At 30.2% G+C, this 63,992-nt stretch overlaps 1 long non-coding RNA gene across 1 annotated transcript; it reads right to left on the bottom strand.

Moving 5' to 3' along the window:
* Positions 1-3,769: 3,769 nt before the first annotated feature.
* LOC142328969 (uncharacterized) lies at positions 3,770-31,763 on the bottom strand. The gene is made up of 3 exons (XR_012757392.1): positions 31,665-31,763; positions 31,533-31,580; positions 3,770-4,235 (listed from the first exon to the last, which is right to left on the bottom strand). It is a non-coding gene; the product is annotated as an uncharacterized LOC142328969 (long non-coding RNA).
* Positions 31,764-63,992: the final 32,229 nt, after the last annotated feature.

Here is a 63,992-nt window from a genome sequence, read left to right as displayed (position 1 = left end):
CAGATTAGCGTCCATTATCCTAACTACCTTCCAGAGCTAACCTAATTGCGTGAGCGAACTAAGCATGGTGTCACACACCACTCGCTTTGTGTCCCACCATTCACTTTCATATATTCTAAAATGGGTAGGTGCACCCCGTCAACTACTAAAATATATATGGCATTCAATAAATTAAATTTATTTCGTCAAGACAGCAATTCGCTGTCACGCCTAGGTCGCTGAATGCTAGCAACTGCCTGGCCACCAATATTAAAGCGCTTGGAGCTTTAATTGGCTGATGCCCAGCCATAACTCTCAGGTAGCTTACCGCAGCAACGAGGTAGGAGTCTTTCCCGTAAATGAACTACTTATGCCGGTTGAACAAAGCGGCATCAAGGAACACACCCACACGATCCGACAATGCGGCTCACGCCACATGGACTCGCCGCTTACGAGTGGCCAATGTTCCCCTTGATCTTTAAGTTCCAGGGTGGCCTGAATTCTGTCCCCCCCCCCCCCTAACAGCTGGGCAGTCAAACAACATATATTCGTTCAACTGGACCTCCCTGCAGACGCACAGCTTATCAGTTGCCAGGCGAAACCGAAACAAATATTGGTTCAAGTTCGTGTGGTACCTGGGAACACGTTGCCCTTAAAAACGATGTAGAGGCATCCCATCCCCCCCAAGTCCTGTATAAATCTATACAAGGACCTTCCCTTAGTCGTGGTGTGCCATTCTTGCTGCCATGCATCCATCGCGAGGCTGTAAAGCCTCCCCCCCGCAGGCGGGATATGGGCAACTGAACAAAATTTAGAATCGGCGGTGCATTGTGATCACCGTTCCGTTCTCTAAACTGGTGCTCAGCCCCATTGGCGTGTCATGGTTCCATGGCACAAATCACCCAGAGACAAGCCACCACGACATGCAACCTGCTCTCAAACTACTAAAATAAATATGAATTAATTTTTTTTTTTTTTGAATGGTTGGTATGAAACAGTATTTATAATAATTTTATTGTTACTTTAATTTTAATTTCATATATTTTTAATTTTTTTTTTTGTTATTTTTATATGCAGTGTACAGTTTTCACTTTTATCCACATGAAGTACGTGATAATTTCAGTTGTGATTACTGATGTAGACTAAAGTTTTCAATATTTGAGTAGAAACTCAATAAAAGGAGAACGGAGGTAGGAATTGATAGCCAATTCTGTTGCAAGACTTAGGTCACATGACATCTTGGAAATTTCCTTTTCCCTTGAAGGGTGTCCAACCTAATTATTTTTTACACTTTAAATATTAATTATTTTACTTAATTAATTTAATATTTCAAAGATTGGTGACTAAAAATAAAAATTAGAAAAAATAAAGTTAGAACTAAAAATTTGTAATAAATGAAAAATGCGATATAATAATGAACAGTAACGGCTCGTAGCTAAAATTCGTGGTGGTGCTGCTCCAGAACATTTTTTCTGGACCTTTTCAAGGCCACGGTTAAAGGTTTCTGTAAAATAAAGTACCGAAAAAAAAATGAATCAAATAGAGTAGCTGGAAGCAGGATAATAATTTTACACTTTATCACATTCAAGATTTTTAACGGTTTTTAAACACATAAAAACCATATTCGGTTTAACCGAATAAATAATAAAATGTCAATATAGAAAATATTTTTTAGTATTATTAGATAATAGCTTAATAAAATTTCCTCTTAAAAACACTATAGTCCAATGGTGCTTAATTTAAATTTCTATGTACACAGAAACAACCACATAATTAGTTTTTACTAATTACGTACTCTTTCGCCCTTCCAGCGTGTTTCTGGACAAATCTGGCAATCAAAGAGTCCTTGCTTTCCGCCATCTTCTGATCACTTCTGAAAAAACAACTAAACTATAAAAGGGAACAAATAAGGAACGTTTCGTATACACGCGTATTAAAAAAAAAACTACCTTCCACCAGCATACCAGGGTTGGCACTGTGGGAGCGACAGTGCTCTCTCTCTCTCTCTCTCTCTCGAAGCCTCGCGTGCAGCTTCTTATGTGCGCATGCGCACAACAGCCAAACAACACACCCTGGAACGTACAGTTCCATGCAAAGATTTTTGTGTAATTTTCATAAACTGGGGAATGGCTACTGACATTTAAGTTATATATAGTACAAGTATAAAGAAAGAATTAAAGAAAAAATAATTCATTATATTAAATGTTATCGATAATATCAACTGGAAGTAGGGTGGTGCTGCAATTCCACAGTGCCTATAAACGATCCACCATTGGCTCTGCCTTAATATTTAATTTCTCATTTGCATCGTTCTGTTAAAATTATCTTTCTTTACAAAGATAGTTTAACACTTGCAAATTGCTGTACAACTAAAATTATCATTATTTTATTATTGCTATAATACTAAATCGCTACAACGCTAAAATAAAATCTTGTGGTCAAAAAAAAAAAGAAAAAGGGATGTTCACCACAAGCAAAACAGTTAAGTTCATACGTATGTAAAATTTAAGTAAATTTTAATTTACAATGGACCATGTAAACAAATATAAGCTTCATATTAGAAGGAATGGTGTTTACTTTAGATGTTGGACCAATCTGTAATATAATTACAACGTCCTGGGTATCAGATCTAGGACCACACAAAGGATGTTACACTGTAATGAACAAATCTAGTTACAATGTAGACCATAGTAATGTAATATAATCTATTGCTCCCAGTACAGTCAGTCTGATTGAATCCTTTGTTTTAATATAAACAAAAATATGTCCTAGTTTAATTCCTCTTTTTAATGCAGTACTATCTTACCTTCTACTGTATTTTTTTTACCAACTTTTCAAAGAAAAGTGTGTATTACTTTTGGTTGCATTGTAAAAAATTAATTTTTTTTGCATTTTGTGGTATGCGAAGTATGAAAATACCATTCACGTAGAATTGGGGTTTCCTTATATATATACGCACACATATATATATATATATATATATATATATATATATGTGTGTGTGGGTTTGAGTATGTATAACATTTTCTGGCTCAAAAGTCTCCAAAGCTATAAATCAATTTCCATTGAAATTTAAATATACTGTAGTAATATATCAGAAGTTGTGCATGTGAAAATTTTATGAAGACTGGTTTAGTCGCTCTTGAGTTACACTCAATTTAAGGTCAAAAAAATTTTAGTGGGGATTAGAAGTGTGATTCATTATTATGCTGCAAGTTATAACATTGATGTTTCTTTATTTGTAGTTTTGCATCTATTGTTAGTAATATTGTTTGGCGTATTCATAATACTTTGAGGATCATGATTACTGGAATTGTGCTTCAGTGGGACAAAAGGAAACAAAATAAAATAATGAAAAGTCTGTCTTCTTGCACAGAACTGTGCAAGACTTTTTTTAATATTATTATGAACAACAAGGCTAATATAAAATGACCTTTTATTCTTAATTTACAACAAATTATTTATATAGCAACCATATTATTATCTGCATAGTATAATTATATTATATTATCTATATTTATTCTCATTCATTAATTTGATATTACAGAGCAAAGTAATTGAATGTGAGAGAGAAATAAATACTATTCACATAAAGTAAATTGTTCTGCTGTAGTATTGGAATTTTTCATTTACATTAGATTAGTCTTGTTATTTTCTTAACCTACATTAAAATTTACATAAAATTTACTACAATAAGAAGATAAAATAATTAAAATAAGTTTTAATTTTTAATTTATAAAAAAATTGTATTAAACTCAAAAAATATATATAAAAAATGCATATTAAAAAATGTTGCCTTTAAATTTTGATGGATTACTATTGATACATATATACCAGTAACTTAAATCTATAAAAATAGTTTTTAGATTGAATTATAATAAACGCAAATTAAATATTTTATAAAGATCTCATCTGAATGCATAAATGAGATGTTTTTGTTTTGTTGGTTGTTTTATTTTGTACTCTTATAATTTACTAAACTTAAAATTCAGAAAAATTTGATAGATCTATGCTAAATATAAATAAAACAAGTAACATGCAAAGGATTTTTAGTATAAATTTTTAGTGTAAATTACATATTAAGAATTATTCTATTAATACATTTCATACCTGCATTAAATAATTTCAACAAAAAATAAAATTAATCAAGAGAGTACTTTTCTATAATTCTGAATGGAATCTGTTTCTGCAGTTTTTCCAAATCCTTTAGCGTATGTTAAAAAACTGATAGATAATCTAATAAGCTCCCCTTCAGCCTAAAATGTAAATATAAATGTAAATCATAACTGTCCTTTTAAGTTAATGTAAAATAGTTGATTACTTTAATTCAACTGAAAAATCCATACAGTAATTAATTCTATAAATCTGCTGATTTATGTGGTAGATTGGTAACAAATCAACGTTTTATCCAGGATCCCAGGTTCAAATCCTGGTCAGGCACAGCATTTCTCATGCACTACAAAATTCCATTTCCATATTCCCATATACAAACCTCAAAGCTTCCATTTCAAATTAATTCATCAAGAAAAAAAAAATTATTAAACTGTAATTAGGTTAAATACTGTTATTTACATTAAAGAAAAATAAATTTCAAATCTTAATTTAGAAGTTAGAATGAGAATCCAAAATGGTAGTGTTTTTATGGGTAATGAAGAGATTGCTTTTGAATGATGTCCAAAAGAAATATAAGGAGATCTTGTACTGGTATGTTACACACCAATTTTGACTTAAGGGACAAGTACATCAGCAACAGTAAGCAAGGATGAAGCAAAAATTTAAATCTCAGAAATGATGTTCTTGAAGAGATTCAGTGGAAACATATGTAGATGGATAAAATGATATTTTAGGTAGTTACACCAAACTGTAATATGAATTCAAAAAAGTAATTCAAGTAATAGAAAAAAAAACTCAGCATCGTAGATAAAACTACTTAGCACATAATAAGGATGGAGAATGAAGAACAGGTTAAGAAGAGTTTTCAGAAAAGGGAACATGAAAGGTGTCTAAGAGGAAGAGGAAGGAAGAGATAGACAAAATGGAAGAGTCTGGAATGTTTAAAGACTGCTAGAGAAAGAATAGAAGCAAGTCTGGATAAAAGGGAATTGAAGGAGAAGAAATTACACACAAAACAAACATAATTATTATTGAAAAATTCTAAAGAATTACATTTTTACAATAATTATTTTTGTCAATTCTGGTTTGATGTTATTCTTCACTCCTTTCTGTTTTTTCTGTTCGGTGCTAATCTTTTAATTTCTAAACATTTGCATACTCAGTCGTGACATATCAGGTTTGTCTTAAAAATATGTTTAATCTGTACAATATTTATTTTCAAAGTAATTAACAATGAGCGCTTTAAATTTTTCCCACAACATAGTTATTTTTTATTTACTTATAATTTTTTAACGATAAATTCCAAACATATTTCTCTTCTGAGTTAATTCAAGATCTCTCCATGGTTTATGTTTCATTACACATGATTTTTTAAATGTTTTTGCCAATTATAACTAAATAACATTCATGAATTTATAGTACTAAAACAACAAAAACTTTTACAATGAACAGCTTCAAAATCCTAAACATATTTAGCTGTTTATTGAAGTGTGACATTTTAACACAGCTCTAACTCTAATGTTTTCCTTTTTTATCCCCAAAACATAAATATAATTTTAGATAAATTGTTCATATCAAGAAGTATAGCTCATTCAAATAAGTGAATCATGCATGCGCTTCATTCAAAATAAAAATGTGAGCACACACAGCAAGCAAACCAACACACCATGCTTTTTTGTTGAAAAGATTACATTACAAATTATCTCTACATTTAAGAAGCATAATGTTACATTTTTCTTTTTCCTAAATTTATAATTGAAGAAGTTGTTAAACAGCATTAGCAAAATATAATAATAAAAAAAACTTAATTGTGTAATAACATCATTACTAATAAAGGAGCTATATAACTGATCTATAACAATCTTCTAGAAACATAATTACATATTGTTAGGAAGTGAATCATTTTTTTAATTTTTTTTTTGTCTTCAGTCATTTGACTGGTTTGATGCAGCTCTCCAAGATTCCCTATCTAGTGCTAGTCGTTTCATTTCGGAATACCCTCTACATCCTACATCCCTAACAATTTGTTTTACATATTCCAAACGTGGCCTGCCTACACAATTTTTTCCTTCTACCTGTCCTTCCAATATTAAAGCGACTATTCCAGGATGCCTTAGTATGTGGTCCATAAGTCTGTCTCTTCTTTTAACTATATTTTTCCAAATGCTTCTTTCTTCATCTATTTGCCGCGATACCTCTTCATTTGTCACATTATCCACCCATCTGATTTTTAACATTTTCCTATAGCACCACATTTCAAAAGCTTCTAATCTTTTCTTCTCAGATACTCCGATCGTCCAAGTTTCACTTCCATACAAAGCGACCCTCCAAACATACACTCTCAAAAATCTTTTCCTGACATTTAAATTAATTTTTGATGTAAACAAATTATATTTCTTACGGAAGGCTCGTTTAGATTGTGCTATTCTGCATTTTACATCGCTCCTGCTTCGTCCATCTTTAGTAATTCTACTTCCCAAATATCAAAATTCTTCTACCTCCATAATCTTTTCTCCTCCTATTTTCACATTCAGTGGTCCATCTTTGTTATTTCTACTACATTTCATTACTTTTGTTTTGTTCTTGTTTATTTTCATGCGATAGTTCTTGCGTAGGAGTTCATCATTTTTAAATTATTAGACTTCTTTTTTGCTCTATTACAACAGTACAATTTTGATAAATTTTAGTGTTTGCTAAAAAAAAGCTGATTAAATTAACACATTTTGTTATAAGAAGATAAAATATTCCCTCTTTGTGTAATGCTCATATTCAATAAACAAGGTATTAAAAAAATGTTAGAGACTAGGTAAAATCTAAAGCCAAAGACTGCTAGTTAAACAAAACTTCAGTAAAACATATGCAATTTACAGATACTTTAAAACTGAAAAAAATATGAAATTTAATAGAAATTATCATACATATTCTTCAATTAATTTGTTGATCATCAAGATGAAACATGAGCGCACATATTTTGTTAAAAATTAATTTTAGATTTTCTTCTATTAGATCTTTTCTAGAACTAATTAAACAGTTCTTTGCTTAGTGAAGTTATAGGTTACTCTTGTTAATAGTGCCTCTCTTAAGAAGTTGTTAGGAAACCTTTTATGATTAAGCATCATTAACAATAACTACACAGAAGAAGTCAGTACATAATTAGCTCCCAAAACAGAATCTTCTGGAAAAACAATTTTCATGTTATTTGAAAATTATTCATTTATAATCTTTAATTGAACTCTTACTTCAACCTTTCTAACTGCTTAATAATTGATTAAAACAATACTATTTGTGAAAAAGAAGTCATTCTGAACTCAGTCAGCAGCAAACATTTCAGCCAAGGAAGGAACTGTATAATAATTCTGAAATGATTTCACTTTTGGTAATTAGTTGACACATTTTCTATAATATCCATTCATTTTGTTATTTTTCAGCTCAGTTGATTGTCATTTATGAAAATAAGTATTTTTCAAATTTAAATAATGGGATTTTAAATAATAAGATTATAATATTGAATTAAGTAATAAATACAATATAAAATGTATTAGGATAAAGATAAAGGTAAATTTAAATTGGTTTTATTATTAATAAATCATACATAAAAGTTTATACTTATTCTGTTTAAGTTGTATTTTAAAATTATTCAAGAGAAAACAGAATGCATGATAGGGACAAGAAATTAGTTCCTAATAAAAAAAATGAAGTTGGCTTGGTCACGATTCATGATGTTTTAAGCTGTCACTCAAATATTATTAAGCTAAGAAATATTGTAAATCAAAACTAACAACCAGGAAATTTGAATGAATGAAATCTGCCAAAAGAACCTTTTTTTGTAGGAAATTCATTATACAAGGTTACTTTTCCAATTAAAAATTAAATAAAGCTAGAATTAATTAATTAAACAATTAGAATTAATTATAAAAGCTAGAATTAATTAAAAAACTAGAATGGCAATATTTATGATAAGTATTTACAAAAATTGAACTTGCTTTTGTTGTATTTATTGCATTATCAGTCAATTTAAAAATAGATGACATATTAACAAATAAATGTGACCTTTGTTAATAAATAAATAATTATTTTATACAATGTAGGATATAATTATTTACTATGTAAATAATAATATCAGAAATAGTAGATGTGCATTTCCCAAAAATCAAAAAGGAACTGCTCCAGTATTTGTTTGACATAACAAGAAAAACCAAAGAAAAACAAAAAAAAAATTAAGTAGTTAAGACAATATTGATACATGGAAATATTAATAATGTAGTTATGTGAGATTAATAAATAAATAAAAACAGTATAGAGTAAAATAACAATTTTTATCATTCACTGATAAAAATTTGAGTACGTATCCAAGAACACGTTAATTATGAAGAAAAAACCAGCTTTATACAGTCATATTACAGTAAAACCTCTCAAATTAGTCACCTTCCATAATTTATCATTTTTCTGAAGGTGTGTGTGTGCGTGTGTATGTGCGTGTGTGTGTGCACTCATGCACATGTGTGTTTTAACATACTTGTCCTGTTTGTTTAGCAATTGGATCAAAGTGTTGTTGAAAGCTTAAAGCAACACTACAGGAGAATATTTTGTGATGAAAAATACAAATATTTTTGGAAGAATTATTATAATGGCTCAAAGATATGATGACATATTTTGGAAAAATCACTGAAATAATGTTAAAAAAGCATTATGGTCTATATGTAACTAGAAATTGGTAGCGGTAGGTTTGAAAATAAAGCAGAAAAAACTATTTCATGTCAGAATTAAAAGAAATTTATTAGAATATATCTGTGACTCAAAGAACATCATACGAAGAGTTAATAGTGCAGATGAAATAATGTGCTGGGTACAAGAATTTTAAGGGGAAATATGAGTAAATTGTCATATATGTCTATAAAAAAAAAGGTATATACTGAAAAAACTATACAAGAGAAAGATGGACAAATTGCGTCAGATGGTACAAGAGGTAGAATGAACTAGACCAATCCATAGGCTGATCTATTGTGAACTCGTCATCGCAAATCAGCTGATTTCGAAGTAGAGAATTCTAAGTTCAAATCCTAGTGATTTCCTAGTTACTTTTATACGGATTTGAATACTAGATCATGGATACTGGTGTTCTTTGACATTTGGAATTCAATTAACACAGATCTCAGGAACGGTTGACCTGAGACTGTACAAGACTGCACTTCATTCATACATATCATCCTTATTCATCCTCTGAAGTAATACCTTATGGTTATTACGGAAGCTAAACAGAACAATAGACTACAGCAGCTGTACATCAGTGCTACACTAGCACTGTTTGTGGCGAGAGGGGGTACTAATTATACACTATACCCATTCAGCCACTTGTTTATTTATAGGAATTTGTTTTGGAAATATTACTTTTTTAATTGTTTACAAATGTGTTTAAGAAAAATAAGAGTTTAATTAGGAAAACTCATGCTGAGTGTAACCTTACTCTACAGCCTCACTCCCTTGACCTTTTAAGTTGAAAATGTAATGGCATCAATCCACCCCCCCCCCCCCCCCCCAGTATGCAGAACTAATCTGACCAAGTTTGATGAAAGTCAGGAATGATGAATAGATATAATGTGATTTAGGGTGCTACATCTAACACCAAACACACACAAATACATATGAACATCTGGAAAGTTTCCATCTAGTTTTTTGGGTTCCTTGTGTCAAAACTTAAAGATCCAGTGAAAACCTCATATGCCCAAATTGGACCGAATTCCATACCTTCCCTTTTGTAGCTATAGCTCTGTTACAGTGCTAGGAGGGAAAGTAAAAGTGGATACCAGTGTACTTTGGTGTTTGGGGTTCAATTAATCACATACTTCCAGAATGGTCAGCCTGAGTCTGACCATTAAAACTACACCTCATTTACATGTCATACATATTATCATCTCATTTGGCCATGTGGGGTTGCTTATTTTTTCAGTAGTTGAACAAACTGCAACGTAAAAAATTTCATTTTTTTTATGAAAAAATGAAATAAAAAGATCTTAACAAATATTCTTGTTTAAAAACATTAAATTTTTAAAAATCAAAAACATTTTAAAAAATCATTTTTTAATTTAATACTCTAAATGTCTTTATGGCTACTCTCACATTACTAAATAATAGCTCTTATTTTTTAAGAAACTCATTGGGTAAAATAATCTACCAACTAATCTCTTTAAAAGGTAAATTTAATGTGGGCATCTCGTATCCTTCCTAGATGAAAAATAATCTTTGGTATTTACTAGGATGAATTTTACTCAAGGAAAAATTAAATACTAAAAAAAATTAAAATAACTGCAATAAATTGCTGTATTTTGTTACCATAGATTACTTTAAACATTTCTCCAAAATCACAGATAGAAATATTTCCATATTATTTTAAATATTTATTTATTAGTTCACTGAAATAACTACAACTTTTATTTACTTTACCTTTTTGCTTGTAATGATAATGAGAAATTCATTTCATATTTTATGAAAAATATCAGTACTGATTGTTTGGGATTCAAAGTAAAAACCTTTTGGGTTAATAAGACGATATCTATCTCTATATTCACATTTAAGAATATGAAAACATTTAGGATAACAAATTAATAAAAGCACTGTAGGCGGTTATATATATTTCGATGGCAATATATTAGTGCATGAGGAATAGTTGTATAAACCTTCGTTAAACTAAATCCATCCATATTACATTACTTCAAAATTAAATTAAAAAGAATTAATAAATTAATACCTTTCCTGAATTAATACCTACTATAGTAATACCATACGGTGGCTAAACAGAAAAAGAGAGAGGTGAATGAAGCCGAATTAATAAAATTATTTGCATTACAAGAAATTCACCATCATATGGGGAAGATTAACAATTGATCAAAGTAAAAGGAAATAATTAACATCTTCAAACAATAAAAACTCATAAATTGAAAAAATTTAGTTTCATGTGTGTTTTCTGACATGTATATTTTTTCAAATTTCTCTCAATAAACTTTCTTTATTCTGTATTTTTCGGTTGAAAAAGATTATATAAACAACAATATGAGTTTGATCTATATTAATGTAAGAATAGATATATATTATTTTGTTTTTTATTTTCTTTAAGTTTACAATTAGGCTACATTACCTTTATTTAATTTTTTCAAATAAATTATAACAATATATAAGTTCAATATTTATGAATTTCCAATTAAATTCATCATAACAATACAATAATAAATTATTATCAATAATAAAAATTGTAACACTTACTACTTAAATATTTTGTTTTTTATATGAGCACTTTCATAGTGACCACCACTTCATCAGATTCAAATAAAAAACTTTTTAAATTAAAAACTAATTAAAATAGCAAAGAATTATTTTTCTTCTTCTACGTCAATAAATAAATGAATATTAAACATTAAATAAACATTTATTTATTGTGGAAGATAAAACATACTTCTTTCTATTATACGTTTTATTTAAATTTGATGAAGTAGTGATCACTTAGAGAGTGCTCATAAAAGAAACAAAATATTAAAGCAGAAAGTGTTACAATTTTTATTATTGATAATGATTTACATGTAAGTGTATGTTATATTATTCATAAATTCTGTATTCTATAATTTTCTCATTTCATTATTTCTATTATCTGAAAGGTGAAAAATTGTGCTGGTTCAACTCTATTTAAAAACTCATTGATAAAATAATAAAATAACATGTATGGTAATACAATAAAAATAAAAACCATCAGTCAATTTTATATCATTTTTTTAAAGAAATTAGAAATTACTCATAGAATTGTGCTTTTGAAAGTTAATACAGAATCTTTTATATCACCTTTTTACATTAATACATGAACACAAAACAATAAAATGTGTATCAACAATTATTTAAAATTAATAAAAAGATTTTATTTTATGAAAAAAATATTCCTCTGTCAATCAATTCTTTAATTAATACTAATTAAAGAGATAAAAAAGAAAACAGAGTTTTCTACATCCAATTCAACGTATACATAATTTACATGTTCAAAATAAATTTTCAATAATATCATCTGAACTGTCAATTATTTCATAATAATTTTTTATGTTTGATCTATTTCCCTTAACATTATTCTACGTGTTTTTATTTCAAATAACTAATATGGACTTTAATCACATCTTATTTTTTTATGTTATAACTAGTTCATATATATATAATTTATCTTATAATGACGTGATCTATTCGGTATTTTACTGTTTACAGATCAGAACGAAAGATTTATTTATTTATAAAACATTTACATCATCTACACCAGTATAGAAGCTAAATATTAATTAAAAACAAATTTTGTGAAAGCATAATTCCATGCGCATAGTGAGTCATTTTTATTCATTAAAAAAAAAATAGTTGTATTTTGTCATGCTTATCTATGAGCTTTTTTATTATACTAATTTCTTAACACATGCCTGGGAATGTGTTACACAAAATTATGCAAAAAAAAGTTTTTTGTATAATTAAATGATTGACAACATTTAATTATCGTTTGTTTTTATAACAATAAAAACGATTTGAAAAACTCATTTTATATGTTTTTAGGTATTCATTTTTCCAGAATAATTGATTAATATCATCGGTCATTACATAATGAAGTCCCTTTTTTTCTCATTGAGTTCTGACAAGATATACTTAAGTTATGATAAGATTTTCTTATTATATTCAAGCTTGATTAATATAACTGAAATTTAATTTTTAATGGTTTTATTAGTTCTGTAAATATCTCTTTATGTGAAGCATGATTTCAAATTTATTTAGGCAATCTTTATACTAAACGTTTATGGTGAACATTCTAAAAATTTTCAAACACATTTACAGTCATTATTAGGAAAGTTGGTTGGCCATATCATTTGCATTCATTCTCACAATTAATTTCTTAAAAATAGATGATAATGTTTGAATTTTTTTATTTATTGGCCTGTGAAATGATTTTTTTTTTTAAATCAGGTTCAGGTAGAATTAGAAATATACAATCTCTTCAATGAATCCCAGAAATAGTACAGAGGAGTATAATTGAAATACGAATATACCTGTATGATGGATGAGAAAAACAGTCATAAATTTAGTCCTTTGGAAAAAACCTAAGCTTGTGTAAAATTTTGTACTGTAATATTTCTTTAAATAGATATATATTATTTTGTTTTTTATTTTCTTAGAAGCATGATTTCAAATTTATTTAGGCAATCTTTATACTAAACGTTTATGGTGAACATTCTAAAAATTTTCAAACACATTTACAGTCATTATTAGGAAAGTTGGTTGGCCATATCATTTGCATTCATTCTCACAATTAATTTCTTAAAAATAGATGATAATGTTTGAATTTTTTTATTTATTGGCCTGTGAAATGATTTTTTTTTTTAAATCAGGTTCAGGTAGAATTAGAAATATACAATCTCTTCAATGAATCCCAGAAATAGTACAGAGGAGTATAATTGAAATACGAATATACCTGTATGATGGATGAGAAAAACAGTCATAAATTTAGTCCTTTGGAAAAAACCTAAGCTTGTGTAAAATTTTGTACTGTAATATTTCTTTACAAGCAGATGATTTCATCATGAGCTAAAGAGAGATGTGGAAGAAATTAGGGCGAGGCAATGAATTTACTGTGGTTTAGATGGCTAGGAATAAGGAAAGATTAGTAGTATTTACTTCCTTTTTTTCAACAAATCCTTGACATTTTGAAAAATCATAAAAAGAGTCAAAAACATGAAAAAAATGCAATCATGAAAAAATTACACATTATTACCTAAATATAATGTTATGAATTATTCCATTTTATGAGAAACTGGTGAGGAAAAGATTCATAATAATAAATCTTATGATGAATTATCTATTTTTATATATTACAATGACATACAGGTGTTATTTTTAAAAATAAGTCAGTATAGAATGTGTTCGTATGTGTTTAATATATTCTTAGATTATAAATAAATAAAAAGCTCTACCAACAGCTATACAATAAAAAGAATAATATGTAAATTTCGATCACTTTTTCCCCGAGTAAATATTTTATAATATAATTTTATGTATTATTAATGTCAGAAATATATTTGTGAGCTAGTATGGATGTTGCATAGTTGCTGATGTTTATAAAAGTTGTTATACAGTTGCTAATGTGAAAAATTTCCTGCATATCAATATTTATATTGTATTTTTTTGTTATTTAGAAGACTTTTCAAATCCCCTATACTTATATAAAGGCTACCTATATTTATACACCTTTTTATGACCTTATTATCTCTTTGTTTGTTAAATGATTCACTCAGCTAAAGGTTTTGTAACACTACCACTTTAATTTAGTGTTAAATAAGAAAACAAAAGTAGGAAAACAGGAAACTTATTTATGATTGATCTAAAACATATATTATGCAGTAGTCCTTTTCAGTGGTTAGGCTCATGCAAAAACAAACTGGATTGATCCAGTTTGATTTGATTGGTATGTCATTCTCATCTCATATAAAGTTAAAGTATCCATTAATCTAACTTTTCCAAAAATAAATAATTAAAAAATGCTTTCTCACAAAAGGTTAACTCAAGTTAAGGTACCGCATCCAAAAGAATTCTATTTCATTAAAAAAAAAAACCTTACTCCTAAATAAGATTCTTAAAACCTAAAAAAATAATTAAATTTCTTTGAGTACTTTCATTATTCATCTACTAATATTAAATATAACTATTAATTTTTTATGCAATTGAGATGTTTAATATGTGCTAAGATATTTGCAACTTTTTTATTTTATTGTGAATGTAGTTTCAAAGTATTTTTACTGTTTATGCATTCGTAATGTAAATCATTACAGTCTAAGCACATTATTTTGAGTTGATAAAAATTGAAATGTTTTTTTAATAAACAATGATCAAAGAGAGGCGATGCTGTGAGTAATTAAACATTTTTAGCGTTGTATTCTTTTTAAATGTTCAAAGCTCTTAAGATGTACACGCTTGTCAATCGTATTTTCCTTTCAATATACGTAGCAATAACGTTTTCTTATCTGCCAATCAGGATAGGTTTTAATCCTCGTACGCTGTAAAAAGTAACCAATGAGAAACAGTATAACATTGCCTTTAGGCAGCCATGACATTCAATATGGCATCTGTTGTAGTTGTATTTGTGTGATCGTAACGAAAATGTCTTTAGTTTTGAAGGAATCATAATAAACATTGAAAGGACCGACGTTATAGGTTTGTAATTCGTAGCAGTGTTTAATTATACTTAAATTAATTTACCTGTCATTTTGAATCGTAAAGTTCTTCTATTAAACCGTATTGTAATCATCGGTAGGCTATGAATGATAACTAACACGTCCACACACCGATATAAAAATTTCGTTGATAAATTATTTTTTCTAGTTAAACTTATTTTCAAGATACAGTGGCCTTTAGTGTTTTATCGTTTACTTGTTTCCTGTTGAATTACTGATTGTCAATGTATATTTACATCGCAAATATATGTTTTTCAAGTCTAACCTGATTACATGAATGTGCATATTTTTGTGTAAAAATGTTATTGTATTCCAAAAATGTTAACAGTTGTCTTAAATAATGCTTAAATTAAATAATTAATATTATATTGCTTTAGATTGAACGTTTAATATGTAAGTTAAATCAATTTATCTCCTAAATTTACATTACTTTTACCGATTTTACTTATACTATGTAATGTTTCGTTAAAGCAACTTTTAGGTTAACTTAAGTTTACTGTGAACAGAAAAGAAATTCCTTAATCTTTTTTTATTTCTGAATGTATATTTTTAGTATTCATGTTTTATAATTACAGAAAATCGTTAGAGCCACCCGTTTTCAATTAAAGGTCATTGTTTTCTTGAAAATATGTAATTTAATGTTTATTTTATTATCGTTTTTATGAAATTTTGAAAATATATCAAAACCTTTATTACTTTTGATATTTTTAAAAACTGTGTTTACCTTAAACTGCAAATGTTTGTAATTATTCCGATTAATTTATAATTTGTATAGGGTAAATTAAAATTAAATAAAATATTTAATACTTGCATAAATTATTTACTTAATATTTTACTGTTACAATTATTTTAAATCTAGGTTTAATCATTTTTAATTTTGTAATTTGGCTAGTATATTAAGTTTTCAAAAGATATCTTAATAATATGTATGTATTAGATAATTTAGAGTTAATTAGTTTTTGTTGTAAGTTATATTTGATATTGGAATAACAAGATTTAAGTACTACAGACTACTCTACATCGCACACCACAAATAAGTTCATCTTTATCATCAAATTCTTATTCATCAGCATTCAAGATTGTATTAATTGTCATCTTAATCGTAAAGTGAAAAATGTGTTTAATCGTGTCGTGTTTATTACAAAATAAAAACTTTCCATCATCAGCAGTGAGGATGATCCAGATGTTCTTTGGATATAAAATCAATTATCTGGTGAGTTGTATTTTTTATAATTTATTCATAGTATTCTGTATTTGTTACTGTGTATTAAAATTATGGTTTATAAAATTAGTGTCTATAACATTTTATTGGAATTTGGTTGGATTAAACTTGTCAGAAAATATAAATGAAATGTTTCTTTCCTTATTGGAACCTAGTTATCAAGCGTAGAGTTTTGTAATCCAGGATTACTTAAGATTATAGAATTATTCAGGATTATTTAAATGATTTAATTACGAGTGGAGTGCTAAATAAATTAAGAGATTTATGGTATTATATTTTAAATAATTTTTGTTAACTGATGGCATCAATCACTAAAGAATTAAATACTAGTGGTATGCAGTGAAATTGGACCTACACTATATTGTTTGGTATTCTATACAAACAAGTCTATCAAAAATCATTTTAGCCAGAGGCATTTTATTTTTTTCAAAGCCTTCAATTTCTGGTTTGAAAATAATGTGCCCAGAATTATGTACAATCACGTTATAAGCCACTTTTGCTTAGGACTCAGTATTATTATTATTTATTACTAATTTTTAATTAAATTAGTAATAATTAGTTAATACAAATGTAAAATATTATTTTGATTTAATTTAAGTGAATATATCTAATATTGTTAGGTTTAAATTTCATTATTTATATATTTGTTTTAATTTGTTATAAATAAGTAACTAAATTTTTGTAGATAAACAATACAGAACATGCTATAAATTAATTTTTTGTAATACCTTAATTTTTTATTGTAACTTATGAATTTTACAAAGAAGAAATGTTGATAAATTTTATAAATAATGTTTTTGTAGATTACGTACTAATTAAAATTTTTTTTACTGCATTTTTTGTCTGTAACCTTTTTCTACTGTTTTTTGATGTTAGGCAAGTGGAATTGCTTAGTTCCCTGTCCCAAAACTAACATGTAAGTTACCAGAAGAAATGTGGTATGGAAATTAAAAGTACGTTAAAAATACTACGCCTAATAATGATTTGAACCAAGAATCTCCAAGTATTTAAAGACAGATAAGTCGACTGTGGAGATGAACCTTTATGGCATGTAATAAAGGCATTATCAATAGTGCAGGTTAACTTATTTTATTTTTCAATTGTTGTAATTTTTATCCATTCTTTACTGATGTTTATCTCCCCCGCACATTTTTTTTCTACGTGCTTCTGTTACTAGGTAAAAGTTGTGTAGAGATTTCAGAATGCCATGGTTAAGTGATAGCACCTCTTCTTTCATTTGGAAGGTTCCAAGTTTGATCCTGATTTTCGTATGCTACAAAAGTTATTTTACATTTTAAGCAAAGAAATAATAAAGATCAGATAGATAGCTGTAATTAGCTGTGAAGATGTGGTTACAAGAGTGTGTAATTATTAAATCGTGTATACCTCAATATATGCTTTGTCATCCATAATACTGAACTATTACCAATAAAGTTGGGTTTTCATTAAAAAACACATCATCCATTATGTAATAAATCTATCCTATGAAGTAGGTGCTTTGAGCCTTTGCTAGTCTGGTGTATGATTTAAAGAAATGTACATGATTTAAAAATTATATAGGAATTTATAGAATATATGAAATTTTTTTGCGTATAACAATTTATTAGTTTTATTATTCTTATTCCAAATATTTACAGTTTTATTTTCAAGTTTGTTTTTATATAATTACTTAAATTATCTAGCCATACAATTCAGTTTTACAGATGTTTTAAACGATGTCAGCATTTGTTATTTATGTGCTAAATTAATTTTAATACTTTCAAGTAATTAAAAATATTTTTTGAATAAAGTTGCATTTAAATTATTATTAAAGATATTATTATTTTTGTTAATGCATTGTATTCAGTTGATGAATTCCATTCCTTACAGAACTTGTGTAAGATTATATTTGAATAATAAAGCGGTATAATATTTGCATATAGTTTTCTTTAGAAAATTGATTAATTGATTATTATTATTGTATTTTTTTTACCCTTTCTGTGCTTCTTTTTTGAAGTACCTTTGTTTTAATTTTTAAATAAATTTAAAAACCTAGCTTTTTGCTGATAATAGTATTTAGGGAAAAATTTCCATAGATATAAGTATACTTGTTTTGTTTGCATATCCCTTTTAATTTTTAACAATTACATCGTACTTTAAAACCTTAATTTGATTAGTACAGGGTTTTACATTATGTTTTAATATTTTCTTTTGTTGTATTTCTTTACAGTAACTAATTGAATCTGATTGTAATGACAGAGTTGAAATTTAAATCATTATCTTGAGTTAGCTGTCTTTTAATTTTAGGCCTTTAAGTCTAATTCCAGACTTAGATATACTTTGATCCAGATATTTTTTAAAAACTATTCCAATATAAATTCTAAAATGTATTATTCAATTTGTATCTCAAATAAATATTGCAAATGGCGGTGGAGTTGATAATCTGTTTTTAAAATAAAGTAAAAACCAAAAATTCACCAAATATTGCTGTTGTAGAAGAAATAACTTAATATGATTTGTTTCTATTACAAAAAAAATGATGGAGGTAGTAATTTCATGATATAGTTTTGTCTTCTGATTACATACTCATATTTTAGTTATGTGTGTGTGTGTGCACGCGTTTTTCTTTTAGATCGTTATGTATATCTATAGTTTCGAATGTTACTTAGCTTGAGCAAAAATATTGTTTCGGGTATTTGACCCTAACACATTGCAGTTGACTATTCTGTTATAGTTTATTTATATTTGAATATGTGTACTTTTTTATAGGTGAATGTATACTATGTACTCGCTATGTTATTTTTAACTTATTGCCGGGTGTGCATTCAATGTAAAAGAGTGGGGTTACTGTTTAGTATGAAATCTTAGCAAATGGTTGAATCATAAAAGATCTGGGTCTTTTTTTATTTTTTGAATGTTGATTTTAAAGAGCTGTAAGATTTTTGTGGTGTGTGTGTGTGTGTGTGTGTGTGTGTGTATATATATATACACACACACACACATGTTAAAAAAATTATGATTCTTTTGCCAATAGAATATTCTATAAAATAAAATTTTAAAAAGTAACAGAGATGAACGCCTGATTAAATGAGCTACTATAAAAGGTTATTTTTTAATTAAAAAATCCCAGCAAATTTTAGGAATTATTTCCAAAGATTGAGTAGTATTGTTTAAATATAAATAATATCAACTGTTTTGATTTTAGTTTTCATAGATACTATTTATTATTTTCATAGATATATTTATAATTTTCATAGATATATTTATATGTATAACTGTGTTTTTCTGTTTATTTTTATAAGAACAATTGTAAATTTGATAGTTGTATGTTGTTGTGGAGATCTTGACTGTTTTTCTTGATTGATAAGTGTTATTTTAAAGGCATCATTTTGCAGCTGAATGTTGTTGAATGAAAAATCAAATTTTTTTGGTATTTTCCCATTAATACATTTGTACTACATTTTACTTTAATTACCGAATATATAATCGGTTATCTATTGTTTTGTTTCATTTAACTTATATTTATACAGATTTTAAGTTTGTAATTTATTTTGTACATGCTGTTGCTTGTTCAGGCAAGCAAAAGTAATAAATCTTTCATCTGGTATTCGGTTTGAAATTATAATAATCCAAAATTTCTACATCGCTCCTATCTGTATTTATAAACAAAATATAAATTATTGCGCTTTAAAATTTGATGTGAATTAAGAGATTTGTTATCTTTTTCTTCCTGAGCCAGCAATTCAAAGAGATTGCCTCTATGTAAAGTAGCTTAAAAACTTTATATAAGCGTTTCAAATAATTTAAATAAAACAATAGTAGAATAAAAACAGCATACAGCAGTAGTAATTAAAATAAAATGCAGTGTGTAATTAGTGGGAAAATACCCAATTTTATTCAATTGTGTACAAATAGTTTGTTTTTAAATATATAATTTAATTTTATAGAATTATATAAGCCCGTATATATGTTTCTGTTAAAGACTTAATCGCAAACAAGTAAATCGGTAAAACGGCATAGTTTCACTAGGGGAAGTGTTCCATGTTGTTTCTTTCAACAACTGAATGATATTTTTTTTTTAACATGCCAAGCCTGTAACAGTTTAATTAACTTCTGATCATGAAAGTGTTACTTTCACCTTGTTAATGCATAGTAGTAGGTGTAAAATGAACATCATTACTCAAACAGAAAGTAGCTCTATCTGATATTGCAGCTGTTATATTAGTGTAACCTTTTTGTTTTTGAAACAGTGGCTTTACTTAGTAGGAAAAAACTACCAAGGTTCATTACTATTATTATTTTTTTTAAATTTTATTTGATAATTAAAAAACCAAAAGAGTTGGAATGTACAAATTAAGATGAATTATTTATTTTTACTGTTGAAATTGTGTGTTCATAGGATGAGAATCCTTTTGTATAATATGAGTAGAAATAATGCCGCTTAAAGTAAAGAAGCTTTTGATATTAACTACACAACATATTTTTGTCACAGTAAACTGTTTTACTCTGTATATTTATAATGAATGTTATCTACCTATAAAACATCAGTAATTAAAAAAAATTACTGGAATCGATTAGATTTTTTTTTTCTCAATTGAATTAACGGTGGTCTGTTATAGTTATATTTTTAACATATGTCAGTTTCTTAGTTGTTTTTTTAGTGGAATTATTGAACTAGGAATGAAGTATTCAAATAATTTTTTATTTGAGTAGCATTTTAGAACTATTTCTTATCGTTTTATTATTTGAGAATTCTATTTGCAGTAGTTGAAAGCAATTTGTGATTTCTTGTTGATAAAAATTAGCATTATTCTGAACAGTTCTACGATTTAATTTGTCTCAAGTTCAGATCTAGCTAAAAATGTAGATATTTAAAAAAAATTATTTATTTATTTGAATATCGAAGTTAGCGGTGATGTGAAATTGTGACTTGACAAACAGAATTATCCTAAAATTTGGTCTACTTGACTCAAGATTTTTACTTCTTTCATTTTATGAACATTATCCTCATTTCATGGAAAGATTAATACGTATTATTCAATGTAGAGAAAGAGATATGCTTTAAGTTATAAAAATTAAAAAAAAAATCAATATTTTCTACAAAAAAGAAATAAAATCTAAGACTACCTTGATTCTTAAACAGTCATCACTAGATATTGAGAAATTAGTTTATAAATGGGTGGACCACATGCTTAAATTAATATGTAATAATAATAATAATAATAATAATAATAATAATAATAATAATAATAATAATAATAATAAATGAGTAAATAAATAATAATATTAATTAAAAATTAGGATATATAGCGCAAACTAAAAGAAAGATGGAGATTTTATAATGTGAAGTCATTTGGTTGATTATAATGGATTTACAGAAAAATTGGTGGCCCAATATTACTTGGAAATTAGTTAAAAAATTAGTTTATTACTAACCAAGGTTTTAAGAAGAATTAAATGTCGGGTTACTTTGTTTATTACCAATAACAGGAAAACTTATTGTCGAATAACAATGTTAACTATTGTTGAATAACAATAGAGGGACAACTGCTTTTAGAATTCTGAATTTATTAAAATTATTTTTGTGAAAGTTTTTCTTGTGTAATAGCATAAAACAATTGTCCATTAATTAGATTTTATGTAAGGAGGAAATGTTTGTTTAGTTGAAAATTTATGTTCTCATGTCAACTTTTATTAAATAAAATATTTTATTTAATATCTAGTTTTTTTTTATGTAACCCTTTTTTAGATGCATTTACACTAGGTCCTGGTGGGCAATTTTAGTTAGAATTGAATCTGAAGTTTAAGATGTTGAAGTTGTTTTTAAGTTAACTTTTTACTTTTCTCTGGTTTGTTAAAACGATTTATAGCTTTTGTTTAACATTTATTACTTTAATTTTATTAACATAGGTAGACATAGTCTTCTTTTAACAAATCTTAAGTATTGTTCATTATTATTATTATTAAAATTATGATTCGATTTCACATCCAGAGAGTTGTGGGTCTGAGTCCCAGTTAGGCTTCGCATTTTTCATATACTTCAAAATTTTCTTAACCGATAGGATGGTTAGCCTGTGGTTGTTAAAGTAAATAATAGTTATTAGCGTAATTTTTTTAATACCAATTTCAAAGTACCTAATGATAGTGATTGTAGTATAGTTTAGCGATTAAAATGGCATTTATTTATATTTTTACATTTAAAAAAGAAAAATTGTGAATAATTTTTGAGTATTTTATATTTTTAAATTTATTATTTTATCCGTGTTAATTTTTATTTGCTGTTCTTATTTAGTACATAAATGAACATTTTGTTTTGTCTTCAGTCATTTGACCGGTTTGATGTAGCTCTCCAAGATTTCTTATCTAGTGCCAGTCATTTCATTTCGATATAACCCGTACATCCTACAACCCCAACAATTTATTTTACGTATTCCAAACATTGCATGCCTGCACGATTTTTCCCTTCTACCTGTTCCTCCAATATTAAAGCGACTATTCCAGGATGCCTTAATATGTGGTGTATAATTCTGTCTCTTCTTTTAACTATGTTTTTCCAAACGCTTCTTTCTTCATCTATTTGCCGCACCTCTTCATTTGTCTCACTTTATCCACCCATCTGATTTTTAATATTCTCCTATTGCACCGCATTTCGAAAGCTTCTAAGCTTTTCTTCTGAGGTACTCCAATCGTCTATATGGAAGTAAAATTTTCATATACGATTGGAGCATAGCTTTATATGGAACATATACTTTCAAAAATGTTTTCTTGACATTTAAGTTAATTTTTGATGTAAACAAATTATATTTGCGACTGAAGGCTCATTTCCCCTGTGCTTTTCGGTATTTTATATCGCTTCTGCTTCATCCATCTTTAGTAATTCTACTTCCTAAATAATAAAATTCTTCTACCTCCGTAATCTTTTCTCTTCCTATTTTACATTCAGCGGTCCATCTCCATTATTTCTACTACATTTCATTACTTTCATTTTTGTGAATATTTGTGATAAAATGAACATTATGTATATCAAATTTTTGTCTTACTTTGAAAATTAATTTATCAATTATTATATAAGAATTAAATGTTCCTACAATTATTTCTTTGGTCTTGTTGATAAGCTGTATTACTTGAACTTTGGTCGAGTCGAATTTTATATTCTGCATACACTTGATGATTTAATATGAAAACATAATAAAAACCAAGTTTACAATTGTCAAGATGAATCGAGGATTATTTTTACTCCAGAATGGAAAATGCCAGATGTTATGAAAAATCTGCATCAAGATTATCGGAATGAGTAACCGGTTCTTTTTAGATATATTCATTTATATGTACATAATCGAGGAAGATATATATGGCGGTTGCATTTTAATCGGTTATGATAATTAAATATTCAAATGCAATCAAAGAATGAACTCTTTGAAAAAGAATACACCTTAAAGAAATTAAAAATTTTTCACCGGATTTGTAGCATCAGCGGAATTACAATGTTTAATACTTGTATATGATAATAATCGGATCGAGTCCAACCACGGTGTAATGTCATATACAGTTTTGTCAGGTATGAAAATATATTTAGTTAACAGGGTGAGTTCTGTACAAAATTTATTGTCTTTGTGGTGGCATTTTTATTTAATAATATTTGAAGTAACTTGTGAATTTGTACACCTGTGAGTCTATGCATATGTGTTTTGCCATTCGGTCGTATGGTTTACATTTTATTTTATAGTTGTATGTTTTTTAAAGAATGAATTAATTTAGCTAGTCTAGATTTCTAATGGTTTATATTATCCATATTTTTTAATTGTGTTCTAGAATTCCTTCAGATTCATTTGTCCAAGCAAGTGTTGTGTACTGTGGTATATGTAATATAGAAATTTAATTATTTCAGTTTTTTCTGTTTGTTTTTAATTTTCATGGAATGTATAAAATCATTTTAAAATTTTACTGCCACTCGGTTGAGTTAAAGATTTAAATAATTGAAAATTACGTATTTAATAAATTTGTTTCCTTTTAAAATAAACAGTTCGTACTTTTTAAACATATTGGATCTTCTCTAAATTTTATTTATTTTTATCACGATCATCACGTATTAAGAATAACATTTTTATTCGAATAAATCCAATAAACAATAAATATTTCATTTTTCTATTAAAGGTATTGAACGATACTTGATTTGCGTAAAAGAGGTGTTTTATAAAGATATCGGTTTTTTAAAATATGTAATTATGTTGATTCAAAAAACTCTGATGTTGTGAATGTTAGCCATATCTAATACTGCATTTTATATACCGACTTTTTTAATGCTGTTATTCCATAGTTTATTCCATATTAATTGATAACCGATTTGTAAAGGCTGGAATTGTGTGCTTGTAGTTGCCGTTGTACAATTATGTCTATCGATACAATGTTAGTGACTAAAATCTGTTAAAAATTCAATTTAAAATATACTCGTATTTTAGTGGACAGAGTTATTTTTTTTCTTTTCCAGTACTATTGTCGGGTTAAACTGTTCTTTTTTTTTATTTATTTATGCGGTACAAAATAACTGTTACAACCGTACTCATTAAAGAATTAAAGGATCTAATTAAATGACGTTTTAAGTGCAAGAGTTCTAAAAAATCTTTCAAAAAAAGAAATACAAGGATATAAAATGAAGTAGGAATATGCGATAAAATAATTAAAAATAGTTTCTTAGATATTTATAACAAAAAATTACGAAATAAATACAAATAAAAGTTCTAAATAAAGTTTAGTTACGACTAAGTCGGAACTACATTACATGTACCCTTTCTTTTTCCTATTTAGCCTCCGGTAATTACCCTTCAGATAATACTTACAGAGGATGATGATTGTACAGTCTCAGTTCGACCGTTCCTGAGATGTGTGATTAATTGAAACCCGATCACCAAAGAACACCGGTATTCACGATCTAGTATTCAAATCCGTGTTAAAATAACTAACTTTATTAAGACTTGAACGCTGGAACTCTCGCCAAATCAGCTGCTTTGGGAAGACGCGTTCACCACTAGACCAACCCGGTAGGTAATTATAGGTACCCTGTATTTTTAAATTTCTATTGTAGTAAAATGTTGGAAAGAGACCGACATTTAGTCGATACCATTATAACATGGTATCGACTAATATGGAATGCAATTCAGTGAAATGTATTCGTTAAATTTCTTTTTATAATTTATTCTCATTTTCTTTGTATTGTTTTGAAAAAATTTTGTCAAAAGCTAATATTTTAGATTCTTTGTAGCGTTTAAAATCTAACTATTGAAATTTAATTGCAGTTTTTTTAATGAAATTTTATTTAGAGTAAAAGACAGATTGATTTGTTTTTATGCAGGTAACTGATTTGAGACTAAATAAATGTTCAAACTAACACGTTATATAAAACCGTTTTGATAATGTAGGATTATGTTTATGTAATTAATTTCTAATAGGATGTTACTGTTGTAAAATACATATTAGTTATTTTTTTTCTTTTTTTCTTACATTAATACGAGTTGTTTCCCTTGATTTCTTTGGATGAGGAGGGATTTTATTTATTTAAAAGTATTGTTGTGTACTAATCGGTTTTCCTTTACTATTAAATCGTCTACTTTAAAAGATAAATTTTTTACATTAGTAAGATTTGTCCTGGAATAAACATTGTGGATCTCTTCGTATTTCTGTAGTCAAACAATATGTACGATCTATATAAAATTCTTTAATTTGATTTTGATTGTTAGTTATGTCTTCGAAATTATTTGTTAAAAATAAACAAATTCAAATGAACGTTGTTAACATCCATTGTTTTTTAAGTTTGTCAAATCCCCATTGGGAACAAATATTTAATAATCTTTATTATTGGAAGTTGATCTTGAAAAATGATCGTCTTTATAGTGGAATTGACGGTGAATTTAGTCGTTTGTAATGTATTTTTTTTTATATTTTTGAATTAAGATGTTCTTCAAACGTTGCTGTTGTATTTGCCTTAAATTCAGTTCCTCTTTATAAACAGTAAAGTAACAATTAATTTTATGTGTGTCTTTTACCCAACTGTTTTTAAATTAAAAATTAATTTCGATTTCTGCGGCTATTTTATAAATGATGATCCTAGGAATAACTCTAGAAATATCTTCTCAAGCGAAAATCTTTAAAATTCAAAATTTTTTATCACATTTTAAAATCCTTTTCCCACCGTAACCAATTGCAGAAATTTGAAAAAAAAAAAATGGTGTTTATATTTGATCGGTATTTATAGTTTTCATATAGATTTAATAGTTCAATTTTTCATACGTATTAGCATAATTTGTAATATTGTCAGGTTTAATTTGGCCAAACTTATTGACAATGAGCCACGAAATGTGTAATCAATCGGCTTGAATGTTAAACAACTCGTGTCCTTACTTTGGAACCATTAATTATTGTAAACATTTTAACGTACAGTTTTGGTCAGTTGACGACAGATAAATGATTGATTGTATTATCGGTTTTGTAGGTGAACCGTTGCATTATTGATTTTGAGTGTTTTAACTCTTAACTCTTTCTTAATGAGGATATTTTAGTTTTTCTTTCGTCGATGACGTAATTTTATAATTTCTAAGTTTCTTATTCACGAACTGATTATTTTATTTGTCATCTGCGAGACACGACCGATTTGATTTTTTTTTCTGCTCTGAACTGTTTTTCTCCCATCACGTGTTGCATCCTAAATGTTTTGAGGTTTTTTGTTTCGTATATCCTGTTTCATTGCTTTTTTAATTTTATATCCCGCCTATTTTCTTTTATATAATGATGAAGTGACAATAGAACTGACGAAATATAAAATATCATACTAAAATTCTCGTAGTCTGTTTGTAAGAATTTTCTACAAACATATCTGAAACTTCTTAATATCATTTATACGGAAGAGAATTCGTGTTTTATGAATCTGGAATGTCAAAAAATTATCGTTTCGATTTTTCTTGTTTTACAATTGCTGAATTTATTCTTGGAAAGTGTTATTACATTCTATATTGTAAGTTCATCGAGAAAATTCATAATTTTATGTAGCCTTTATTAAATTTAAACAAATAATTTAAAAAAAAAACTATTCGTTTGGAAAGTACGAGAATCTTTTACATTTTTTTTTAAATTTGGTTATAATTTAAATTTGAGCTTGTATCATATCGTGTCATTAGTTTTTCTTTCCAATCCGTATAGCAATCTACTGTTGGATTGTCAATCACGCCGTGACGCTTTTTGACCTAATTATTACTATCAACATCTACCGTCTAAAAAAAATCTTTAATTTAGTTTACCAATGGTATAAGAAACGTTCTGTTTCAATGAAAACCGTGGTGGTTATAATAAAACAAAAAAAGGAGTTACACTGCGTGATGGAACCGGTTAAACGAATCACCGATTGAAATTAAATCGACGATCGAGAAGCTTTTCCTGTCTCAGAAAAAACTTTCTTATATATTCCTTCCCGTGCGATCAGAGTTTACCGCTTGATTTTCTCAAAATGTTTTCGGAGTTTCTGAACGATGCTATTCATTCTATCGATTACCGTTTGGTTCAAGTAGTTTTATGATAAATCTACGTTTTAGCACGTGAAACGAAACGATACGATCAAGAATGTCCTCAAGTTTGAACCAACGCATTAAGATACCAAGGTCGTTTTCCGTTTGATTTTTCTACTCGCCTTCAAATCGTAGTCTAGGAACCAATGATCACAGATAATTTTGTGCAAGAAAGATCTTGAGATCTGAACAAAAATGCTTGTAATCTTTGAATAGTAAATCGTCTGTACTAAATTTTTTGTTGATTTATACTTTCTGGTACGAAGTAAAGGAACTCCTGTGATCGCGATAAATTTCGGTTGTCAGATTTCAACAGAAACATCCATTTTTACCATCCCTGAATCTATTTTGACTAGTTTTGGCGTGATGTCTGTACGTACGTATGCATCTTGCATAACTCAAAAACGGTAGGATGTTGAAATTTTGGATTTAGGACTGTCGTAACATCTAGTTGTACACCGTTCCTTTTGATTGCAGTCGACTGAACCAAAAGTGTCCGAAAAAGCCCAAAATCCAAAAAAAAAATTTGATTTTGGACTGTTTCTTAACTGCAGTAATAAGCCCTCATTGAGAGCTTTTCAACAATAAGTGGTACATATTTTGATTGGTTCCAGAGTTACAGCCGAATAGAATTTTAATTAATGAAGTATTTGGATCTTACAAGGCACATCGGTTCGAATGAGACTTCATCTCCTTTTTTTAATGTTTTTTTAATTTAAATATATTGGTTTGTTAATAATTGTTAACCTGTGATCATAAAAAAAAATTATGATAAATAATAATTCAATAATAACAATAAAAAAAAAAATGAAAAAATGTCAGAAGTTAATTAATAAAGTAAAATTTTATGTACTTATAAAAATGAGTGTATGTAATTTATGAGGAGTACAAGGAAGTCCTGTGGTGTCCACATCAAATTCTTTTTTTCAGTTATTTAGTTGCACAAGAGAATTGTCCAGAACTGTATCTTGAAAATTCGTTCTTAATTGAAAGTAAGGCACAGTTTTGTCGCTCTTCGTTCATTTATAACCTCAATGCCATCCGCTTTTTGTTACTGGCTTAAATTTAAATTGCATTTAAAAACCGAATCGCTTTTGTAATTTTAACATAAGGGGGAATTTTTTTTCACGCGTTTAAAACGCTGAGAAAAATAGTTATTACGGTTTTTAAACGTGGTTTAGATTAATTGACAGACGTTACTTTATCAGTATGAATTTTTACCGAGCGCTGTGCACAACTGTTCTTTACTTAAAGGTTGTTTTTCGTCGATAATATATTTCTAAATGCAAAATTTGTGTTTATACATATCTATTATATTATTTCCTGTTTTTATGTTTTGTATTTCACGTACGTATTACGTTTGTGTAACTAAACAACCTGAAGTTATTCGTCGATTGAAATTATCGTAGTCGTAAAGTAATTACTGTTGTACAAGAATGCTTTCCTATTTTAAAAGCATCGCTTTTAATGACGTCAACGACATCAAACGGTTGATCGATTTCAAAATCTATAGTACAGTTTTTTCCCGTACAAATTCTTCTTTAGACTTCTTTTTACAACTGTCTATCCTGGGTCTTTTAAATTAGCGCAATGTTCGTCCGATGCATTTATGTTTTTTTCCAGATTCATCCTAAAACGTTTTCAACTTGAGTATCCTTTTATTATTTAGATATTTAAAAAAAATGCTTGTCTTTTATTGTTATAGCCTTTTTTTTTTCCTGTTTAGCCTCCGGTAACTACCGTTTAGATAATTCTTCAGAGGATGAATGAGGATGATATGTATGAGTGTGAATGAAGTGTAAGTCTTGTACATTCTCAGTTCGACCATACCTGAGATGTTTGGTTAATTGAAACCCAACCGCCAAAGAACACCGGTATCCACGATCTAGTATTCAAGTCCGTGTAAAAATAGCTGGCATTACTAGGACTTGAACGCTGGAACTCTCGACTTCCAAATCAGCTGATTTGGGAAGACGCGTTCACCACTAGACCAACCCGGTGGGTTTTATTGTTATAGCCAGAATAGGTATATTAAACGGGAAGGTGTGGTGATTATGTCAAAAATGAGGTATCATATTTTTTTGCAAATCTTTACGTTTTAGAGTCTAATTAGTTCATTTAGGCCTTAAAAAAAACAACATATGTATGTACGTCACAGTTCTTTTGGGCTTATATCTCAGGATTGACCAAACCGATATTCCTCGAATTTAGCTCAAATATTTCTATATATATAAACACGAATATTAACTTAAATGCAATTTTTTTTCCTCTTGATGGATAGAATTAAAAATTATAAGACATACTCTGCTTAAAAGTATTATCTTTATTAATCTCTTGGGTTAACCAATCGAGTAAACAAATTTATAAATTAAATTCGCTACGTTTCACTTAGAATTCTGTAAGCTTCCTTCGTAGAAGTCCTCCTTAGTATGTAAGAGAATTTTGTATGATGTGTTTATGAATATGTATATTGTCACCTGAGAAAGCTTAGAAAATTCCAAGTGAAACGTAGTGAATTTAATTTATAAATTTGTATTGTTTACTGGTCAACCCAACAGATTGATAAAGATAATATTTTTAAGCAAAGTATGTATTGTTATATTATATATATATATAATAAGACATATTTTGCTATACAAGACGATCAGAGCTATATATAAATATATATGTATAGCTTTCATCGTATTTTTTTTTTTTTCAATATTCATTTAGAGGTTATCGCGAAAAACCAATTTCGATTTTTTCAGAAGCATTTTAGAGAAAACTTTAACTAAATTTGATATCTAAGATGCGTATATAAATAATCTAAAAATTATTTTTTTCAAAAATCAACCTTTACCTCTAAAAATCTCCTTTCGGTTTGAATATTTTTTGAAATTTTGTACTTCATATATAGCACTATCAAAAAATGTCTACAATTTTTCAAAATTATAAACCCGGACCTAAAATACAGAAAAGTTGTTTGAAAATTTTTTTTTCTTATTGTAGTCTTTATTGAAGGAAGGTGTTAGATTTAGAGAAAACTTATTTATATGAATATTTTTAGAAAAGTTTTCTTCAAATTTATTCCCCACCTCTTAAAAATATATAGTTTATTTATTTTTTTTTTTTCACTCGTAACTCTTTTAATTTTTAGTATTTATAGCCGAGAAAATCATGCGATACTTTGCCAGCTTTTTTTTTCTTCTTGCCGAATAACCGGTTCTCCGTACCTGTTTTTGTGAGGTTATTTCTTATTTACTTTTTTCACCGATTATCATTTCGTTTTCTCGACGAGCCGTGATGCATCTAACAGTTGTAGGTTACAGGTTAGATAAATACTGTTAATAAATAAAACAGAGGTCGTATTATTAAAACGGCGAATATTTTTCAGCTTCGTAAATTCCGTAGATAAACCGCTTAACTATTTATAAATTAATAAAATTATAGATTTTACAAAATTTTACTACGTACCGATTTAGTTCAATCTAATTTGTCGAGAGAACACCAGGTTGATTCGTCCTAAAATAAAAAAAAAAAAACACACTAGTAAATTTATTAATGAAAAACAACTGGCAATTTAGTATACAAACAGCAGAAACTAACCTCTTCTTTTGTACTGTTCTGTCACGCGGATGCAGTCATCTGCTTGATGTTATTTATTAACGGACGACGCATTAATTATTATCACAGCGCTACTGCGTATATATCGCATCTTCAACTGGTAAGAGATTGTTATGCGCGTCAATAAATAATTTACGTCATTCTGTTTAAATTTAAATTCCACATTTCCTAGATATTGTATTACCTTCCCGTAGAATTTACCCGGAATAAGTTTATTAAAGGGGAAATTATGGTGATCATATCAAAAATGACGTATCGGTTTTTTTTGTTGTTATAAATCTTTACGTTTTAGGGTCCTACTAGTTCATCTTGACCCGGCGAGGCCATCAGTTTTTGCCTCCGGGCCGAATTGGAAAAAAAACTTTTTTCACGGGCCGAACGAAATATTAAAATTGAAAAAAATGTTAAATACAAAAACGGTTCGTTTAAGTAAACAAAATTTTATTATAAAATTTGTTGTACTTTTATTTTTAAAGAAAAAGTTTGTTCACAAATATAAGTTGAGCTTGAAGATTACTAAATATTTCTCGGTAAATTTTTTTTAATTTCTGTATTTTCCATTATTCAGTTGCTTATAAAAAAAGTTAACGAAAAATGTTTCGCGGGCAATATGTTGGCCATGCCTGATCTAGACCAAAAAAAAAACAAAAACATGTATATCATACGTATGTGTACCGCACTGTTTTAGACCTCATATCTCAGAATTGACCGAACCGATTTTTTTCAAATACGGCTCAAATTTCATTTCTATACATGGGCATTGATCATATTATTTTATTTTTCAAAATTCATTAAGGGGGGGGGATATCGTGAAAAACCCGATTTTGGGTTTCTTCCAAGGTATTTTAGAGAAAACTTTATTAAAGAAAATTTGTTACCTTCAATGTCTACGCAAATAAAACAAAAAAGGTTTTTCAGAAAATCAAACCTAACCTCTTAAAATTGAAATTATGTTTCGCTTTAAAGATTTTTTTTTACGTTATGTTGGTTTGAAAAAAAATGCGTACATAAATAATATAACAGAACTTTTTTCGAAAATCAACCCTCAACTCTTAAAATATATTTTTTGTTCTTTTGCTCTATCTCCCTTTGGTTTAATTATTTTTTAAAAGATTTTTTGAAATTTCATAGGTATAACCGTCAAACCCACCGGGTTGGTCTAATGGTGAACGCGTCTTCCCAAATCAGATGATTTGTAAGTCAAGAGTTCTAAGGTTCAAATCCTAGTAAATATAATTACTTCTATACGGATTTGAATACTAGATCGTGGATACCGGTGTTCTTTGGTGGTCGGGTTTCAATTAACCACACATCTCAGGAGTGGTCGAACGCAGACTGTACAAGACTACAAACTTCATTTACACTCATACATATTCTCATTCATCCTCTGAAGTATTATCTGAACGGTAATTACCGGAGGCTAAACAGGAAAATGAAAGAAAGAAAGTAAGAAAATATAGAACTATCAAGAATTGTCTACAATTTTTTTAAGTTATAGACCCCCAGCCTAAAATGCAAAGTTTTTGGAAATTTTTTTTCTTATTTTAGCCGTTATTGAAGGGGTTGGTAAATTTAGAGAAAACTTAACAAATTTTTTAACCTTAACTTATTTTAAAAAAAATTTTCCTTAAAATTTCTTCTCAACCTCTAAAAAACATACTAGGATTTTTCTTCATACTATAGCCGAGAAAGTCACGCAATACTTTGCCATTTTTTTAATATTTCATTACGAAAAAACGCTACGCATGGTTTGAAATTTTTTAAAAATATTTTCTTTCTTCATATTTTTTGTACGATTAGTGTATGGTTACTTCAAAAAAATAAAAATAATTCTCTGTTTTGTCTGACTAGTGTAGTTTATGTTAATTAAAATTTTGTGTAAGAACATGATTGTTGGTAGATGTAGGTGTCTGATATTTGGTTATATATGGGGGTACCCTAACTATAGTTGTTTTCATGTGGGTACACATTGCGATTGTTACATTTGATGAGCGTCTATGCATGAATCTATATGTATATATTATTATTATTATTACTGGAAACAGATAATGTGAATGCTAATTAAGAATTCTATTGTTTGATCCCGTCTGTTTCTATTTTGCATAAATAATTTGATATATATATATATATATATACTATAATTTATTCCTGTATTGTTTTATTCTTTTAGAAATTTTTTTTTTTTTAGGTACGAAGTTTTATCTTAAGGAATATTTTACCTTTTGTTTATACTATAGAAAGATCTCATTGCAGTTATCATTTGTGGAAATTCAACGATCCACAGGTATTAAAACCTGTGGAATGCGGTTCCCTTGAGATATTCTTTCTAGATTTGGCTTGTAACTTACTTTGGTCTTGTGTTGAAAATTTAATTAAAACTGTTGGCGCCGATTATTTTATCCGATTTCATTTCTTTGTCTTTTAATTATTTAATTAAGGGGTATTTCGTGTTTAACTTTACAATATGTTATTTTCATTAAGTGGAATATTAACGGGTATGACATTTGTTGTGTTTTTTATTAGAAGATATTTATTTATTGGAGCAGTCACGACCTATTAAAAGTTAAGTCATTACTTTAAAAAGGCGAATAAAAAAAGTTGACAGTAAAATTGTCCAAAATGCGGTTTACTATTTTGTATCAGGTGATCAGCACGTCTTCATCGCTAAGATTAATTATTATCGTCGGCCATATAATTCGGAAAGATTTGGTATACCGATTAAATGTCGGTGTAAAAATTCTCAAATATTGGAATTATATAGGATGTCTTACAGCGATTAATGATTACCCGAAATTTGGTTGGCATTTTGTTTATTATATGTAAGGCTTAGAATTTTTCCTACCAAAATATAGTGTTAGAATGAAGTAATTTACTTTCTTATATCTGTGCACATATGTATATAAACAATAGGACTTGTGATCTAATGTAAAAATCCTTTAAATATGCAGTTGTGGGGCGTAACGTAACAAAAGGGATCCGGTTAGGTGTAATAAGGGCGTTACGAATTTTATAATGTATAAAAAATTTAATATTTTTTGGTTGTATTGAATGGAAATTAATTTTTTTTTGTATGTATACACACACACACACACACACATACACACACACTAATTTAAAAGCCAGTAACGCACTCAATTATTTGCTGGCGATAAATTGACAGGAGACCAAAAGGTCTGAGACTAAGATAGAATACCGAACTGGCAACTCGCAATTTGCATATCCCTTCAATAGAATGGACGTCGAGGAGTTAATCATAGAGATTAACAATTATTAAAAAATAAAAATAAACGATAAAAAATATTGGTGCATCCCTTATTGTAAAAACGTCGCAAAAAATAATGTTTATTGCATTTTCATTGAATTAAAGCAAAACGAAGAAAATTTTTTTTTGTAAGAATGTCAACGTAAGAGAATCATTTGATAACTTTCTAAGTATAATGAAATCATCAGTAAGTGTTCGGGATACAAATTTTTCCCGGAAAAACTATTTCTGTTTCAAATATATTCACAGTGTTTTCCTATGACCACTTACGGCTTAATCGGATATTCATTACCCGACAATTTCATATAGCCCTCCAAGATTCAACTTCTTAGCATCAAAATTCATTTTGTGTGCGTGTAAAAATCACTTTGTCGAAACTCGTAATTTAGTCTCCGTCAAAGTTGCTCCGCAAACTGAACATATTAGTTTGAATTAAGGTTCTTTATCGGTCGCTCGTGTTGCATCGTGCCGCGGATTAAGTGAATATATATTATTTATATTGTTCTTTTACACCAGTTATTTCTGTAAAATTGGTGGCCGGCAACTAATAAACGTATCGTAACAGGCATAATAGTAATATTAATACCAACGTTATTGTTGTTTTAACTCTTAATAGCCGCCTAACCTTAAATAAAATTGTAAATCATATCGTATTTTATGGTAGTATTATTTTTTAATTTTTTAATTATTTTAAAAATTTGTGCGCTGTCAATTAGTTGCCGGCCAGTCAGGATACGAAATCGGATACTAGGTTATATTCCTTTGAGCGAGTTGTTTAAATTTCACCGTTGAGTTTTGAAGGTTAATAAATATTAACTAAAAGATATAAGAGGTAATCTTATTTTATTTTATTTATCTTTAAAAATCATAAAAAATTTCCAAAGACATTTTATTGAGGTTTAATTTAAATAAATCTTCGGCCCGGTATAAAACACGAAAAAGTCTTTAAAATAAAACTCCCTATCAACTGCACAATAACAAATCTTTTTACTGATCTCGCCCGATTTGGTAATTTTGGGGAAAAATGCTTTTTCAGTTATCAATGGTCATTTTTAATAATAAATGTTTTACACAGGAGTAGTTATTAAGATAGTTATTTTTAAAATAACTAAAATTAAGAAATTTTAGCTCGGCAAGCTAAATAGCATTAATGAAGAGGAAGCTTTCTACGAGGAATATCTCTAAAGTAAAGACCGCTGGGAAATTTCTCTCCTTAAGGTCGGCGAACCTTTGACGTTCATGGCCACGCTAGCAATGTACACAGCATTGCGGTCTGGAAGTTGGCGCGTTGTAGTACTTTTGATTACGTGTGAGTTTTACGTTATAAAATGAATAGGAAAATCGATGCCGCTGTCTGTGAAATACGTGAAATCATATGTTTTTTAAACCATCTAAACGTTAAGCCGGCTGAAATTCATAGGCGGTCGGTTGCTGTGTACGGCGATAATGTAATGAATGAAAGAAACTTCAAAAACGGTACGAAAGGTTTAGAAATAAGAGAATTAATGCGCACGATGAAGAACGTTCGGGGAGGACCTCGATAATCACCGAGGACTTGTTGAAACGCGTCGATGATGAAATCAGAAAAGATCCTCGCTCAACGATTTCCGACCCGGCTCTTCGTTTTCTTGATGTTTCAAGAGCAGTTATCGGTCGCTTGTTCGTGACCATTTAAGCTTCAAAAAGGTCTGAGCACGTCGGGTACCGCACGTCTTAACGGAACGTCACAAACAAATCCGAACGGGATCTGCTTTGGAATTTTTGTTGCGCTGTACGGAAAAAGGTGACGAGTTCCTTAATTAATCCGTTACCGGCGATGAAACATGGATTTCGTATTACACGCCGAGAGAAAACGGCGGTCAAGTGAATGGCGTCATTCTCAATCACCGACCAGACCGACAGAAGTCAAGCTACAGCCATTTGGACGCAAACCGATGGCCAAACTCTTTTGGGATCGGTTTGGCATACTGCTGATCGATTTCACACCGCCTGGAACGACTATAAATGTAAAAACCTACTGCGAAACTTTTACATAAGTTACGATGCGCCATTCAAAACCGGTGACGCGGGCGGTTGACCGACGGCGTCGTCTTGCTGCACGATAATGCACGTCCATATGTTGCGGGTCCGACACGTGATTTACCGAGAAATGGATGGTAAATTTACGATCAGCCATCATACAGTACGGACTTAGCTCCTTCTGATTTTCATTCGTTTGGGAAATGGAAAGAATTTTTGAGCGGTAAGCGATTCGCCGGTGACGATGAACTTAAAAATGCTGTTAATCAGTTGTTAAATGGACTGGAGGCAGAAAAATACGACGAGGTATATCGAAGCCGGTGTATCGCTGCGATAAATGTCTTTAATTCATGCGGCGATTAAATAGAGACTAGTATAACTTATGTAGTTAAAGAGAAATAAAAATTAAAAAGTAAAGTTTTCAGAATAATTTGTTTTACAACAAAACGGTCTTTACTTTAGAGATAACCTCTCTATTATAGCTATTTAAGGTAGGTGCTTTGTATTTTCACACCCTGTGTTCTATTCTTTAAAGGTAAGGAGGATATCTCTTGTATCCTTAAGCCTCGGTTTTATTTAGTTTAATCTACCTTCTATTATCTTATTTACTCTTTTTAGTCCTTTATACGATTAAATTCTTGGATGCTAGCTTAATTTTGCTTCAAATTTTACTCTTCGTATCTTTTTAAATCCTAGCTTTCGTTATTAAGCACATTGTACATCGTAGAAGTATTTTTAAGAATATCTTTCAGATTCCAAAATTATTTACTATTTTACTAACGTATTTCTTTTAATAAAATTTGTTATGATTTATTCCAAATTGAATTTGATGCCGTATTTTCACCATATCTAGAAAATTTTAATCTTTAAGTAAAGATCGACGTTTGATAAATTACGATATATATTTAATTATTAATTAGATTTTTTTTTTTTTTAATTTCCTTTACGGTTATATTTGTTTATTCTTCTTTATTTAAAAATATAGTCATGTTTATATATATATATATGGATGTTAAAATTATATAAAGAATTTTTGTGTAAAAGATAGAAGCGATTTTTATAATGCTGTCAAATATGAAAAGAATAATTTAAATTGGGTATACCTTAGAGTTAAATTGAAGTTATGAACAAGTATATAACTAAGACAGGTTTCAGTTATAAGGTTATGATTACAATTTGAGTTTCGTTTATCGACTGGAAAACATATATATGTGAAATTGCTTATTTAGCATCACATTATAATTATTTATAAGAAGTAATTATCATGTACTGTTTGTTCTTTTCCTTCACAGTTAGCGCTTTCGCGGAGATATCTACTTCATCAGGTTTTCAGATTATGTTTTTTATTAAGCGTGTTTCATTTTTTTACGTTTCCTGTGAAAGCGCTTGACATGAAGAAAATGAAGAATAAACGGTAAGTACGTGTTAATAAGTTATCTATGAATTATAATGTATATTTTAAATTCAAGAATATTAAAGAAGTTCATATTACAAAATAAAAATAAAAATTATTTAAATTAGATTGTACTCTAGTACTTTTTAAGATCAGTTTATTTTGATGTTAAAAAAGCGGTTTGAAGTTTTATTCGAAAGGATATCATCAATAGAATTTATTCAAGCAGTTAAGAGGAGTTGCGATGTTTTTTTTGATTAAGATTTTGCAGCAGTCTTTTTTAAAGAAATTTATGTGTCGAGCGTTAAAGCGATTGCATTTATTTGTTTTATTCAGTGGTAGATTCGTTTTTTGAATCTGGAATTGTCCGTGTGTACGTCAGGGTGTTTTTACAAAAGTCAACGCAGGCCTTAAGCAAATTATTTTCCGTATCGTATTGAATAAGAAACGCTTATTAAAGGTAAAAAGCGCTTCATTTTTCGTCTACGTGTATTTTTTTTTAATGAATTTCTAATTTAGGACAAATATTAAATCCGAATTTAGTATACGTAATTTGTTCATAAATCTGATGTGGACGCTACATGACTTCGCTAAAATAACATAAATTGACCGGTAATGACGAGATTGTATGAAGCGTGTAAAACAAAACTGTAATCATGACACCGAGTGAAAAGACATTATCATATTTGAGTCGCTCGATTGGTTCGAGGTATTTTTTTGTACGGTATAATCCGTCAGCTGATATGCGGTTTCAGTAAGATATTTAACTGCCTTCGTGAAATTAAAAGCGTTTCAAATTACGGAATTAGTTTTCACGTGTTACGTCATCCACCGAGTAACCTAAATATTTATATAATAATGCGGTTTTAGAAAAACAGAATAGTATGTTTGTAATGTTTTTTACTGTATTTTAATTTATTCTTCGGCACAGTCGATCCGCTGTTGTCGGATGAAGGTCCTTCCGTATCGATTTTAGTCCTCCCTGTTTCTTACCGTTCCCGACATTTTTAATTTTCCTTCTCATATTTCAGCCGTGTACTATTTTTTTTTCACCCGTCTTATATTCTCCGTTCATAAACAAGTTTCTTTTGTTCGTTTTCCTTTTTATTTCCTGGGTAGAATCCATTTTTTTTTGTTCTTTCCGTTTGGAATTCACTTTACACGCTACTGCGTACATCTTGTAATATTTTTTCAGCCCGTGTTATGTTTGTTTTTATAATTATGTATAATTGTTTGTTTCGGTTGTCTTCGTAATAGTATGGAATCGGCTTAACCGGTAAAGAAGGACGGATATTAATGATTCTTTTTCTTTTATGGATAAGTCGGTATTCGTATAGAAGGTTATTATTTCATTGTCGTGTTTGTTACGGGAAGAACGGTTAGAGGTAGAAATAGAAAACCAAGAAAATGCCATTTAGTGGATAACATCAAGATGAAGTGGAAGGACGAAGAATGTAGGAGTAAGTGATTAGGTGGTTTATGAGCACCCTCTCTACAGCCGTTAAAGGTTTGCCCAGCGCTGCAGTTTTTAATGATTTTCTGTGGTTATAGAGGCTTCTATTTGGTATATACGTTTAAAAGCTACTACCTACCGAATTCTTATAGGATGGTTTTTTCTTATGCATCCGGTATACAATATCAGATACTGTATTGCTTATACAGAGTGTATCACGAAGTTCTCCCTAAATTTTCATAACCTATTCTACTCGTGAAAATAATGAAAAAAGTTTATATTTGTCATAATATACTTCGTTTCCGCGTTACGACTAGTGAAAGATTTCGGTCGGATTTCACTTAGTTCGGTGAAATAAGACGTTAAAATTTAACGTCCGGTGAAATTTTTAGGAATTAATTAAGGGGCAGAATAAGTGATTTCTTATGGTTTTTTTACCTGAAAATCGAATAAAATAGCTCCCAGAACTGTATCTGTAGTAGTTTTTAAGAATTACGGGGTGAAAACAATTAAATTGGAATAGAAAACTACGTTTTTTTAAGTTTGACGTACAATAACTTTCTTAAATTGGTAAAAAACACGCATAACTTGTAAAGAATCTACACGATTCTCTGAACACAACGGTATAAGATGAGTTGAATAAAACAAAGAAAAGTTAGAAAATTCGAATTTTATTTAGAAACAGTACATTTAGTACATTTGTCAGAAAATTACTTACTTAATGTAAACAAAAGCCAAATTTTTTTTGGCGTCGGAAAAATTTGTAAAAACAAAAAAATTACTGTTAAAAAATTAAAAAACTGGAAATTACATAATTGTAGATTAAAAATAAATAAATAAATAAACATTAAATAGATAATTTTTTTTTTTATTTACGACAAAAAACAATAAATAATTTAAAAAATTATCGTTTCAAAGTCGGCAATAAAATAACAGCTGATCAACAATGTTTATTAATTAATGTTTAAATCGTTCTGTAATTTGCATTATGTACTCGTATATCGGGTACTGTGTACTGTGCTGTCGTTAGCAAAGGCTTTCTTTGAATTCTGGTTTGAACGCGATCGGTTTGCCGTTGCAGTAATGCCGTACTTCTTTACTGCAGAGGAATACGCCGATAGCGTATTCATTTTGGGTGTGTATAACGGTAATGCTACCGCTGCTGCAGTAGAATATGAAATACGTTTTCCGCACATCCCAAAACATTTGCGCGACTTTTCGCAGTCTTCGGGAATCGGGTTCACTACTCGTACAGACTACGAGCGATCTGTTCAACACGACGCTGTTACGGATGAAATTATTATCGATGCAGTCCAGGCCACGACGTATTTCAAAGCGGATCGGAGTTTCGCATTAGAAGATATTTAAACAAAACAACTTGTAGCTTTATCGTAAACAGCCGGTTCAACATCTAAATTAAAGAGACGCTCCGCGTCGCTTGGATTTCTGCAACTTGTGGAAAACAAAACGTCAACTTTACTGTTTACCGGCAAACTTAACTCGAGATGGCGTCAACAATTTGCGCGTATGATCGTACACCGGCAGAAGTAAATCGTCATGAAACGGTGGAAGGCAATTTTCAACACCGATTTTGCATCGATGTATGGTGCGTTGTTCTTCACAATCGGCCTTTTGAACCATTCATATTATCCGGTTGCTTAAATTCTGAGTTGTACTTGCACTTTCTTCGACAAGTATTGCCGCAACTGCTCGATGATATTCTTCTAGCTCCGAGACGGAAAGTATACTTCCAGCACGATGACGCGCCTACGCCTCTCATGTGCCGTTTCCGCTCGCTTAAATCACGATTTCCCTGAGAAATGGATCGGTCGTGGAGATCCACGTATCTGTCCACCGAGATCGCTTGAATTATAATACCTTTAGATTTTTGCGTCTGGGAGGTGGATGATAAATATTGTATACAAAACAAAAATACATTGTCGCGAAGAATAAATTGTCCGCATTATGTTTGCGGTTGAGCAACATAAGGAGAGCCCTGAAGAAATAAAAAGAACAAAAAAAGCAGTACAAAAGCGCGCCAAGAAGTTTGTTGAATGGCGGACTCATTTTTGAACATTTATTATAAACTGGTACGTAATGCGCGTTGTTCTAGTGTACTTTCTAAATAAAATTCAAGCTTTTTTCTAACTTTTGTTACACCGTTTTGTTCAGAATTAAATTCTTTACGAGTTTTATTTAAAAGTTTTTTGTTTATTACCCGTTTAACGAAGTTATTTTACGTCAAACTTAAAACGCAGGGTTTTACACCCCAATTTATTGGTTTTACTCCATATTTTCTCAAAAACTACTGAAAATACAGTTCTGCTTTATTTTATTCGATTTTCAGGTGTATTTTAATTTAAATTCACCGTAACTCTCAAACGAAGTATTTTAGGACATACGTTTATACGAATTTTTTCCGTTATTTTCACGAGTAGAATATGTTATGAAAGTCCAGGGACAACTTCGAGATACACTCCTGTATAAAAGTATTCATTTTATAAATTATGTAGAAACCTTATTCTCTTTTATCCTAATGAGCTCATTTTAGGCCTGCAGGGATCAGTTTGTTAGTGATCGTTATTAATAATTAATATATTTCACCCGTGTTAAATTTTATTTGTACCAAAAACTCTACTTGAGGTTTTGATACATGTTAAACCATAATCATTCGGCTCTCATCCGAGATATTGTATTGACCGTCATGAATTATGTGTTCTAAAGTCACGGGCCAAAATTTTTAAAACCCGGTTCGATTCCCTAGGAATTGCCTTTTTCGTTATATTCATAGCGCATTATGCTTAAGAGTATGAGTAGCCTATTTTTTTCCTTTTTTCTCATTTAAACTTTAAAAGTACGTTATAAGTCGGTTTAAAAAGCTCTTTTCGTATACTGCCTATTATTTTTTTTCTATCCATGCTCATTTAATCGCATGTTTAATATTCCATATTTTAAGAAAATTTAAGTAAGCTTTACTATTGTTGACCGTTACTCCATTATTTATAAAGCCGTAATCAACTGTACTTTGACAATTTTTTAAATTTTTTTACTTGTTTTAATCGAAAGCAGTTTTATACACTCGATTTATAAGTGATGTTTTTTAAAAATTAGTTGATTTTTTTTGTATAATTAAAATTATAAAAAGGATTAAAATCGATTACTAATTTTATTTTTGCTACGCAATGATTATTGTGTATCGGTTTAAAATAGAAAAAATGCCTTAGGCCACTATATGATGGCCATCACAGTTTACGTATATAGATTGTTGAAGGTAAAATCATAGCAATAGACAACCAGTTTGAACGGTTATTAAAATACTTAGAACACAATAAAACGAAAGCCGATAGGATAAGCGAATATCTTATCAGATATACGGTTAGGTAATCGTATTAGCCTAATTATTTGAATAGTGAAAGGAAAAAGAAAAGATTTGACGTTCAATATTATAAATGTAAGCAATTAAATTTAATATTAAAAGATTGAAGCGGTTGATGAGACACGGTGGTGTAGAAGTTCAAAGCTCTTTAAATGCTCTTGGGATTAATTATTAAAAGAGTGAAAGATAGATTATCACAAATTAAATTTTCCTTATAATCGGTACTAGAAATGTTTGCTACTATGTTCAAGTTTTATTAAAATGATTAAGAAATTAAATAATTCCGAAGCATTTGTGTTTGGGATGACAATTTTTTTTACGGACTTTTCGAATAAAAGTACGTTATTACTTTCGGTCGCACGGTGGGATTGGGGGTAGAAAATAAATTTTATTTATGTTTTGAGGTTTGAGAAATACAAAACTACCGTTCACTTAATTTGTAGTTTCCTTATATATGTATATATATATATATATATATATATATATATATATATATTAATTAATTTTTTATGTAGAGGCCTATATATAAAATTTTGTGGATCGAAAATCTCCGTAACTACTTGCTGTATATTTAAGATATTATTTAGATACGTAATATTTCAGATACATTACACGTGAAAATTTGATGAAGATTAATAGAGAGTTACGTCCAATTTTAGGTCGATAACAGACAACATAATCTCGTGTTGACTGTGTAGCGATGTATTTTTCATATGCGTTTATGTTACGAGTCTCATTGGTGAGAGTTGATGCTTGTGCGTAGGGTTTACTCGTTATTGAACGTATGTTGTGCATTGAATTCCAAAAATCAGTACGTTTCTTACTGCGAAATGTTTAGGGCGTCGTAAATGAAAAGTCGGTCTTCTTGCGGAGAACTGCGCTAAAGTATTTTAATTTGCTTATTTTTAAAATTTGATTTCAAGAAATTGAGGTTACCCGGGAGTGGTTTTACGCTGCAAATATCGACTGTAAGTGATCTTTGTAATTTCGATTTTACCAGGTCAGATTCGGATCTGACGTACAAAACCGATTCTTCAACACCGATCTGATTAAATTCTGTTAATTTCAAAAATTAAGAGTTTAATTTGTCACAAAATAACGGTTTTTAATTTTATCAAAATGTTACATTTCATCATTCCATCTTGAATAAAACTTGAAATCGTTTTTGTTCCTTTATGAGATGTTTATGAAATCGCATAGCTTGTGACTGAGGTGTTATTTATTTTCAATAATTTTGAGAAAATTTCACGAAGGTACAAAAAAATTTCATTTAAATTTAAATTATTTTTTAAATTTTTTTAACTTTTATGAAATACGAATGAATTTCCTTGTACTGATTATGAAGCGTATGTTAAGGCACACAGTTTCATAACAGAAGAACTCTTACCTTTTTTTTTTTTTGGTCCCCAGTGTTTTTTTTTTGTAATCGCTGCGAGCGATGCATATTAACTGTATATATACTACTATATATCGCTAAGAAATATAGAGTTTTTGTTCAGACTGGTTATAACATTTTCAGAAATGATTTGTGAATATGGATTTTATTAAAATATTCAAAAATCCCTAATTTATTTCCGTCAAGAGATTTAATTTTAGGATTTATGTAATATTGCATAGAAGGTTTCAGTTATGGAACCTATTAGATAAAAAAAACGTTAGTACGTTTTTTGAATTGAGAATTTTTATTCTTAAAATATTATTTAACGCCGATTTAACAACTTCCGTAAACTCGATGAATCTGTCTTTCTGTTGGTTTTGATTTATGTTCCTCTTCTACTCTCGAAACATTTTTATTTTTAATTTTGCCTGTCGCGATTTAATATTTCATTCTTATTCACAACCCCACCTCAGAAAAATTAAAAACTCGTCGTTCTTCTTTTGTACCGTCCACAATTCGATATGTTTCCGCAAAAAACATGTTAGAAAATCTCTTCTTTAGTTCTATCAGTATTCTTCTTGCATCAGCAATTCTTTTATTTCTTTTCATAAGCTCTTTTACCGATACGTAATATCTCTCTTCCAAAGAGCTTCTATTCCAGTCGCCAAACCAAATAAGGAAAATTACTTACTACCGACTTCTTGTTTTATAATTTTACCTAACAAAGAAGGATACTTCTTAGGAAGTCTCATGACTCTTCGTTTATTTTTTAATTCTTTACGTACTCGTACAGTCATGAACTGCAATTTTTCCATCGGTGGAAGCCGATACTGTTTAGTCATCTGCGTATATATTATTTTTTATTTACTCCCTCTACATTGCCTGTTACTTTTTCTAATGCTGATCTCTTCTGTTTCATTTCCTGCTATGACTATCAGTTTCTGTTTTGCGTATAATTTTTTTATTAATCTTTGTAACTTTCATTAATAAACTTTATTTTTTCTTTCTTTTGTTTTTCTCTTTTCCGTGTTATTCTTTGTATTAATTTTATCTGTTGAAAATAACCGTTTACTTGTCAAAATGCGCATCTAGTTTCAGATTTTAATTTTTCACTTTAACGGGTTTTATAACATTTTTCTCTATTATTTTACTTTTCAGTAACCGGTTTTGTAAATATATAAATATGTATTTGGATCTACGTACCGAAAGATAATACAATATAACATGCGAACGTAAATTAATCTACCGTATTAAAATATTTAATGTAATCGTATGTAATAATTAAAATAGTAACTCGAGTATGTTTTTAATGTATAGACTAAAGTATTACGATAATTTAACTTAGCGTTCGGCTCGATATCAAAAGTAGAATATTTGTCCACCGGTGAGAGAAATAAAGTTGTATTTTATTTTATGATTTTCAATTCAAATTGAACGGTATTTAAAAATGCATCTTCTTAAATTTAATAAAATTTTATAAAATAGATAACCGAATTTGATACTGTTTTTTATCTAAGACGTAACAGGTGTTAATAAGTTACGTCACGTGAATTAATTAAGATAGTAAAGTTTTTTTAAAGAGCAAAGATTATATTTCCTGTGATTCAGTTGATGTGATTTTTATTGATAAGACTCTTATCATAATTTTTAATTGATAAATACGTCGGAATTCAATTTATTAATTAGTACTTATCAAAATTTATTCTATTCTTAGAGCAGGCAAATTTTAATAATAAATTATACTATCTATTTTTTACAGTATGTTTTTAAATCGTAATTATTATTCAGATTTGTTATAAACATCTGTCTTGTATGTTACGATGCTATTGTAAAGCCTTTGAACTATAACTGTCTCGCTATGAGCGCTTGAAAAAAGATCATTAATTACATCTACACTTGAATAATATTAGTTTTATTGAGAATTGTTTTAATAACGACTTTTTTTGCATAATGAAAACAGTTTTTATGTGGGAGTTATTTCCCCGCTTATTCCTCCCCCCCCTTACTCAAAATAGGCTAAAATCATATTCGATTACATATCGAATAAAAAGGTGCGGTTAGTATTTTTAACTCCTTTTTTATCCAGGATCTTCATTTAAATTTGGTGCCGTAGCAGTCACAAAAATGTAAGACGATTTTTTCTTTTGAATTCGGTTTTGTTTCTTGTAAGTTTATATTTAAAATAGAGTAGGCGTGAAAAACAGCTCAACGTTGGTATAAATAAAAGCCTTCTCGAGAAACGTAAAGGAGAAAAATGTAATAAAGATAAGAAAAGTAATGTTGAGAAACCATTACGTAGCGCGAGTTAAGGATTTATACCGGTACGGGGAATTTTTTATCGCTTTACATTTTTCAGATGATTCTCTTCAAGTACGACGTGAAAAGGTTTCGAATATCAGAATGACTTTATACTGTATTCCGTTAGCTTTTAGAGTTAAGATTAAACAAACGTTGCGTTTGTGTTAATAATTTCAAGTTTCTGCTGAGTCACATTCCTTGTACCAGTTCCGATTCACAACGCGGCCGTATCTATACTGCACAATAATCATTAAATTTTATGCAGAAGATGCTTGTGAATCGGCCGGTTGAACACTCGTAAGCGCATTTTGTTTACTTTAACTCTATAAGCTAAGTGGATTTGGTATAGGTAAGTAGTGGCGGCTCGCGTATAGGCACTGTGGAACTACAGCACCTTTTATTTCCACACGATATCGATAACATTTAATGTAATAGTTCTTTTTTCTTTAATTCTTTCTTTATACTTGTACAGTATATAATCCTTAAGCTTAATGTCAGTAGCCGTCCCCGGTTTATGAAAAAGATACGAAATGGAACTGTGCTCTTCACAGTTCCAGGTGTGATGTTTGGCTGTTGTGCGCATGCGCCCGTAGGAAACCACGCGAGGCTGCGAGAGAGAGAGAGAGAGAGAGAGCGCGCACTGTCGCTCCCGCAGTGCCGACCCTGGCGTGCTGGTGGAAGGTTATTTTTTTTACTCCGCGTGTGTATGGAACGTTCCTTGGTCGTTCTCTTTTCTAGTTTAGTCGGTAGAAAAAATGTGAAAGCGGTTTAGTTGTTTTTTCGGTAGTGATCAGAAAGCAAGAACTCTTTGATTGTCAAATCCGTCTAAAAAAAAGGCTGGAAGGGAGAAAGAGAAGGTAATTAATAAAAAATAATTATATATTTGTTTTTGTGTACATAGAAATTTAAATTAAGCACCGTTGGATTATAGAGTTTTTAAGCGGACATTTTATTATTTATTCGGTTAAACGGAATACGGGTTTTAAGCACATCGTGCTTAATAACCGTAACCTCGAAAACCATAATCTGCTTATTTGCGCTAAATAATCATAATCTTGCACGTGTTAAAGTGTAGAATTAGATTATCTTGCTTCCAGCTATACTATTTGATTCATTTTTTCGGTTCTTTAACCGCGGCCTTGAAAAGGTTCACAAAAAAGTTTTCTGGAGCAGCACCTCCACTAATTTTACCTACGAGCTGCCATCGAGATTACATCGTCTTTTATAATACATATATATAAATCTACTAGTCTATTATTGTTTCACGCTAAAGCTACTCGAGCGATTGAGCTGAAATTTTGTACGAACATAGATTTTATATCGGAAAGAACATAGGAATATTGCCGCCAGGAAACGTTCAACCTTTTAAAACGGTGACCTTTTTAATGGCTTGCGGTAACAACCGAATTATGTTCCTTGCCGATTTAAAATTTACTACGACGAAACCTTTGGTCAAATTAAATTCGGAGACCGCTCGCGTAGTATTTGAAATTTAATTTTTTTACGAAAATTGTCTCTTCGTTACTTTTTATATCTGTTTTGGTTATCAAGAAAAATAGCTTTAAAGGTGCGATGGAGGCGGCTGCACATCCAAAACACACTCACCATAACGCGATGCGCGCGACTGGCTACACCTGCCTCCGGCTACTTGACTAAGATACATTACATAAAAGAATATTAAGAAACTAATTACGGTTACCTTTACGTAGTGTTTATGGATAACGCTGAAAACTGTGCAAAATACTACTATTTTTAAAAAGGGGGCCGGCTATTCTAATATCGGCGTAGATTAGATCGCTCAAAGTTTCGTGTTCTGTGCTACAAAAAAATGTTTACTCAGAAGAAATTACAATACGCCGATAGTTTTTATAAATTCAACAGGCTTTAATTTATATTTATCAGTATTATTTTGAAAAGCTAGACGATAATAAACTCAATGGGATTCCTGAGTAGACGGGAAGGAGAAGCGAAGCGAACCTTGACCGGCTAGTAACGTTATAAAAACAGCCGGCGTAAGTAAATGGAGCGAGATAAAATATATTTAAAAAAAACCTGTATAGGCGGTGTAATGTTTTCATTTGAACTATTTTTCATCGATGGTGTAATAAGATGCTGCGGGATCATTACTGTAACAAAATATCTTTTTTGTTTTTAGTTTGTAAATATTTTCGCTTTGTTTGTACGACTTTATTAAACGTTTTAAGACCGAGTGATAATCATACGAAACAATAGTTTTGCGAAATACAGTCGGGATTTTTCATTTTATTCGCTTAATTCTACTTTTTTTATTTTTTTGCAAGGAGTTTGTGAGTAAGAGTAAAATGGAAATTTCTTTGTACGTACTTTTTGTTTTAAAGTAATTTAATTTAAAGTCGGTTTAAACGTTTTCGCTTTTCTTTTCCGCTCTTTTTAAAGTGGCCTATGTAATTTACTTTAAAAATTTATCGCGTTATAAATTAAGTGATTATTTAGCCGTGAAGTTTTTTTAGCTAACAATTTATTATTTTTTTCTTCTCGTTCTCTACCCTATTTTTTTTCTTTCGCATCTCTTCATTTTTTTTCTAACGACAAAAAATCGGAGTGAAAAATGGAAAAAACCGATAACTTTGTTTCTAACCTAGCCGTTAATAAAGATTTCGACGGTGTAGATATTTTTTGTTTCCGTTAGATATTCGATGTTGTATGTTAAATCTTGTGTGTGTGTGTCAATCTGTCTGTGTATCTGTGTTTCGCTCGCATGGAGCATTTAATTGAATCGATCGGGACAGGATGAATCGAGCAGGCGGGTGGTCGGTGAATAAGAACGAGCTGTTTTGCTATGTGACTAGCGATGGTTTGTTTCTGCAGCTGCCTATTAGTATCCGTCATAGAAGATACCCGCAGAATATATATTAGGGTTTCAACAGGGTAACATTTATAATATTATATATCTCACTGCGATTTTCATTTACGTTATATTGTCATATTTTTCTCGCTTGGTTTATTTATGTATTATTATTATTATTAATAATGTGAATAATGTGAAGAATACAGAACAATTAGTTTAACTAGTCATGCATCAAAAATCTTAACTAGAATTCTATACAGAAGAATTGAGAGGAGAGTGGAGGAAGTGTTAGGAGAAGACCAATTTGGTTTCAGGAAAAGTATAGGGACAAGGGAAGCAATTTTAGGCCTCAGATTAATAGTAGAAGGAAGATTAAAGAAAAACAAACCAACATACTTGGCGTTTATAGACCTAGAAAAGGCATTCGATAACGTAGACTGGAATAAAATGTTCAGCATTTTAAAAAAATTAGGGTTCAAATACAGAGATAGAAGAACAATTGCTAACATGTACAGGAACCAAACAGCAACAGCAGCAATTGAAGAACATAAGAAAGAAGCCATAATAAGAAAGGGAGTCCGACAAGGATGTTCTCTATCTCCGTTACTTTTTAATCTTTACATGGAACTAGCAGTTAATGATGTTAAAGAACAATTTAGATTCGGAGTAACAGTACAAGGTGAAAAGATAAAGATGCTACGATTTGCTGATGATATAGTAATTCTAGCCGAGAATAAAAAGGATTTAGAAGAAACAATGAACGGCATAGATGAAGTCCTACGCAAGAACTATCGCATGAAAATAAACAAGAACAAAACAAAAGTAATGAAATGTAGTAGAAATAACAAAGATGGACCGCTGAATGTGAAAATAGGAGGAGAAAAGATTATGGAGGTAGAAGAATTTTGTTATTTGGGAAGTAGAATTACTAAAGATGGACGAAGCAGGAGCGATATAAAATGCCGAATAGCACAAGCTAAACGAGCCTTCAGTAAGAAATATAAGTTGTTTACATCAAAAATTAATTTAAATGTCAGGAAAAGATTTTTGAAAGTGTATGTTTGGAGTGTCGCTTTACATGGAAGTGAAACTTGGACAATCGGAGTATCTGAGAAGAAAAGGTTAGAAGCTTTTGAAATGTGGTGCTATAGGAGAATGTTAAAAATCAGATGGGTGGATAAAGTGACAAATGAGGAGGTATTGCGGCAAATAGATGAAGAAAGAAGCATTTGGAAAAATATAGTTAAAAGAAGAGACAGACTTATAGGCCACATACTAAGGCATCCTGGAATAGTCGCTTTAATTTTGGAAGGACAGGTAGAAGGGAAAAATTGTGTAGGCAGGCCACGTTTGGAATATGTAAAACAAATTGTTAGGGATGTAGGATGTAGAGGGTATACTGAAATGAAACGACTAGCACTAGATAGGGAATCTTGGAGAGCTGCATCAAACCAGTCAAATGACTGAAGACAAAAAAAAAAAAAATTAAAGCATCGTCCGTCGCGGCTTCGCCCACATTATACTCCTACAGAACTTCAAAAGTTGGAAATAGTTTTTTAGTAGTTGCATGTGGCGCTATTCACAACTTAATTTTGAGTCGAGCGTATACGTTTGCTGTGCAGATCTTTGAGAACGCTGTGACGTAGATTCACGTTAACTGCGATCGTGAAGTTTAGTAGTCTTATTAGAAATTCTTCCTATCCGGTGACCTCGCCGACTTAAGCGATATGAAAATATTAATACCAAACTGAAAGTCGAATTTATGACGATTATGTGTGTGTCTGACTTATATTACCCTGATTGAACTTCTTAGTTCAGTATATAAAAATCTGCAAAGTGCAACTTTATTCGCGTAAGGATGAGTTCGCGGGCGGCTGCCAGATTGGACAGTGACATTAAATTTAGTGAAATACATAATAACTGTAGAATTATATTATTATCCTATTTCCAGCTATTTGTTTCATTTTTTCGGTTCTTTTATTTTACAGAAAACTTTAACCGTGGCCTTGAAAAGGACCAGAACAATATTTTCTGGAGCAGCACCCTCGCTAATTTTAGCTACGAGCCGCCACTGTTACCGGTTCGCTTACCTCTGAAGTAACAGGAGGCGTTATCTCTACCGTAATAAAATTTTGAGTCATATGTACATATTAAATTACATTTACATTAAAAATTATCGTCAGGCTTTTATATTTACACATATGAGATTGTCGTGCGTTATTTATTGCGTTCTTAATTAAGTAATTTAAATAATTTTTTAATCGGTCGTTATAATTTAAATTTTAATTAATTCAAATTATATTTATAATTACGTTTGATAACGAAAGTAGCCCGCGAAGTTATGAACTTAACGTACAGATTTACTTGTATTATACTACAACGCTGTAACGTCGCTACGGGAACGTTTAGTAAAATATTTAACTCTAATCGGCTATCTGTCGACGTATACTAACTACTAACTATTTATTTCCGACAATCAGAGCGTATGATTTTCTCAGTTAAAGTATTTTTAATCTTCTGTTTTTTAATTATCTGAAAAATTTTAGATAGTAAATCGAGTATATAATATAGCCGTTTATTAAATCAAAACGGTTATATCTTTGTTAAGAAGTAATGATAGGGACATTTTTTACCGCTAATAAAATACTATCCGTCCATTTTAATCGATGCTTTACTGTTTTCACTTCGCCGGAATAGTTTTAAAACGCTATTCGACTTACACGAACAGTAATTTTCTGGGTTATTATTTACTTAGATATAAATTAGATTTTAATTATATATTTATTTCGTTCTATAATTTTTTCTACGGTTAGAGAAGAAAATAAAATTTTCTTTAAAAATTTTAAAAGGAATTTATGAATTTCTTTAAAAACGGTTTAAAAAATCCTTCGATCGGAATACGTTTTTGGTACGATTACACGGGAATCTAAAGTAGTTTAACCGTACGTTCTAAAGGAGACAAGGCTTCATTTTAATTGTAGTTTTTATTTTCTTAATTTCATTCTAAGTTTCAGGGATTATAATTTATTTTTAGAATACGCAATAAAATTCGCGGTATGTAAACGATTCATACGATGCCGTCCTTTCCGTGAGATGTTTATTACAACGCGAAATATATCTTATTAAAACCGCACTGTGCGATTTAAATATCGCTCGATCGTGTTGAAACTTTGCCAGATAATTAAGATGCTTTAATAAAGTATTACATAAAGATTTTCAGATATTTATCTCATCCTGTTTTTGTTTTTTTTACACGTATTTAAAGTTTACATTAAACTAAACACGCGTTTCGCGTGGAAATAATTTCATATTTCACTACGGTTTTTTTTGTTGTTGTTTATTTTTCTATAATTCGAAGAATGCGGTAATTCTTAATAACCGTGACCTTTAGTGAAGCGTACTTATTGACTACAGTACCTAATTATCTACCGATATTTTCTGATTTTTTTACATCTGATTTGAAATTATGTTTTACAGACTTTTTATTTTCCAATAAGATACATTTTTTAAAGAAATACCTACTCGGTTACTGCAAATGAAATTCACTGCTAAAATATGTTTCTTATAGTTTTCCGTTAATTGAGATGACGTTTTTATTTTTATTTTTTCATTGTAAGTTAACATTTGGAGTTACGGGCTATCCGTTTTGGAAATGTAAATTTAAAAGAAAATATTCTTATTTTACATTAATCGCGGACAGACGGTGAATTTATACGGATCAGCCTACCTTGCGTTATATAGATTTGAATCGTTAGAATAGTTTCCTTATATATGTTTATTCAAGGTTTTTTCTTATTGTTTAAATACATTTTCTTAAAAAATGGTAACATTTTAATAGTTTGTGTGTAATATTAAAGGTGCCTGCGTGCATACGAACACGCCTTACAGAGAAAGCAGAACTATATCTATGTAAAACACTGGTTATATAAAGCTTGTTAAATTTTTTCGGAATCCCCCCCCCAAAAAAAAAACCGCTCAATCAACGAGCCAAAAATCAATGTATTTTTAATATCCAATAAGAATTTACACGATAATGGGAATTTGCACGATTCAAAATAACAGAAAATATTGATATTAACAATAACCGGGTTAGAGAAATAACATTAACGTGCTGTTTTATATCGTTCATTTTAAACATTTTCCATATTAACATATTAAAAATATAACCGTTATTGCTTATAATTTGTAGATATAATCTAACCAAACTTAACTTACGAACAGTTGAACTAACATTGGTTGAGGTAACCTCGACTAAAAACAGTAATACTTTGATTATTTAAATAATAAATAATTGCCTTAATTACTGAATTTATTATTTAAATATTCAAAAAATTACTGTTAATTAGTCGAGGTTAGCGAGCGTAGGTTAAGTTTGGTTAGATTATATTTATAAAATAAATAAATATAAACGGTTATAAGAATGATTATATACGGTTATGGGGTTATTTCTCCAACCTGGTTATTGTTAATCTATTTCTAATAACGAAATGTTGGACCGGATGTTTCTGTTTTTGCTTAGTACCGGGTTATGCAAATTTTGTAATATTAACTTATATATTTTTACGGTAGAAGAGTTTTTGATAATTTTTAACCTTTACTCTCAATTTAGATTTTTTTTGGTTCTATGTCTTTAATTTTATTATCCGAGAAGGGAGCCTTTTGCACAACCTATCGGAATAGGTAAGTTTTATATAGTTGATTTATTCTATTATTTTAACTTTTATATTTTAAAGGCTGCGTCTGCGATATTAGTTTCGAGTTTTGTTTCACTTTTTTGACTTTTGTTTTAATAAAAATTTATTAAACGATTTATATTAATTTTACACCTTACAAGTTTTATTATTTTGGAGTTATTTTACCCTTTTATTTATAAAATTTCCGGGCGATGATAACGCTCAGGCGTTTTTCGCCCTCAAACAAAAAAAAAGTATTTCTTGCTATTATCAGTTTTCTCCAGGTGAAAAACTTGCAAAATTTTCGGAGGGGAGAAACGAAAAACTACTAATTTTTTATATTTTTTATTTTGAAACATGAATATTCCCACCTTGTTCTTATTGGATATTAAAAATACATCGATTTTTGGCCCATTGGTTAAAAAATTAAGTAATTTTTTTGGGGGGGAGGAGAAATTCCGATAAAGATCCAGCTTGTTTTCGGAAAACTATCCTATCCTTACGGTTAATAATTAATTTGAGAATTTTGATTTAGCATGTTATTTTATAGTAATCGCAGAAAGGTTGGTTAATTGTTGAGAAAAATTCTACTGAAATTTATATACGAGGGTTATTTTTTTTTCAAGGTCCGATCGGTCACGAAATTAAAACCACAGTGAAAATAAAAAAAATTTTATTTGTAACAAGTACTTACATAGTTACGCTATTTCTCTACATAGTCCCCACTCTAATTTAGACATTGTCGTAGCGCGGTACCAATTTTCCAATACCCTCGTCATAGAACTGAGCCGCCTGTATTTTCAGCCGTGTTTCTACGCTAGTCTGCAGCTCGATGTCTGTGCCAAAATATTGTCCTCCTAGCCGGCGTTTCATGTCAGCAAAGAGGTGAAAATCGGATGGAGCCAAGTCCGGGCTGTACGGTGGGTGATCAAACACTTTCCGACGAAAACTCTGCAGGAGCTTCTTTGTTACAGTTGCAGTGTGCGGCCGAGCATCGTCATGGAGAAAGACAATGCCTGATGACAACATTCCTCTCCGCTTATTCTGAATCGCCCTTCGTAGACGTTGAAGAGTCACGCAGTATGAGGCTGCAGTGATGGTCGTGCCACGTTCCATGAATCCCATCAAGGGAACTCCATTCCGCTCCCAGAACGCAGTAGCCATACACTTTCTGTTGGAGAAGGTTCGCTTGAACTTCTTCGGTTTATAGGGAGAATGAGAATGCATCCGCTGTTTGGATTGTTCTTTTGTTTCTTCAGTTTCGAAATGGACCCGTGTTTCGTCCCCCGTGACAATTTTGTTCAAAAAATCTTCTCCGTCATTGCGGTAGCGCTGGAGAAACGTTAGGGAGGGGTCCATTCTCATTGTTTTGTGATGGTCGGACAGCATCTTGGGAACCCATCTCGCACACAGTTTGCGGTACTGAAGTCTCTCACTCATAATGGTGTAGAGAGCTGACCTTGAAATTCAGGGAACGAATTACTCGTTACAGAAATTGTGAACCGACGATTTTCTCGAATCGCCTCATCCACTCGCTCAACGAGATCATCTTGACACTCGCTTCCTTCCCTGACCGCCTGCATCATGAACATCTGCACGTCCTGCTTTAAAGTTCCTGCACCATTGTCGCACATTGCTGTCACTTATTGAAGTTTCATCGTACGCATTACTTATTCGTCGATGAATTTCAGCCCCATAATATCCCTCAGCCTGAAGAAATCGAATTACCGCACGCACTTTACACTTGGCGGGAGATTCTATTGTTGTAGACATGTTTACGTGCTAGCTGCGTGTTCAGAACTAAACGAAGTGACGCGGCGTGATTGAAGGGCATACTAGAGTCGCTGTGCAACAAATATGCGCAAAGGTTCTCCGATTTTTGCGCCGGTTTTTATTTCGCGACTGATATGAGCTCGATAAAAATATCCCTTGTATATAGTGTTCAATGTAACCACCGTTTGTCACACGGCACACATCCAGCCGATAGGAAATTCCATACTGTAATCGGCAAGTCTGGAGTAGTTGATGTGACATCTGCTTCAAGCCTGCGTCTCAAGTCGGATAGGTCAGCCGGTAACGATGCCGTACACTATATACTTTATAAACCTCCAAAGAAAAAAATCGTACGGGGTCAGATAGTGCGAACGCGGAAGCCACGGCCAACAAGCCCTGTCGTCTGGGCTCCCGACAACCAAACCGGCAGTCGAGGAGAATTTCACTCGACCAATCACGTACAGCGTTATGCCAGCGAGGAGGTGCACCGTCTTGTTCCCCGAATAAAGTTATGCGGTTCGTATTGCAGTCGAGGAAAGATTTGTAGCATATCAGACACTTGCTTCTTACAAGTAGAAGTTTAATGAACGCAGGGGGCAGTCCAGCTATACGCTGTCCGCTCAGAGAGGAAATTCTTTATATATAATTTGCAGGAAGTAGCTGGAATGCTCTGAAGAAGATTTCGAAAGTGAAAAGATAAAATTTGTTAGCGGGGTAGAAATAAAAAATATGTCGGAGATGATGTAGTAGAAAGGTAAGGTTTGTATACCGGTCCAAAAAATTGATGGTTGATAAAAGTTGTATAAATGTATTTCGTTTAAGAAGTTAAAGTTGTAAGCGGAACGTTATTCAGAGAATGTGAACTGTGTTGTATTAAATGTATGGTGATCGAATGTAAGTTTTCGTAAATAAAGATCAATTTTTATAATAATGTTATTTGATGTTCTGTAGACAACGTTTGAAGTGTGTTAACCACGCAGGTTATATCATGCGTGTTAACGCATGATATAACCTGCGGTTATATCATGTGTGATATAACCGCAGAGATAACGATAAAGTTTTTATGTAAGTCAACTTAACTACGCTGTTAACATTGCTCCACGAAGTTCACATTAATGAGATTTCTTTCTCATCTGATCGAAACGGTATTTCAATTAAAACTTACGTCAAAAATCACTACAACGAATAACAGAATCGATCCCCTAAGTAACCGGTACCCAGCAGTAAAAAAAAAAAAAAACGGTTAGCAATATGTATCCGTGTTTCTTGGAATTAATAGATTTATTTAAAAAAATGTTAAATAAGCATATGTAGTCCCCATATTCATCTCTCCAACATTAACTTCTGAAACGCTTATGATACTTAAAGTAAAATAATATCTGTGAATTTAAGTTTAATAATACATTTTTTTTACAAATATTCTAAATGCTCCTTTCAGATGACATCTGAATAAGTAAAACGATCTTCCAGAACACTTCCCTCGCTGTCCTTTTGTTTTTAAGAAATCACTGCCCTTAAATTTTACTTCACTCTCTTTTTACTTCCTTGTACGAAGTAAAGGAAGTATTGTGATCGCGAAAAATTTCGGTTTTCAGATTTCAATGGAAATATCCATTTTGTCATCCCTGAATCCATTTTGACTAGTTGCGGGGTACGTATGCATCTCGCATAACTGAAAAACGATTAACCGTAGGATGTTGATTTATTTATGACTGTTGTAACATCTGTTTGTGCAACTCCCCTTTTGATTGCAATAGACTGAACCGGTAATAAGCCCTCATCGAGAGCCTTTCAACGATATATCATAAGTGGTTCTTATTTTCGTCGGTTCCAGAGTTGTAACTCGATAAAATTTTAATTAATGAAATATTTGGATCTCACAAGAGGATGGCACATCGGCCCGAATCCGACTTCATTACCGGTTTTTTAAATTTTTTTATTTTTTTTAATTTAAATATATTGATTTATTAATAATTATTTACTTCTCATTGTAAAAAAAATATTTACAATAAATAATAAGTCGATAACAAAAAAATATGAAAAACAAATTTGCAATAAAAAATATAAATATATAAAAATATATGTAATTTAATAGGCGTACAAAGAAATCATGTGGTGTCTACATCAGATTTTTCTGTTTTGCCTCCCGAATAACCTTCAGGTATTACTTCAGAGGATGGTATGTATTAGTGTTAAGTGAAGTGTAGTCTTGTCTCAGGTCGACCATTACTAACCCACCGGGTTGGTCTAGCGGTGAACGCGTCTTCCCAAATCAACTGATTTGAAAGTCGAGACTTCCAGCGTTCAAGTCCTAGTAAAGTCGGTTATTTTTACACGATTTTGAATACTAGATCGTGTGGATACCGGTGTTCTTTGGCGGTCGGGTTTCAATTAACCACACATCTCAGGAACGATCGAACTGCGACTGTACAAGACTACACTTCATTTACACTCGTACATGTCATCCTCATTCATCGTCTGAAGTAATATCTTAACGGTAATTACCGGAGGTTAAACAGGGAAAAGAAAGGTCGACCGCTACTGAGATGTGTGTTTAATTGAAACCCAACCGCCAAAGAACATCGGTGTCCACGATCTAGTATTCCGATCCGTATAAAAGTAACAAACTACTAACTGCCTTTACTAGGATTTATAGCTTAGAACTCTTGAAGCTTTATACACGTAAAGTAACTGATGTTATTTTGATCGATTTTCACGGTTTTTAGGTTTTTTTAAAAAACCGTTCGTTTAGCTCTTAATAAAAAATGATTTTATTTCAATTATAAGATCCGTGTAATTATAACTGGATTTATTTAAATATTATCCATTTCCATCTCCGGTTAGATAATTGTAAATTGTTAAATTCATTGTGGATTCAATTTTAAAAGAAATCGAATCCATAACTGGTTTGATTTCATTATTGCTATTAGAATTCAGTTAAACAAACAAACGTCTAAATTTATCCTAAATTCCTACGTATTTATGAAATTCTGGTTTCAGAAACGTAAAATATAAAAAAAAAATTATTTAAATATGCATGTTTTCTTAAAGTTCTGCTGTAGCTAGCCAAAAAAATAAATAATAAAAAAAATATGATATCCTTATTCGTAGGAATGAATTTAATGAAATTAAAATTTTTTTGTTGATATCTTTCAAATAACCTATACATACGTCGTACTTCTTAAAAAAAAATTTTTTTAATAGTAATTCTGTATATTTTTCGTTAATATTAATCGCTTCTTACCAAATATTAACCGATATGAAAACAAATTATTTAACTTAAGATGTGATTATAATTACCATTAAATTAGGAAGTGACTCGTTAAAGTTTTACTGTACCTAACTAAAACAAAAGTAAATCAATAAATAACTTACATCCGTTACAATTTGGAGGATGAATGAATCGTCAACACTATGTAGAGAACATCCTAGTTACGCCGATCGATCTCTCTCTTATTATTACAGATATTTAAATGAATATATTATTAATATAGTGCATTTAAAGGTCATCCTGATAACTTAGATCGACCTTAAAAATGTTCTGAGCAAAGTATGAAAGTTTAGTACGTCTGTATCGGATTATTTCGATTTTATTAGCTTCGGTTTTCTCAATCTGCGAAATTGGTGGATCAGTTAAAAAAAAATCTTCACGGCACGTGCTTTTAGTTTCACTAGTCTTCGTAAAAAACGTTGCAAATGTAATACGGTCGTTTTTTTAACCTTATTTTTGGGGATTTAACTGAACCGTTCGTTGTTCAGTCGGTTACTTGGACGTAACAAAAGTTTCCATGCGAGGACTAAGTTTCTTTAGGAATAATAATTGTTTTTTAGGAATATTAATTGTCCTCAAATGCGACATGTATTTAAGCCGATCATCCTAAAATTTTTCATCAGTAATATATTTTATCCTGTTAAAAAATAACCCTATCTTCAAAGGATTGACGTAGACCTTCTATTATTCTCCGGGTGAGATTTATTATCTTTTTAACTCCATTCTTACTATCCAACATTTCCTTACTCTTGAATATTTATTTGAGTGTAGATTGGTTCTTGCTAGATCCCAAAAGAATTTGGATTTCTTAAGTCGAAGGATTTTTAGTGCGACTAAGTAGATATCAGCCTGTCACCACTCCAGATTATTTGTATGTTGCTAGATGTACTATAAGTGGTAATACTTCGTACCGGGTAACCCCGTTTCGTTTTGAATCGCTGTACAAGTTTACGGTCTGATTTTCTACAATCTTATTCCCTCTATTTTGTTCCTTTAAGAATTTTTTAAATGTTAGAAATAGATTATTTCTATTTGACGCTAAAATCAGGAATTTTTTTACTTCCGTAGTACAATGAAGTATTGTATTCGCGAAAAATTTCGGTTTTCAGCTTTCAACGGAAATATCCATTTTAACCGTCCCTGGATCCATTTTGACTAGTTTCGGCGTAACGTTTCTACGTACGTATTTCGCATAATTCAAAAACGATTAGCCGTAGAACGTTGAAATTTTGGATTTAAGACTGCTGTAACATATAGTTGTGCACCTCCCTTTTTGGTTGCAATCGACTGGACCAAAAGTGTCCAAAAATGCCCTAAATCCAAAAAAATTTGGATTTTAGACTTTTTCTGCAGTAATCAGCCCTCATTGAGAGCTTTTCAACGATATATCATAAATGGCACTTATTCTCATCGGTTTCAGAGTTACAGCTTTTTATGAGTACAGAGTTATGTGTTTTTTTAAATTTTAATCGTATCTGTTAAACTAAAAATTTCTTATAGATCAAGGTTAACGGATGATGTTTAAAAGGTTTTGGGTTTGTTTATCTAGGTGATAAGTACTTCAGTATCAGATGTACGACTTATGAATTTATAATCGGGTATAGTTTTTAAAATTTTAAATTAATATTTTTCAGCTTTTTTGTTAAGTCAGCGAGTGAATACGTTAAGTTTGACTTTCGAGGATTTTTCTCAGTTCTGGTCAGGATTTTTAGACATCCTGCGGAAACATTATTCTACGTAAAATCTTTTCTCAAGCCCAGGATGTAAAATATTACCGAAAATAAATTTTTGTGGTAGTCGTAGTTTTGTCTGGAGTAATTTACTTACCTGATAAATTTCTTTTATGAAAAAAAAAAACTAGATTATCGTCTCGTCAGTGCTATTTTAGGATCGGAAAAAGTACGGATGATGAATAGTTGTTTTGTCTTTAGATCTGTACGGTGCTTTGGTTTAATGTTATTGTTCTAATTTTTAATCGGCTATATTGTGTTTCTTGTCTCGGCTGAGGGCTTCAACACTGTTTCGCCGTAGTAGATAATATAGAGTCGAGTCGTTAAAAACCTCTGAATACGGCATACCTCAGGGAAACGTTATCGGCCCGATATTGTTTACTATTTTTATTAATGCGCCGTTCATTCTTAACGTAAACGTTTAAAAATTACGTTGTTTGTAGGTTGTTTGTAGGTCTTATGTTTCTCAAATAAAAAATGAGCGAACGTCCTTGAAGCGGCGGAACCGGACCTATAAATTGTAAATAAGTAATTCCATTCGATAAACTAACATCGAAAACGAATTGCTACAGCAAAATCGGTAAATACTTAATACGTTAAAGATTTAGGAATCGGTATAGCTCTAGAATTTAAAATTCTTTCTCTATAATTAAGGAATTCTTGCCTTTGTTCTTTGTGCCGTTTATTGGTGCAATCTATTTCACAATACGTTATTATAAGGTGGGGATGCATTTACTGCTAGTTTACATATCGATTAAAATGCATATCTACAATAGAGTGACATCTTCAATAAGTTAACAATTAGATTCGTGATTCTAAATCTCTATTTAAAGAGTTTCGTGTGTTCTTGAAAATAAAGAATTGTACGTAAACGTTTCTTTTATGAATCTATCCTTCTAACCTAAAAAAAATAAATAGATAAATAATTAAAAAAAAAAAAAAAATACTGCACCAGCGATATTTCGATTTATAGCGGTAAAAGTTTCTAATAATCTGCTTTCTCAAATTAGAGAGAAGGGAATGAATAAAAAGGTTTTATTATAAAAATTTTCTTTTATAGTATGAAGATTGTTCAGTGCAAAATTGAAAAAAATTCTGAATTAATGTTTATATTGAAGAAGAGTTTGTTCCTTACTGTGTCTGCCAATATTAAATAGTATTTATTTATTTTACTTTTATACGCCTACTTGAAAAGCTCGTACTATAAATAATCTGTTTTTTAAATATTTAGGTTAGTGTGTTTGTGTGCATATGATTGTGCATGGATAAGTACATGTTGTCTTATCCTGTTGACGGAAGATAAACAAGTAATGGAATTATTTGAATAGGTCAGGTAAATAAATAATTCAGTCGTATTTAACAAATTTTTATTTTTGAAAAATTGGTTAATTTTTTTTTATTTAGAAATTCGTAGATAATTTTATGTTTTAAAATACATATTTGTTTTAAATTCATTGTAATAAATTGTACCGATTCAGTCTTTTATAAAAAAAAACCGTATTAATAATTACTTTTAATCCTATTACGAGAGTAATTTCATTAAAACTGAATCGTTAAAAAATTCTAAAATATAACTTTTAACTATACATAAGTAATTTACAGTAGTATAAAAGAGTTGTATTTATGTTTTGGGCCAAATTTCATTTTTGTTTTTTAATCGCGGTGTACTAAATACATTATTTGATTTTAATAAATCTATTTGTCGGGTACTGGGCTCTAACATTTGTACCCAGGACTACAACTGTATCTGTTATGCTGTTGTTACTTTCAAAGCTTGGAATGAAGTCTGTTTTAACTGCCGCTTATCCATTGTAGCTAACGGATCGTTAAGTTTTTATTTTTTATTATTCTTTTAAAATGTAAAATATCTTATCTAACCCGTCGTCTGGTTTACTTTATTGACTACGGTCGGTATATATAATTGCTCGGGAATCATTCTGCTGTAAGATCTGAATAGTTCTGTGTCAGGGAAACAGAAGGCAGAAGAAATGAACGGGCTAGAGAACGGGTATACTAGGAAGGGTGGATCGAAGTTTAGCGTCTCATAAGTAGCGATTCTTTCTTCGATGAGTTTTGCCGGTGCGTTTTTTCTACGATTATTCTAATATGCAAGAAGCGTATTCTGTGCGTGTTCTATGGTTTTATGGAATAAACAGCATGAAGTATCCACCGTTTGATTAGTTAACCGAGTAGAGGAGACTTTGAATCGTTTAGTTTGTCCGTTGCAACGGTAGTTTTATTAATATATATATATATATATATACACTGGATTTGTATTAAGGGACGTTCGTGTACGCGTGTGGGTTTTTGACCCGCAGATAATCAACGCATAGAGATGCTTATGCCGTAACACCTGCTTATACATTCCGATCGGGTGGTGAAGTAAATAGCAGCCGGTTATGGGCTGGACGGGAGGTAGTTTTCATTTCTCTCGGTTAGCGCGTCTAGTGACTACTAGCGTAACCCATTAGTTCACGGCTGTCTTATGTGTAAATAATTTTTTACAAACTTTTCCAAAAAAAGAACGGTATTATTTCGGTGGCACGGTGGGATAGGAGGGTTAAATTGAATTTTCTTTACCGTTTTGAGGTATGAGGAGTACGAAAATACTATATTTCATTAAAATGTAATTTCCTTATATATATAAAATTTGTGATTAGAAAATCTCCAAAACTACACGATCAATTTTATTGAACTTTAGATATGCTGTAGTGTCTGAAGTTGTACATGTGAGAATTTAATAAAGGTTGATTTAGTCGTTTTTGAGTTGCGCTCAGTTGTTCGAAAAAATTTCAAAATTTTGCGGCTCAAAAACCTCCAAAACTATTTGATAAATTTCATTTAAATTTATATATGC

The sequence above is a fragment of the Lycorma delicatula genome, chromosome 8 (assembly GCF_047948215.1).
Source record: "Lycorma delicatula isolate Av1 chromosome 8, ASM4794821v1, whole genome shotgun sequence".
Lineage (NCBI taxonomy): Eukaryota > Metazoa > Arthropoda > Insecta > Hemiptera > Fulgoridae > Lycorma > Lycorma delicatula.
This window is presented reverse-complemented; position numbering and strand designations above follow the sequence as displayed.